At 29.5% G+C, this 72089-nt stretch overlaps 9 protein-coding genes and 1 long non-coding RNA gene across 10 annotated transcripts; 5 read left to right on the top strand and 5 right to left on the bottom strand.

Annotated features, from left to right (window-relative positions):
* The first annotated feature begins 3876 nt into the window (after positions 1-3876).
* On the top strand, positions 3877-6865 carry LOC127258991 (uncharacterized). The gene is made up of 3 exons (XM_051286101.1): positions 3877-4738; positions 5489-6022; positions 6650-6865. The coding sequence occupies exons 1-3, from the start codon at positions 3968-3970 to the stop codon at positions 6743-6745; spliced, it is 1401 nt and encodes a 466-aa protein (XP_051142058.1). The 5' UTR covers positions 3877-3967; the 3' UTR covers positions 6746-6865.
* Positions 6866-13971: 7106 nt separating this feature from the next.
* On the top strand, positions 13972-16975 carry LOC127259117 (uncharacterized). Its single transcript, XM_051286264.1, has 3 exons — positions 13972-14745; positions 15300-15839; positions 16880-16975. Exons 1-3 carry the CDS (start codon positions 13972-13974, stop codon positions 16973-16975), a joined length of 1410 nt encoding a protein of 469 aa, XP_051142221.1.
* Positions 16976-20001: 3026 nt separating this feature from the next.
* LOC127258996 (uncharacterized) lies at positions 20002-23258 on the top strand. Its single transcript, XM_051286107.1, has 3 exons — positions 20002-20911; positions 21897-22442; positions 23098-23258. The coding sequence occupies exons 1-3, from the start codon at positions 20141-20143 to the stop codon at positions 23191-23193; spliced, it is 1413 nt and encodes a 470-aa protein (XP_051142064.1). The 5' UTR covers positions 20002-20140; the 3' UTR covers positions 23194-23258.
* A 9976-nt stretch (positions 23259-33234) lies between these two features.
* On the bottom strand, positions 33235-35004 carry LOC127258680 (phospholipase A1-Igamma3, chloroplastic). Its single transcript, XM_051285620.1, has one exon. The coding sequence runs from the start codon at positions 34925-34927 to the stop codon at positions 33398-33400; it is 1530 nt and encodes a 509-aa protein (XP_051141577.1). The 5' UTR covers positions 34928-35004; the 3' UTR covers positions 33235-33397.
* A 5961-nt stretch (positions 35005-40965) lies between these two features.
* LOC127258738 (uncharacterized) lies at positions 40966-43894 on the bottom strand. Its single transcript, XM_051285697.1, has 6 exons — positions 43746-43894; positions 42745-43263; positions 42455-42667; positions 42280-42369; positions 41612-41827; positions 40966-41531 (listed from the first exon to the last, which is right to left on the bottom strand). Exons 2-6 carry the CDS (start codon positions 43195-43197, stop codon positions 41139-41141), a joined length of 1365 nt encoding a protein of 454 aa, XP_051141654.1. The 5' UTR covers positions 43198-43263; positions 43746-43894; the 3' UTR covers positions 40966-41138.
* On the top strand, positions 43810-44375 carry LOC127258740 (photosystem II 5 kDa protein, chloroplastic-like). Its single transcript, XM_051285699.1, has one exon. The coding sequence runs from the start codon at positions 43914-43916 to the stop codon at positions 44229-44231; it is 318 nt and encodes a 105-aa protein (XP_051141656.1). The 5' UTR covers positions 43810-43913; the 3' UTR covers positions 44232-44375.
* On the bottom strand, positions 44277-47841 carry LOC127258737 (sulfite reductase 1 [ferredoxin], chloroplastic-like). Its single transcript, XM_051285696.1, has 8 exons — positions 47530-47841; positions 46135-46917; positions 45745-46041; positions 45458-45655; positions 45183-45317; positions 44982-45098; positions 44740-44898; positions 44277-44640 (listed from the first exon to the last, which is right to left on the bottom strand). The coding sequence occupies exons 1-8, from the start codon at positions 47707-47709 to the stop codon at positions 44590-44592; spliced, it is 1920 nt and encodes a 639-aa protein (XP_051141653.1). The 5' UTR covers positions 47710-47841; the 3' UTR covers positions 44277-44589.
* Positions 47842-50081: 2240 nt separating this feature from the next.
* Positions 50082-51047, bottom strand: LOC127258739 (uncharacterized). Its single transcript, XM_051285698.1, has one exon. The coding sequence runs from the start codon at positions 50972-50974 to the stop codon at positions 50354-50356; it is 621 nt and encodes a 206-aa protein (XP_051141655.1). The 5' UTR covers positions 50975-51047; the 3' UTR covers positions 50082-50353.
* Positions 51048-55261: 4214 nt separating this feature from the next.
* On the bottom strand, positions 55262-58971 carry LOC127259164 (nuclear transcription factor Y subunit A-1-like). Its single transcript, XM_051286308.1, has 6 exons — positions 58791-58971; positions 57322-57627; positions 56779-56897; positions 56614-56679; positions 55931-56092; positions 55262-55847 (listed from the first exon to the last, which is right to left on the bottom strand). The coding sequence occupies exons 2-6, from the start codon at positions 57581-57583 to the stop codon at positions 55521-55523; spliced, it is 936 nt and encodes a 311-aa protein (XP_051142265.1). The 5' UTR covers positions 57584-57627; positions 58791-58971; the 3' UTR covers positions 55262-55520.
* A 3385-nt stretch (positions 58972-62356) lies between these two features.
* Positions 62357-64770, top strand: LOC127259046 (uncharacterized). The gene is made up of 4 exons (XR_007840420.1): positions 62357-62538; positions 62781-63660; positions 63933-63991; positions 64504-64770. It is a non-coding gene; the product is annotated as an uncharacterized LOC127259046 (long non-coding RNA).
* Positions 64771-72089: the final 7319 nt, after the last annotated feature.

Raw genomic sequence — 72089 nt, 5'->3', positions numbered from 1 at the left:
ACATCGTATTTCCTTACATATTTTGATGTAGTATCATTTTTGGGCATGTTTTTAGATTACTTAGCATGAATAATTTCTTCTCTTGTTTTGATTGAATTCCATATATATTAGAAATTATATTGATTGTATTTCATATTGTAATTTATTTTAAAGTTTGAAAAACATCGTAAAGTACACAACAAAATTAAAAAAATAAAAAGAAAATAAAAAACACAACCATAGCGGCCGTAGAGGTTAAATAAATGGCTATGCTCAATATATAGGTTGTGCCACAACGACAAATACGTCCGTGTCCGAAGTCATGTTAACATTTATCAGAAATCCAGATGGATATAAGTACTTGTTCATAATACACACAACCATGTTTCGTTGTGTGTGTTCTTGCCGAAATATACACATCTGTGTAATATATTAACACGGTTGTGTGTAGATTTGTACTACATTTTGGGAATTCAGAGATTTATATGGCCGTATTAAGTGCACAAACTTTGAGATGCAACCAGGATTATCTACACGGCCGTTTAAAAGGCCATGCTTGTACATGACTGTGTATTTGTAAAACACGGCCGTGTATAGAAGGAGATTGTAATCGAAACCTGTTATATAATCGATTTCAAATTTTTTAAGAGCTTCTTTAGTCGAACATGAGAATATAAATCAAATTACTCTTGTGTTCAAACTTTTTTCATGCGACGATGACAACGAGGAATTGACTGGCGGACAAGGCAGACTGCTGTATTTTGAGGGATTTGAAGTTGGGAACGTAAAATATATTTGTTTATCACTCAACAACTTGTGTTTTTTTCAATTTTAAGACAATGTGTTTTCCTATATTTTGTTTCTTCTAACTTTTTTATTTTTTAAATTTTCATTTTATTTTTAAAATTTTTTAATTTTTTTGTTTCTTCTAACTTGTATATAAGTTGTTTGTGTTGTATTAACTTGGTAATTTTTTATTGTTTGTTTGTTTTATATTAGTTTTTTCATATTATTGGATATGATTATGTTATATTTTGTTGGAAAAAAATTATTTTGGATAATAAATATTATTTGAATTTTGGTTGCATTGCATGGGTAATTTGAGAAAAATAAGTTTTTGTTCTTGGTTTTTATAATGTAGAAGAATGGCATCTAGAGAAATAGGTAATACTAAGAGAGGTCAGATTGATGCAAGTACAAGTTCTTTGACATCTATTATGAGGGTAGAGCCAAATAATGAGGTTTTCAATTTTAGAGAAATAAAACATGTTGAATGATATAAAAGATTTTGAGGAATAGACAATTCTCAAAAAGTAAGCATATCAACTCGGGTGCTTTGTCTGTTTAATTTCGGGGTGAGCGAGGATGTGGAGCCGTTAGTTTCAGTAGGGGCATGCGCTTGTTTTCTTTGTTTAGATTGTGGAGTTGAGTTATTAGGTGAACTATTATATGAAAAATTGAAGACTATAACATTTAGGCTACGAGGAATATTATTTTTGATATCACTTATCAATTTTTCAGTGATAATAGATTTATACGATCGGAACTTTGTGGAATCGAATGACTAATGGGGTGTGCTTGTTCTTATGGAGGTTTAATTTGTAGTGTACTACAGGTCTAGGATTAGTACATAAAAAGTTTACAATTCTTCATGTTCCAAGATATCAACTTTTCGATACCCACCATTACAACTTATACACTATATTTTACGCCATTCACTTTTTGGCCGTGGCGAGAGCACATGGGCATTCTCTAGTAATGATGTATGCTATCTTTGGAATATGCTTGAGCGGTTAATCTATCAATTTGGATTTTCTATTTGCTCGATTTATGATACATCATATCAAAGGTGGCCATCTCGAAAAAATTGTCCTTGATCCACATGTTACTCAATTGACAAAGGGCCTTATAGATTTTGAGAAAGAGGTTGTGGATCATTATTGTGTCATGATGCCTTGTGATTTTCGAAGAGTACAGATGACATGCATGGTTATAAAAATAATGAGCAGGGCAGCCCTGAGCCCCGGCAAGAACGGCGCCTGCCCAGGACTCAATACAAGTAGGAGGTCTAATATATATTTATATTATATACTCCTTCCATCCCAGAACTATAGTTTTAATTGAGTTGGATACGAGATTTAAGGAATATTGATATTATATTGGTAGTTGATAAAAAGTATAGGTAAAAGAATTTTTTGCCCCTGTGAGTGTATTAGTGTAAAAAGTAGTGGCAATTCTGTAATAAAAATGAAAAAGTATGGATAATTTTATGGTGATATAGTTACTTATGAAAATAAGACTATTGTTTTGGAACGGACAAAAATGGTAAACAAGACTATTGTATTAGAACGGAGGAAGTATATAATTATATATATAGGATTTATTTGATACATATCTATATAATAATACTGTTATTCTAATTTATTTTCACTTTCTTTTTTTTAATGTCATTTAAATTTAATTTTGTTTCCATTTTTAGTAAAAAAAAATTTTACTATAAAATTTTTTTATATTTTACTCACTTTTCTTAAAACTCATGTTCGGTCAAATGGACATAAGTTCACATGACGGAGGAAATATAAGTTGGCTCGGTAGGCGGAGATCAATTTATCAAAGTGGAATTATGAGTTCAATTATGTATTGGCAGGTATGTTTAATTCGACGGTGTTTAAGAAGGAGTTTGAACACAGGTACGAGAGCTAGTGAGTCGATAGATGAGGATGAACAACTTTCTGGTGACCAGGGCGAGCAGGAGGGTGACCAGCCTCATCGAATGATTTAAGATACTATATCTATTGAGAAGCAACCATCGATGATTTACGAAAGAATATGCTTAGCCGTATCAACATCTTTCGATTCTTGTACTATTTCTTGAAGCTCGATCTCTCCCTGGATAAACCATATAGCCAAGAGAAACCATGAACCAGAATGGAAGAGCTTGCACCCACGAGTAAATATTTCATAGTAGCCTCATTAGACCGTTACATGAAACGATGGAGCTCCGCATGTATCTATAGCCGTACATAGTGAGCCACCATTGACATTGATGATTTGTTTGCAGATCTTCCAAGCTTGACCGAGGATGAGTTTCTTATTATTATTATTATTATTATTATTATTACTATTAGGGTGTGTTTGTTTGGGGGATTGGATTTCCAATCCACTATTCATCCAATTTTTTCCCCATAAAAACATCAAATCAAACACCTATTTTTCATTTTTTATATTATACTAAAAATCAATTTTATATTCAAAACATCACATCAACACCTATTTATATCACATCATACAACTATTCAAATTCAAAATTTTTACTATTCATATCTCAATTAAAAATCCAAACCCCCGAACAAACACATTTTACTTTGTTGAAACCAAAATTAGTAAATTTTAATTGTATGATGTTTTTCCCCTAAAATATCATAACAATACAAACTTTTTATTATTTTATAACGTTTCTCAAAAACAGTAATAACCAACTTATATTTTATTGAAAACCTATAGCTACTATAATTTATATTGCATATAATTTAATAAGAGTTTCAATCACGTTCTAGTTGCGTTGTTAACTTATTTGGTATTGAGATTATGTTAGTAATATTTTTGGGGTTGTAAAGCAAGTCGTCCCGTCGAAGTAAAGCTGGCCGGCCCTGTGGCTGTGGAATACAGTTTTCCAGGCGAGGTTTTGACTTTCTTCTGGCGTTACATTCCAGGGCATTTTATAATATAATCATAATTAATTAATTAATTGATTAATTTAGTACACAACAGATCAAAATTAATGCAGATTCCATATACGACTATGATATATTATTGTAATAACATTAATTAATTTAATGAAAAAAACAGTTCTTGCATCCTTACCTTAAACCAATCGTTTCATCACTAGTACTGCTCATTCACGTATAAGATCATGATCAATTAATGTATGTATGTATGTATGTACGATTTTCACAATTTGACCTGATTATTAATCCTTGCCAAATTAATGGGTTCTTCGGATTTATGGAAAACCCTAACGTTTTCTACTTTGTTCATTTGCTTGATTTTCATTTTTCTGACCAATTCGAAAAACCACGATCTCTTCCCTTTCCACGGTGACCCAATCTCTTCTTCATTCTCAGCCGTCGATCGGTCCGGCGACACTCCGACGGATCTCCGCCACGTGGCCTTCGGACTTCTTGGCTCCGAGAAAGCCTGGCATCACAGAAAAGCTTACATCGAATCATGGTGGAGGCCGAATGTGACACGTGGACTCCTCTACTTGGACAAACCACCCACCGGCGGCGACCTCCTGCCGTGGTCCGCCGCCTCGCCGCCTTTCCGGGTGTCGGAAGACCTGACGGCGTTCGTCGCGGAGACGCGCGCCGTCGCCCCGATAATGATCCGGATGGTCCACGGGATTATGGAGGTGTTCAGGGAAATGGACGGCGGGGATCTCCGGTGGGTGGTGATGGGCGACGACGACTCTGTGTTTTTCGTCGACAATATCGTCGATTTTCTGGCGAAGTACGATCACCGGAGGTATTACTACTTTGGGGGGCAGTCGGAGTTCGTGATGTCTAATTATTGGTTCGCGTTCGACCAGGGATTCGGCGGCGCCGGATTCGTGCTGAGTTATCCGCTGGCGAAGGACCTCGCCGACGGCATGGAGAATTGTCTCCGGCGACACGCCGGCGAGAATTCAGCTGATTTGATTACGATGCATTGTGTCGCTGATCTGGGCGTCAACCTCACTCCACTCAAAGGGTCCCACCAGGTTTTAAAATAATACCCCTCACATTCCCGCATGACTTTTTTTTTTTTTAATGGATTTATTTATTTTTAAAATATTTAATAAATTTAAATTAATTTTAATAAAATTTTAAATTATTATTAAATGTATATCTGCTTAAAATCTTTTTATTAATATGATATTTTTATTTATGTTTATAATGTTCTATTTTTTTTTATAAAATTAATTTAAGTTAATTCTAAATCAATAAGTATGTACATATTTTATTTGTATTATATGAATTATCTATAAAATCATATTTATATTGTATATATATTTTATAGTATAATATTGAAGTTTGTTTGTTTTTTATTTGAAATATATTTTTATAGTATTATTATTTTAAATTAAATTATATTATTTTATCTTATAAAATATAATATCAAAATACTAAATAATGAAATCAAAACTTTAATTTGAAATAAAAACAAAATACATCCTGGATTTTGTACAAAAGAAAACATATAGAAGGTTTTTAATTTATTTTTTTAAAAAAAAAAAAAACATTGTATAATTGATAAATATTAGTACGAAAATTTTATGGTAATACTTTTAATATCAATAAAAATGTTAATTTAAAATAATATATTTTATAATTTTCATATACTTTTTCTTATCACATTAAAAATTAATTCATAAAAAAATATACAAATAACGTATTAATTAATTTAATACTAGTATTATTTTTATTACAATCAATCGTGGTTAAATAAATTACTTCCGTGTAATTTTCAGATCGATTTACATGGCGACATTTCCGGGCTGCTGTCGGCCCACCCAAAAACGCCATTACTCTCCCTCCACCATCTCGACTTGGTGGAGCCAATTTTCCCGTCCATGGACCGTTTCGACTCCACGCGCCACCTCATGAAGGCGGCGGCTGCCGACCAGTCGCGGATGCTGCAGCAGACGATTTGCTACGACCGGCGCCGGAGTTGGTCGGTTTCAGTCGCCTGGGGCTACTCGGTCAACATTTACGAGACCATCATTCCCCGGAGTGAGTTGCAGAAGCCTGTCGAGACCTTCCAGCCCTGGTCGCCGGCGCGTCGCCCGCCGCCGCTGTACATGTTCAACACGCGCCGCCTATCGAACACCTCCTGCGAGTCTCCCCACGTCTTCTTCTTGGAAGAAGTGACGAAGGTTCCGACGGGCAGGATTCTCACGGCCTACGCCCGGGCGGCGCGGCGAGGCCTGCCTCCGTGCCACGGCGATGCCGCCGATTCCGTCTCGAAGATTCTCGTGGATTCTCCGGCGGGGAAGCGGGTAGAGGTAACTGTAATGATCTTTTCGGCCAGTTATTTTAAAATAATTAATTAAAATTAAATTAAATTATATAATCATTTTTCATATAAGGAAAATAATATGAAATGTAAAATGTTTAAAAACAGAATATAATTTTATTATTTTTAAAACTAAATAAGAACATAAATTTTTTAATATTAGTATTATATTGATTTATAGTGAAAAAAAAATAAAAATGTGCCAATTAGATTGTGTGATATAAAATTAATGACACAGTTGTAAGGATATTAATTATATTAGAGATGTAGTAAAATTACTAAATAATGAAAAGATATCTTTGTTTTAGAACGAACAAAAATAGAAAATAGTATATGCGACGAAGGGAGTATAATAATTAATTTATTATTCAATCTGTTTAATAAGTTTACATTTTATTTTTTTTTCAATATTTTATTTAATATTAAAAATATTTTTATATTTATATAATGATTAAATACTAATAAAACTATTTTTATTTTATTTTTTTAATTTATATTATAATTTAATATAATAATTAATATTTTAAAATATAAATATAAACATTTAAGGTAGCCAGACGACGTATTATTTATTTTATTAATTATTTAGTAATTAGTTAGATGGTTTTGGTGGCAGATTGATCGAAGTGAATGCTGCGACATTGTTGGTGTGGATGGTGACGTGGCTAAGGTCAATTTCAGAGAATGCGCCGTTGGTGAGGTTATTGCATAATAATCATATCTCTATATAAAAATCAAAAATAAATTTATTAACCTTTGTCCTCTAATTAAATATACATTTTTGTCACTTTATTTGTTTAAATACAATTTATGTATTTTTATGATAAATATGATCTTTTTAGACATTATAAAGGGTTTTTTTATTATTATTTGAAAATGAGTATAATGATTTGAATTTTGATATAAATAATATTTTATAAAAAATATATATTTTTATTAAAAATTATACCAAATATAGAGTGAAATTGTTTATTTAAGTAATAAAAAAAAACACTCAAATAATTATAAACTTACTTATCTGCATTATCGGTATTAAATTAAAATATAAGATAAAATAATATTTACACAAAAAATATATATTAGCTAGGATAAGGGTAGTTTTTATTCTCTTTTCTGATAAATGACCGGTTATATTCATATTTTTTCAAATTTTGATACTCTATCCGTCCCATAAATATAATTTTAATTGGATTGGACACAAGATTTAAAGAATATTGATATTATATTGGTAGTGGGTAAAAGGTATGGATAAAAGACTTTTTTTGCTCCTGTGAGTGTATTAGTGTAAAAAGCAGTGGTAATTATGTAATAAAAATGAAAAAGTAAGGGTAGTTTTCAGTGATACGGTTATTAATAGAAATAAAACTATTGTTTTGAGACGGACAAAAATGGTAAACAAGACTATTGTATTGGGACGGAGGGAGTATTATTTTTTAATGGTATTCCCTATGTTCCACATAAAGTGTCTATTTTTGCTATTTTCGTCCGTCTCACACAATTTGTTCTTTCTAAAAAAATATATAATATACACTTTAATCACATTTTAAATTTTATAGTTTATAGTTTTTTAAATCTTAATTAAACTATTTAGTTATCTTAATTTTAATCTATACTTAAGTTTATTATATAATAGTAACTATTTTTACTAATACACTTTTTAACTACTTTTTAATTATATTTTATTTAAATTCTCATGTATACAGTAGCGTAACACTTTAGCTAGGACGGAGGGAGTAATATTTTGGCTAAATTGCACAAAATTCGCATGTGGTTTCACGAAATTGCGCCAAATCTTCCGTACTTTTAAAATTGCGTCAAACTCCCTTATAGTTTCATAAACTTTGCGTTTAACCCCTTGGCGTTCCTTATTTAACAGTATTTGACTTAAATGCACCCAAACTATGAATAAATTTTAGAATCTTAATTTCTAAATCTCTAAAATTAAAAATATATATATTTTTTTCTTATATTTAGCTTAAAAAAACAATAAAAATAAACTCTTAAAACCTGATAAAAATAATTATATTTTAGTATATTTATTATTTTTTTTAGACTAAATATAAGAAAAATGAATATATTTATAATTATAGGGGTTTAGAAATTGAGATTTTAAAATTTATTTGTAATTTAGGCACATTTAGGTCAAATACCGTTAAATAAAGACCACCGAAGGGGTTAGACGCAGAGTTTATGAAACCACGAGGGAGTTTAACGCAGTTTTAGAAGCATAGGGGATTTGGCGCAATTTCATGAAACCACGGGTAGATTTTGTGCAATTTAGCCTAATATTTTTATAAAATATGTTTATTTAGTTGTGATTTGAAATTGATGTGATATTGTTTTTTTAAAAAAAAAATACACACATTTTTCCAGAAAAAATTAATAGACTCTGTCTCTTAATTCAAAGTATTTTTTTTTTTTCATCTGTTTCATCTCAAAGTTTTTTTCTCCTACTTTAGAAAAAAGTAATTATACATTAATTCCAAAATCACTTTAACTTTTATTTAAAATACAAATATACTATTACACATGCAATTATTTTATATATAGAGTCAATACCTAACATTTCAATTTTGATAGTTGAATTATTCAAAATTTGTGGTGTGCATGTATACACTCCTCTCATGCATTCAAACTTATTAACCTTTATTCACAATAATTTTATTAAAAATATCAGTATATTTGTTTTATACTAAAAAAAATATAATATTTATTGATTAGATTTAATATTTTAGTTTTTATGATAACAAATTGTAACAAACCAATTTTGGTAGCCTGTGTTTGTTTGTTGATTTTGAATTTGATGTTTCCTATTAATGTAAATGAATTTTCATTTCAGAAACAACAAATTGAATATTTATTTTCTTTTTCATTTTATACTTCAAAAATAATTTATATTCAAGAACGTTAATATATACTATTTTCGTCCGGCTTTGAGGATCACATTTTTGCATATTGATCTTTAAATATTAATTATTATATCAAAACGTGGTATAGATTAAAAAAAATTATAAAAATGCTTTCATTAGTGTATTACATTTGTACAAAAAAATATATATATATATATACAAATATGAAAATATTTTTAATGTTAAGCAAAAGGTAAATGTGATCATAGAGACAGACGGATGGAGTATGTATCTACATATTACAAAATCATTCCAATAGTAAAAAAGACTGTCTCGTAATTAGTTAAAATTCCAAACCAAATTTTCAAGGCCAAATTAAATTTTTTGGCAGTAATATTTTAGCGATGAACGTCATATTTTTCAAAACATCACATCAATACTTATTTATATCACAATATATAATTATTCAAATTCAAAATTTTTACTATTCAAATCCCAACTCAAAATCCAAACCCCCAAACAAACACACCCTAAATTTAATATTTTCTCCTAGTTATGGTAATGCTCAAGGTATAATTTAAAATCGTTACTCATTTAAAAAATATTACAAAAAAGTAGGTCTATTTTAGTAAGCAATTCTCCAAGATAGTCTAATTTTATATCTTCTTCAAGACGATGGTTACGGTGTTGAACTTAAAATTCAACATCGTAATAAATAGCACACCGTACACTATGAAATAGTACATTGTGTACATAAAATAAATTATTTATTAATATAATAAAAAATAAAACAAATAAACTAAGAACACATGACATACATAAAATATTTATATAAATCACACATTTTAAATATAAAACTGATAGCATACATTTTGTTTTTGTTTGAGATTATCGTCTATTATTGAATGCAAATTTCAAATGAAAATAAAATACGGATTAGTAAATTAATATTTGAAAAAAAAAAGTATTGATAATATTTCTAAAAAAAAAATTACTAACAAAACAAATTTTTTTTACAGATAATATCTTTTTTTGTGTTTGAGATGTCTTATAAAAACAAAACATTTTGATTTATAGTAAAATAATTTTTACTAAAGTATTTTTTTTTTTTTTTTTACTAAAAAAACAAAAATTGCATAGTAATTTTTTATAAATATATATATATATATATGTGTGTGTGCATTCTACTATAAATAAAATATATACTACTTTTAAACATTTTGATTTATAAAAGTCAAATAATTTGAGTAATATAATATATTTCATAAAAATATTTTTTAATTAAAAAAAATTACTTCTTAACTTATTCTAATTATAAAATTGAACATAATCCTATTCAGTATAAATTTAAGTGACAAAATGGAGCATCCACTTTCACAGTTTTTGCAATTCTTAAAGGTTGACTTCTGACAAAATAATTAATGGGTTAATCCAAGAGTGGGCTAGGTAAATAAATGACGTTTAAATAAACTATATATAGCTAATTAAATGGCATTTCCAAGGACAAATATATATCAGGGTAAATTGTTTTTTTTTTTTAACCCTTATTATTTTAGTATCGTAAGTGAAGCCTGCCGCAAACTAGTTTCATAAGTGAAAAATTTTCGTTGTTTTAGTCCTCCGGCACCGGAGACGACCGCCTGGCTCGCCGGAAGCCACATGTCTGCCGGGTCAGCGACACCTGACGAACACGTGGATTTTATTTTATTATTTTTTATTTATTTAATTGGACCAAATAAATAAAATTTTAAAAAATGAAAAAAATTAAAAAATAAAATCCACGTGTCCGTTAGGTATCGCTGACTTGGCGGACACGTGGCCTTCGGCGAGCCATGCGGGCATCTCCGGCGCCGGAAGACTAAAACAACGAAATTTTTTTACTTATGAAACTAGTTTGCGACAGACTCTACTCACAAGACTAATATGATAAAGAGGTCCAGTTACGAAACTAAAAAAACAATTTACCTGTATATTTTATATATATATATATATGCTATAATAAGTACAATCTAAAAGGTGAACGGAAATTAATATTGTTTGGTATATGTCAGTCCAAATAAGATGCTCAAGTAATTGGCATATATATAGATATATATAGACAGAGAGGCTTTGTTTGGTTTTGGTTTCACATTGAAATTTTAATTTTGTTTTAAATACTATTTTTAATATAATATTTTATAATAAAAGATAATATATTTTTATTGATAATTTTACAAATTAAATAATAGTAATTTTGGCTTTAAATACAAATCAATTACATTCTTTGTGTGTTTGTTTGAAGGATTTTATATTATTCATATAATTTTTTTTTCTAAAAATATTAAATTAAATAATTATTTTTTATTTTTTATATTATATTAAAAATAAATTTTATATTCAAAACACTATATCAATATTTATTTATATCATATTATACAATTATTTAAATTAATATTTTTTACTATTCAAATTTTAATTCAAAATTCGAACGGCCATTCAAAACTCCTTTATTTTTATCTCTCTTCTCAATTAACAAATATTTTTATCAACTTTTAAAACTCCTCTTTTTTTTATAAAACTAATTTATGGTAATGATAAATAAATAAATATATTTTTTTATTCATTTGTATTATATAAAATTTTATAGTCTACAAAATAATATCCATATTGCATTTTTTTTTAGATATAATTCTAAAAGTATTTAAAAAAAAATACCAACAACACTACTCATATAAAAATAATATAATATTATCTTAATTTATTATTAATAACTTAATAACCTATGCTACCTAAAATACCGTACCCTTAAAAAAAAACTCCTATCTTTCGCGGGACAGAGGGAGTAGATAGTAATTTTTATATGCTAATTTGGATCATCAGCTTGGTGTTGATAAATTCCATCAAGAGCCTAACCGTACGGATTTATATATAAATTAAAGATATGTGAAGCTATTAGTTTTTATTGTCAACTAATGAGTCTACTTAAATATCAAATAACTAACATCTTTGAAAAAACAATTTTATATAGTTCATAAATTAGTCTAACATAAATACTTAGTAAATAATATTTTTTAAAGAATCGTGAAAGAGTAATGCTGTTTATCTTTTGAATTACAACTCGAATTATTTTTATTTTTATTTTTTTAAATAATGTGAGAACTTGTAACAGTTATTTTTCGAATTATTGATGGGGTAAATTATACTCCCTTCTTTCGTCCACTTACAATGTTTACATTTATTTTTGACGCGGTGTTTAAAAAATAATAGTATTTTAATTATAGTGAATAGTTAAAAGTAGTGTAATGACATTTTTGCCCTTACTTTTTGTGTAAAAGTAATGATGTGATGTAAAGTAAGGATATTTGTGGAAAAAAATAGAGTATTTAATGAAATGTTAACTTTGTAATTGAACATCCCAAAATAGAAATATGTAAACATTGTAAGTGGACGGAGGGAGTATAATACCTTCTTATATTTTAGTAAAAATGTACAAAAACATCTTATATTTTATTTATTGCGTGAAACTTTCTGTGTTAATGTAAAATTTGCACGAAACACAAAGAATAATTTTTTTGAATAAAATAAATAAATAAATAATTGATTAATCATTCATTTTATAATTTTTTTATACACATTGTTATTTGATATTTACAAAAACTATAAAAATAAATGATTGATCAATTGTTTATTTATTTATTTTATATAAAAAAAATTATTTAAAATATTTTTTATTTTTTATTTGTATAAAACTTGTGTAATTTAGGTCTTTATTTAGAACCAAACATCAATTTTAGACAAAAATAATGTTTTGTGTAAATTTTTCATTAACTCGAGAGAATTTCACGTAATAAATTAAACAGATGATATTTTTTTATTTTTACTAAAACACAATGTGATATTATATAATTTATTTTTCTTTTTCTTTTTTTTTCTTTTTTTTAATGACGTGAAACTTTATAATTTACCATTATTTAGGCCAACCGCAATATGCACCACATCAGCAATTTTCTAAAAAAAATAAAAATAAATAAAGATGTTGCTTTCCCGCATCTCAGAGATGCTAGGAAAATGTTGATTAATTGCCATGTGTCCCAAGTAAATTGGGACACATGGCATTTATATATATATATATATAATATATTATAATGTTTTATTTTTTAATTTATATTGAATTTATTGTTATATTTAAATTTTGTAATATTTTTATAATTTATGATATTTTGTGTTCTACAAAATGATATTAATATTGAATATATTTTATTAATTGAAATTTTAAAATATATAAATACAAATATTATATAATTCTATTAACAAATCAATATTAATAAATTTAATTTAATTTATTAAATAAATTTTAAATTTTAATTTAATTAAATAATAAATAATATAATTATTTTTCATAATTTTTTAATAAATCAAAATATTGACAAATAATAATATAATATGAAAATAAAAATTATTAAAAAATTATGATGAATATTTTTGTTGTAAATATAAAATAGAAGAAAGGATCTACGCTGAGGTGCTGAGAGAGAAAGTATTAAAAAAAAAGAATATTAGATGTGTTCTCAATACATTTTAATTTCTATTTTAGTATAAAATTATCACAATTCATGATGAAGATATACTATTTATTCTTATTAATAAAATGTTCATCAATTAATAAAATTATATAACAAATCCTTAATAAACTAACATCAAATTAATCATTTCAGAGTTTACTGTTCTTTTTTTTTTTTAATAATAATTTAAATATACTGTTTTTAAAGATAACATAGTGGGGGTGTTCTAAGTTTTTAGATAAATGTATTTTTTTTTTTATATATTAAAATGAAGAATTATATGCTTAATATAAAAATTAATATTTCGTATTTAATTATTAATTTTTATTGATAAATAAAATATATATTATATATTGTGTTAATATATAAATATTATATTTTTTAAAAATATTTATAGAAAATCGTGATTAAAAAAGTAATTGGATGCTACTAAAATACCCAAACAGTTTTTTTTTTTTTTTTTCTTGAATATATTTATATATATATATATATGACATGTAGGTGTGTATGGATTGGAATGAATGTTGTACCAAATGAAGAAAAGCGAAATGGGTACATCAGATATCTTCAAATATTTCTTGATCTCACTACTCATCCTCTACATCCTCTTCATTTCCTTCCCCACTCACCTCTCCACTTTCGACCTAATGTCATCCTTCAAATCCATTAATAACAAACCTCCAAATTCCAACTCTTCTGCATCTTCATCTTCTCCGACCACTCTGCGCCACGTCGTCTTCGGCCTCGTCGGCTCCGAGGGCTCCTGGCACCACCGGAGACGCTACATCGAGTCCTGGTGGCGCCCAAACGCCACCCGCGGATACATATTCCTCGACCGGCCCCCCACCGGGGACCTCCTCCCCTGGCCCGACGCCTCGCCGCCGTACCGGCTGTCGGAAAATCTGACGGCGTTTCTGCAAGAGACAAAAGCTGCTGTCCCGTTCGCCGTCAGAATCGTGCACGCGATAATGGAGGTGTTCAGAGAGGCCGACGACGGGAACCTCAGGTGGGTGGTGATGGGGGACGACGATTCGATATTCTTTGTGGATAATTTGGTGGATATGGTGGCGGGGTATGATCACCGGAAGTATTACTATTTCGGGGCGCCGTCGGAGTTTATAATGTCCAATTTCTGGTTCTCCTTCGCCCAGGGATTCGGCGGCGCCGGCGTCATTCTGAGCTACCCTCTCGCCAAAGCCCTCGCCGCCGACATGGATAACTGTCTCCGGCGAGGGGCGCAGATCATTTCCGCCGACCACATCACCATGGTCTGTGTCGCTGATCTCGGCGTCAGTTTGTCCCCCCACAGAGGCCTCCATCAGGTAATATCATATCGAAAAATAAAAAATCAAAACTTCCGTACGATAACAATATATAATTTCAGTATCAAACAGTATATATTAATAAAGTACCAATTATTCTGTATTTTTCAACATAACAAAAAATGATATTTTGACTATTTTTTTATTTTTGTACGAATGATTTTTCAACGTACAAAAAAGTTCGTACAATACAAAAAATTATAATTCATTAATACTTTTTTTAAGAAAATTTCTACTAATATTTAGAGCTAGACGAACGAAAATGATAAAAATGATACTTTCAGTTAAGACGGATAAAATATTAATTACATATTATATAGTTTTTCAATAATACTCTTTTCGTCTCAAATTCAAATAGGAGCTTTAGAGTTTTGTAATAGATTAAAAAATAATAATGTTTTATCATTTAACTTAAGAGATTTTAATATTTGTATCATTTGACTTTATATATAAAATAATTTTACGTATAATGTGATATATTTATAGTTTAAAAGTAAAAATGTGTTTGAACGGGGAAGACGACAATATTAAAATGATTCCGATCAATTGTTTAGGTAGATATGCACGGCGACATCTCAGGATTCTTGTCAGCCCATCCGGCAGTCCCAATTCTGTCCCTCCACCACTTCGACCACGTTGACCCGATTTTTCCGGCCACGGACCGGGCGGAGGCGGCGCGGCGGCTAATGAAGGCGGCGGCGGCGGACGAGTCGCGGATGATGCAGCAAACGATCTGCCACCACAAGCAGAACCACTGGTCGTTGTCGATCGCGTGGGGATACTCTGCCCACATCTACGAGAGGATGATGCCTCGATGGATTCTGCAGAAGCCCATCGAGACTTTCCAGGCCTGGGCCGGGCTGCCCCGCCCGCCGCCGCAGTTCTTGTTCAACACTAGGGAGCCCTCCAGAGACGCCTGCGAAGCTCCCCACCTCTTCTTTTTCCGGGAGGTCGAGAAGACGCCCAATCGAACTCTCACTATCTACTCTCGGGCAGCGCCACGCGGCCTGCCCGTGTGCTGGTGGGCGAATAGCGTCTCCGCCGATAATATCTCGGAGATCCGTGTCTTGTCGCCGCCGACGAAGCGGACGGAGGTATTAATAGTAGTTGATATATACTAGTTCTATGCATATTAAATTTTTACTTTCTACCATAATTTTTTTTTTTTTTTAATTTTTCTTTTAAAATAATTGTCAATCAAATTTATCACATTATTAATTTTATAAAATAAAAAAAATAATACTACCCCGGACTCTAAGAATCTTATTTATTTTTTGTATATTAATTTTTTAATATTAATTATTATATAAAAATACAGTACAAATTAACATACAAAACAAAAATACTTTTATTAGTGTCTTATAATACTATTATAATCACATTTATGCAAAAAAAAATTATACAAATATAAAGATATTTTTAATGTTAATTACAATGCAAAAGAAAGATGAGACCTTAGAGCCGGACATAAAGAATATTATGATTTTTTTTAAAAAAAAATAACTAGTAGGAGTATTACTTTTTTATACTTATTTACAACAAATATTATTTTGTTTTACTATTTTTTTTCATTTACTTTTACTTTTAATTAAATTTTAAATAAAATTATTTTATTTTTAAATTATTTTTTTAATAAAATATTATTTTTTTTTTTTAAATTTTGTATCTACAATAATGTTTTTAATATATGTTTCAATACACAATAAAAACTTTAACGCTTCAATCATCAGCAAATTATCAATTAAAACTTATTTTCTTAATGAAAAATTCAAAATACTCTAACTTTGTGTTTGTTTGGGGATTTTAAATTCACTATTCATTCTATTTTTTCCCCTAAAAAACATCAAATCAAATACATATTTTTCATTTTTTATATACTAAAAATCAATTTTACATTCCAAATATCATATCAAAACTTATTTATATCATATTATACAACTATTCGAATTTAAAATTTTTACTATTCAAATCTGAACTCAAAATCCAAACCCCCCAAACAATCACACCCTAAATTGACCTCTTACTTTTACACTGAATATTATATTTTTCTTAATTTTTGTATATAAATTAAGAGCATTTTTGTATATAAATTAAGAGCTCAAAGATTCAGATCTAATATATGTATTGTGGGCAGATGGATAGAGCGGAATGCTGCGACGTCGTTTTGGAGGGCGAGAAGGCAGAGGTGACGTTTAGGGAGTGTTTCAGCAATGACACCCTTGCAGTATAATTAAATAATTAATACTTTCTCCATCCATTAAAATTAGTTTATTGGTTCGACAGGAGAATTAAGAAAAATAAATATTTTATTAAGAAAATGACAGATAATTGAAGATATTTTTGAAAATATAGTTAAAAAATAAAGTAAATGAAAAGAGAATATAATAAAATTAGTGGTATTTGTTGTAAATAAATATTGAGTAAAGGATAATAATTAAATGTTGATTTGTTGATTTTTTCAAAATTAGTAATTGAATAAATTTAGTGGATGGATTAAAATAAAACGCCCAAACGATTTTCACTTGATGTGATTTGCTTTGTCAAATTTAGTTTGTGGATTATTAGGTTCGATATAAAATTTATTCAAAATATACTAAAAAAGTAACAATTGCAAATTCTTACGTCATCAAATACTCCCTCCGTCCCCAATCTACCAATCCATTTTGTTTATGCACGGAATTTTAGGAATATTAATATTATATTGGGATAAAGTAGAAATAAAGATAAAAAGACTAAATTAACCCTATTAGTATTGTATGATATAATATAAAGGTAATGACATTTATATAATATATTGTAAATTAGAAGGGTAGTTGTAATGTTAGGTAGACCGTACAATTACTAAAAAAGGAAACGAATACTTTGTTATGGGACGGACCAAAATAGAAAAATAGATAGATTGTTAAGGGACGGAGGGAGTATAAAATAAAAAATAAAATAAAAGATGACCTTAATTTTGCATTCTACAACATCCAGAATGAGTAAATTTTACATTTTGCATGTAAAATTTTATGTAATTTTGAACAGCACGGAAATTTTTTTTAGAAAAAATAAATAAATATTTTATAAAAAATTATAAAAGTATAAAAATAATTAGAAGTATTTATGAAAGTTTCAAGAGAATGAAAAAAAAAATGTAAATAAGATCTAAATGATAGTAATATTATATTAAATAAATATTGAATAGATAGTAACAGTTAAATATTAATTTTAAATTTTTATCAAAATTAATAATTAAATAAAATTTGAGGAAAATAAATTTATTGAACTAAGAGAGGATTTGATTAGTGTTTATGCAATAGTACAACAATATTAGGCTAATTTTGATCTTTTTGGCGCAAGTCAAAAACAAGCTCATTGAAGCACCTCATAGGCTCCAACTAGATACAAATTTTTTGAAATTTTTTTAAATACAAAAATTAGATAAATTATTTTTAGTCTCACACCTAACTCTCCTTATTAATCAATCACTTTAAATGAATCAGGCCTTGAAAATAATTTTATAAGTAAAAATTTTCTCTAAAATAATCTTTCAGTACTGGATTTCCCACATCAACTATACATGTAATTTTTTTTCATTCAAAATCAAAATCTTGATTTTGGCCAAAAACTCCATCGATATTATCTTAGAAAATTCTGAAATGTACAATCATCAAAGCTCTATGTACAAGTTGTAAGATGTTTTCAAATGATCCACCACTTTCCAGAGAATTTTAGAATTATATATCTCTGAGTTTAGAACCGTCATTCATATTTTTCACTATAAATAAAAATAGTAAAAGAATTCCGAGTTACATTAAGTAATAGCATCTCTAAAGGTTCAATCATATTAACTATTTGTCAATGTCTCAAAACCGTGACAAATGCTACATACAAATTTTGGCATCAGCCCCAAAACTTAGCAATACAAACAAGAATTATCAACAAGAAAGTATGCCGGGTTGCGATATCGCCACACCAATCTAACAAAATAATAATAATGATAATAAATACATATTCATAACATATAAAGACAATTTTTAAGAAAATGATCCTACACAAAAAAACAAGCTCAGTATATTGGCCGTGGATCATATGCTGAAAAATAAAATTTGCATAAGTGCCGAATGCTTTCAAAAATAAATTTAATTGTATTATTAATATAATTTAAACACAATAATTTCTTAGTTATTCAGTATATGATCTTAACTGCAGTATTATCCGTGACTTTTAATTGACACTATATTTATATATATACATATATTATTTCAATTAGTTTTCAAAGTTTTTTAAATTCAAACTCACTTGTAATCTTTTATTTCTATTTGTCTCGTAAATAAGCAAGTAGATTATATACAATTGAAATCTCATATGTTTTTATAAACCAATTTATATTATGTATATATATATACATACATATGTGTTTTTTATATTTTTGTTATGTAAAATTTTATTTTCTATATAAAATAATATTTATATTTAGTATATTTTATTGAAATATACATTCTAAGACATTCAAAATATAATTTTAATTTATTTTCAATAAAAATATATATATATATATAATTTATCTCCGCTCAAATTTTAATAGACCAACCAATTTTCCATTTTACTATTCTTCTTTTGCCGTTGAAGTTTAGACACCATATAGGTTTTAAATTCACTATGGTATAAAATAAATACATCTACATGTCCTATGTCAAAAGCACTAGCAACAAAATATCCCATTGTATTAAACGATGTGTCCTATGTCAAATTAAAACTCTTTTTATACAAATATTTTTTAAAATTTTGATATTATTCATTTATAATTATTTTTTAAAAAAATAATTCATATCAAATACTCCCTCGGTCCCGTATCTATCTATCCATTTACTTTTTGCACAGAGTTTTAGAAATAGTATTTTATTGGGATATAGTAGAAATAAAGGTAAAAATAATAAACTAACCTTATTAGAAACATTTGTGTAATGTATTTTAAATTTGAATTGTAGTGTTAAATAGATAGTACAGTTATTAAAAAATAAATAAATATTTTATTGGGAAGCGAAAGCTACAAAGAAACTATATTTTTTATTTTTACAGAATATCATTTTAAATATTATTTTAATTTTTTTTAAAAACTTAAAAAATATCTATATGAAACAAATTCTTTTATATAAAAAATAATAAAATAATTTACAAGTTTAACATAGCCGATGTGGGACAAGGGGCGTGTGCCTTTCTATATATAGTTTATATTCTATGTATCATCTATGTATGCCACAAGTTCCTAAACATATATATATATATATATTATTTACATGAAATATTTTAAGGTATGAAATAAAAACCATGTAAGGGCACATTTTTAGTGGAAAGGATAGGATTCGAAAGTGTATAGATTTTCTTTCTAAAAAAATTTCATGATCATCAAATGCATACATCAGATATATTCAAACATCTCCTGATTTCAATCCTTCTCTTGTACGTGATCTTCAATTCAATCCCTAATGAATATTCCCCATTCAATAATTTCAACATCATTTCGCCCATCAAATTCAGACCGTCCGATTCGCCGTCGCCGCCATCGTCGTCGTCGTCGTCTCCGACGACTTTGGCCCACCTGGCATTCGGCCTGGTCGGGTCGGCGGCGGCGTGGGGCCACCGGAGACCGTACATCGAGTCGTGGTGGCGGCCGAACGCGACCCGGGGATTCCTGTATCTCGACAAACCCCCGACGGGGCCGTGGTCGGAGGCGTCGCCGCCGTACAGGGTGTCGGAGAATCTGACGGCGTTTCTGGCGGAGACGAAGGCGGCGGCGCCGGTGGCGATCAGGATTGTTCACGCGATAATGGAGGCGGTGAGGGACGCGGACGACGGGAACCTAAGGTGGGTGGTGATGGGGGACGACGATTCGATATTTTTTGTGGATAATATTTTGGATATGGTGGCGGGTTATGATCATCGGAAGTATTACTATTTTGGGACGCCGTCGGAGTTTGTGATGTCGAATTTCTGGTTCTCGTTCGTCCAGGGATTCGGCGGGGCTGGATTCGTCCTCAGCTACCCTCTGGCGAAGGCCATGGCCGACGACATGGAGAAATGTCTCCGGCGAAGTGCGCACATCAACGCCGCCGACCTCATCACCATGGTCTGCGCAGCTGATGTCGGAGTCAGCCTGTCTCCCCACAAGGGTTTCCATCAGGTCCTCTCCCTCTCTCTCTCTCTCTATATATATATATGTATGTATATGTTGGTGTCGAATTAAAATTGAAGTACAAAAGAATTGGATGAGTTCTTGGTATTTAATTTTATTTATTCATTTTACTATTTTAGTATGTTCGAAAATAAAATAATCACTGTTTTAATTACTCTAATATCTACATTCTATCAAAATTATTTTTAAACTTACTCTATATTATAAACATATCACTATAATAAATTTTTATCTTGAGGATATTTTAGTTTTTTTTTTATCTTTTATTTTTTTAAAAAAATCAAATATAATATTAATATTTTTTAAAACTTCGTAAAAAAAACAAACGAATAAATAGATATAAGACAGAGATCAGAGGAAGTATATAATAATACCAAAAATTATAAGAGTATTTATATAAATTTGAATTTGTTTCTTTTGTCTTCAAACCTCAAATTTTTACTAGAACTCTATATTTTTCGAAAAAATACTTCATTCGTCTCAATTCAAAGTATCTCTTTTAGCATTTTTGTTTGTCTCATTTCAAACTATAATTTTTCATTTTTAACAAAAGTAATCATACACTAATACCATATACCATTACACGTATACTTATTTTTTACAAAAAAATTAAACAGCAAAAATGTCAAAATCTCTTACACACTTCCACTAATCAATAAAATATTACTCCCTCCGTCCCAAACACCTTGCAACATTTTCTTTTTGGTATGTCCCAAATATCCTGCAACATTTCCAAAACAGGATATAATTAATCATACTTAATCTCTACCCCACACTTTATCCTATTACATCGTCCAAATAAAAAAATAAAATATACATTTCTCTCTCTATCACATCACTTAATTTCTAAATTATTCTAATTAATATTATCCACTTAAAAACTCGTGCCAAAAATAAATATTGCACCTTAAAATGGAGCAAATTATTTTTTAATCTAATACAAAAAATCCTCTCATAAATTATTTCTGCGCAGATTGACATGCACGGGGACATCTCTGGACTTCTGTCGGCCCACCCGCCGGTCCCGATTCTGTCCCTCCACCACTTCGACCACGTGGACCCCATCTTCCCCGGCACCAACCGGTCGGAGTCAGCGCGCCGCCTTATGAAGGCGGCGGCGGCGGCGGACCAGTCGCGGATGATGCAGCAGACCATCTGCCACCACAAGCAGAACCAGTGGTCGTTCTCCGTCGCCTGGGGCTACTCCGCCCACATCTACGAGAAGATCATGCCACGCTGGCACCTCCAGAAGCCCCTCGAGACCTTCAAAATCTGGGTCGGCCAGCCGCGTCCGCCGCCGCAGTTCATGTTCAACACCAGACCCGACCCCTCCAAGGACCCCTGCGAAGCCCCCCACCTCTTCTTCTTCACCCACGCCCAAAAAACCCCCGCCGGAATCCTCACCACTTACTCCCGCCACGCGCCACGTGGCCTTCCGCCGTGCTCCAGCCCCCACAGCGTTCCCGCCAATAATATCTCCGAGATTCATGTCTTGTCGCCGCCGACCAAGCGGACACAGGTAATTAATAATTTTAGGTAAAATTTTCCGTAACTCTCGTGTATTTCAAAATTCAGCGCAAAATCTCCCTATATTTTAAAAATTGCATGACATCCTTTTTATCTATATATTTTGAATAACAGGGTTTCATGCAATATTTTAAAGTAAAGTGGGTATTTACGCTGAATTTTAAAACTATATTGGAATTTTATGCAACATTTTTTAAAATATAAGGTGGCGTCATGCAATTTTAAAAATAAATAGGGATTTTCGTTGAATTTCGAAATTAGAAAAAAATTATGAGCAATTTTGCCATAAATTTATAATTAAAAAATTTATTTATATCATATTAATTGGCATTTGTTCGTTGACAAATTTTGATCAACTCTAATTCTACTAATACTCTTTCAAAAGAAATTGATGACACAAATATGTCTAAAATTTATTCTAACTTTTAAAAACATCTAACATAGCTGTATTTAAATCAGTACGGCCTAAGTTCTTTGTCAACTTTCATATCATCAATTTCTATTGGAAAAGTAATTATAGGATCAAACTTGAATAATTTTATGTACAATAAAAAAATAATTATTATTTCATTAATTTATATATAAATAAGTAAAATTGAAATTGTACTCATAGATATATCGAATATATTATTGATTGATTGTGGCAGATGGATAGAGCCGAATGCTGCGACGTCGTTTTGAAGGATGACAAGGCTGAGGTTACGTTTAGAGAGTGTTTTAGCAAGGAGACTATTGTAGTATAATTAATTAATTAATTAGTTAATTAAGGTGTAATTTTATAGTGCCCTTTCAATAGAATTTTGTCAACTACCAATGTGTTTGGACGTGTTTTCGTTATCATTACATCAAATTTTACATTAAAAAAAAAAAAAAAATCAATTCGAACTTTTTATCGTAATTATCATCACTAACACTACCAAGGAGAGCTGGTAAAAACTGACCCGATACTACGATTCGATACGAAATAATTGGATTAATTGGATTTGGGTCAAAGATTTCAACTCGATTATGTATACGGGTTGACACGAACTCAATATGATATTAAACGGGTCGGGTTATGGTTGAGGCTCTCAACTCAAACCCGACACGACAACTCGATTATAATATATTAATATTGATTAATATATTTATTATATATATAAAATAATCATAATTTAATAATTTTTTCATAAATTAATTTAAACTAAGTTCAATTTTAAATAATTCAATCTAATTTAGGCTCAAACCAATAAAAACTAACAGAACACGACAACAAAATAAAAAATTATTTAATTTGATTCAATAAATTAGACTTAATTATGCATACGGGTCAACACGAGTCAACCCGAACCCGATACGATAATAAATGGGTTAACACGAACCCGACATGATAATAAACGGATCGGGTTAGAGTTGAGTAATTTAAACCATTTAAAGTATTCAACCCGACACGAACCCGACGCTAATCGACCAATTGTCGGCGCGACTAACAAGTCCAAACAAACCTGTATAATCTCCTTAGAAATAATTGAATTACAAATGTGGACTGGGCCCATTTAAGCAGACATACTTGGTTGGCCCATAAGCCCATCTCAATTGCAATAGGCAAACATCAAGATTCACTCAATTTGTTAGTTTTTTATTTCAATCAAAATTACGTAGGTTTGATTCATTGATTGGCTAAGGCCATTTCCTACTCATCCATTTCATTTATCTAGTCAAATATACAGTTGCTACGGTAATTTTATTTCAATCATAACTCCATTTTTCACTATTATTTTTCAAATATTCAAATTTTCCTATTATTTTAAACAACTTTTTATTTTTTATAATTTAAAATAAAATTTTAAAAAATAAAAATTAAATTTAAAAATCAAATTTATAATTTTAAAAATTAAAAAAATTAAAAATAAATAAATGAATCAAACAAAACAAAACATTGGCGTTGCACTGTAGCAACGTCAATTTTTGGCAAAAAAGCCAACCCAGCGCCATTAAGGGATGTACTATTAATGGCGCTGGGTTGGAGATGCACTAAGGGTGTGTTTGTTTGAGGAACTTGTGAAGATTTGTACTATTTATTCCATTTTTTTCCATCAAAAACATCAAATCAAACACCTATTTTTTATTTTTTATATTATACTAAAAATCAATTTTACATTCAAAACATCACATCAATACCTATTTATATTACATCATACAACTATTCAAATTCAAAATTTTTATTATTCTAATTCCAACTCAAAATACAAACCCCAAAACAAACACATCATAAGAGAACTAAAGAAATAATAATATTTTAATATTAAAATAAAGTAAATAAAAATAAAATAATTAAAAAAAATTATTAAAGAATTTATTAAAAAGAAAAAACTATGACAAATTAGTTAGTATTTTTGTTTAAAATAAAAGTAATAAAATTGTGAGTTAATAAAAGTATTTATTATAGATAAATTGTATATAAGTTTAACTGATGATAAAAAAAAAATAATGACATAATTTAAACTGACAGAGGGAGTACACTATATTAATACCCCTTCATCTCAATTATAAGTACAATTTTTTATTATTTTTGTCTATCTCAGTCAATTAAAAGTATTTTTGTGTAAAAGTAATCATTTTGGTACCAATATACCAATTAATTTTTATATAAATAATAAACATATAATTATTTATACAATTAATTTATAGATATAGTATAACTAGCAAAAATATCAAAATTATCTTATACAATTTTACTAATCAATATTATAATATTATTATTATTTTTAATATATTATAAAATTCTAAAATTCCTTTAAATTAAAATAGAGGGATTACACTTGTGAATTTTAAATAATATACTACTATTTAAAACAAAAATCAAATAGAAAATTTAAACTAAAAGATAACCAAACAAATCAGTCCTCTGGTAGTCACATTTATTTTTTGTCGTAATTTTATTCAATATTAAAAATATATATATATATATATATTTTTTTTTGTACAAATATCATTCTATTAATATTATAAGATATTAATGATGAAAATATTTTTGTAATTTTTTCTTAATTTGTACTACGTTTTGATATAATAATTAATATTTAAATATCAACACGCAAAAAATAGATGGACCCTTAGAGCCTATTATTTATTAATGTATAACTTTTTTTTATTTTTTAACATTCGATTTTTTTGTTAATCCAAAAAAAAAATTGAAAATCATAATCGATTTTTTTTTTTTATTTTTTCGATTTGAACCGACCAATACTCACCCATAGTTAGTTTGTATGTGTGTTTGTTTGGGGGATTGGATTGGATTTACACTATTCATCCAATTTTTTCCCCCAAAAATATCAAATCAAACACTTATTTTTTATTTTTTATATTATACCAAAAATCAATTTTACATTCAAAATATCACATCAACACTTATTTATATCACATCATACAACTATTCAAATTCAAAATTTTTACTATTCAAATCCCAACTCAAAATCCAAACCCCTAAACAAACACACCCTTATAATTTGTTTGATTGTCAAAAGATAGCAAAATAACATAAAATCTCCTAGTGATTTTTCGAATTTATTGAAACCCCTCATAGTTCGAAATTTTCATAAAACATATTTGTAATTTCTAAAATATTTGGAGAAAACATTCCCTCCATTAAAATTTAAAGGCGATTGTATATTACACCCATGAATTGAGAATTGGTATATAGTCTGTAGGTGGAATTTAGAGGAGAGGGCAACTTTAAAAATTCACAAGTAGGTTTTACGAAATTTTTGAATTACGAGAGATTTTTAACAAATTTAGAAAATTACGATGATTTTTTTTTTGCTATTTTACCTTAAATATAAGATATACGCATATTTACTGAATTACTTACCAATTAAAGATAATTTTATTTTTGACAAAAATATTGAAATTATTATACGAACACGCACAACATTGTTTTTATTTTAGACATATATTATTTTTTTTTATTTCAAATATATTTTAAATCTTAAAATCTCTTCGGTCACTCTCCCATTTTCAAACCTACCCTCCCAAAACCATCAATGATTTTATTTTCAGTCAAAATTATTTTTATTATTTAATAATTGTGTTACCGCTACAAAATTTGAATATTTTATTTAAAATTTGAAATGTTATCATTATCTAAAAAAATTAGTTGACTATATTTAAACTTTGAGATGTAATATGTACCCAAATAATTAAAATCTAATGTAATTAAAATAATTAATTTATATTTTAAAGATACAAATATACAAAAATAATATTTTTTTTGTTTTATCATTAATAATTTATATTTTTTTAATAAAAATAACTTAAAATAAACAATAAAATTCACAATATTTTTTTTTTTAAAAAAAAAGTAACTCTTTTTTATTTAATTCAAATTATTTTTTCATTAAATTACGTATTCCCATCATAATAATTATTACCTATCAAATTAGTGTACATCACTGCCCTTCAAATCTAAACAAAGTCTGTTAGGCGAAATAAACTCACTTTTTAAAACTAGCAAAAAAAAAAAATTCAAACTTACAACAAATCTTCTTAAACTAATCCCAAAAAGACTGTAGCCTAAAAATTTATGTCTAAGCCGAACCTCAACTCTTAAAAACGTTTTCTTGTGATCAAAATGTGTGTTTACTTATAAGATTTTGGTTTTGGATTTTGATTTTGAATAGTAAAATTTTGAATTGAAATAGTTATTGATGTGATATAAATATTGATGTGATATTTTGAATATAAAAATTAATTTTAATGTAATATAATAAATACTCCCTCTATCCAGCTAGAAAATATACACATTTCTATTTTGGGACGTCCAATTACAAAGTAAATATTTCATTAAATACCTCAATTTTTTACACAAATACCCTTACTTTACTTCACATCGTTACTTTTATACCAAAAGATAAGGGCAAAAATATCATTACATTACTTTTAACTACATACTATAATTAAAATACTATTATTTCTTAAACACCGCGCCAAAAGTAAATGTATATTTTATCCATGGACGGAGGGAGTTAAAAATAGGCAATTGAATTGATGTACTGGGAAAAAAAATTTAGAATAGTAAAATCAAAAATTAAATGCCACCAGTAAATTTCTTTTTAATTTGATACATTCTATGTTCCCTTCACAGATATACTTGTCTTTGCGCCCTCCTCTTAACCCAAGTTTAGTCATACTAAGTTGGGTGCAAATTGGAAGACAATTGAATAATAACAAATTTTTTTTTGGAAAATTCAAGATTATTTAAAATAGCCTTGAATAATTCGAATCAAATTGAATGATAATAAATTCTATTCTTTAATTTTTTTTTTATTGACACTCGTTTTTAATAAATAAATAGATATACATTTCTTTAATAATTTTAAATTTTTAAATAAAACGATCATTTATCTTCATTGTTGAATGTGCAAGTTATGTTCGATAATATTAGAGATATTAAGAACTTAATAATATTAATTTCATAATATTATTTTTCGATAAAAAAATTTAAATATTATATATATATATTAAAAGTAATATCGCACAAAAAAAATTGGGTTAGAGAAATAAATCCTTTATTAAATAAAATTAAATAAAATAAGAATAAAAATATCCCCATGTTGACAACATATATTGTTCCACCACTAGGAAGTGTAATGTTAATGGGTTGACTTCATAAAAGCTAGTCAACTTCAAGAATTATTTATTACTATATGAAGTGTACAACTCTATCCCATTTATGGGTGACTTTGTTTGGTTTATTAGATTTTAAATATATTATTTATTTCAATTTTTTTTTAAAAAAAAATTAAATCAAATATCTATTTTTTTATTATATATATTATATTAAAAATTAATTTTATTTTTAAAATATTACTTCATCATCTATTTATATGACATTATATAATTATTTAAATTCAAAATTTTTACTATTCAAATTTCAATTGACATTATATAATTATTTAAATTCAAAATTTTTACTATTCAAATTTCAATTCAAAATCCAAACCCAGGCAATCACACCCTAAAGTAATGGCAACTAAAAATAATATCCTCTCTCAAATAAAAAATAAACACAAAAAGTAATACTAATAAATATGACAAATATATTACTTCATCCGTCCTATGTAATATGGGTATATTACTGTACACACGGGAATTTAAGTAAAGTATAATTAGTAAGTAATTAAAAAGTGTATTAATAAAAATAATTATTATTTAGTAAAAATAATTATAGATTAATATTAAGATAAGTAAATAGTTTAATTAAAATTAAAAAAATTATAAAATTTAAAATTTAAAATGCGATTAAAATGTATAATTATATTTTCGAAAATAGAAATGACAAGTTATGTGGGACGAACGAAAATAGAAAATAGGAACAAATTATGTGGGACAGAGGGAGTATATAGTACTTTATTCATTCTAGTATATGTTTTCAAATCGTATATTCTTTTCATTCATACTAGTGGCAATTATGTAATAATAATGAAAAAATAGAGATAATTTGATAGTGATATAGTTATTTATGAAAATGAGATTATTGTTTTGAAACAGACAAAAATGATAAACAAGACTATTATATTGAGACGGGGGAATAGTAAAAATAAATTTTCTTATACATTGTAAATTTTTTTGAAATAAATTGTAATATTTTTTATCCCAAATATTCATTAGTTTATATTTCTCTCTATATGTGGGAGAATTAAAAATAAAGAATGAAAAATTAACTTACTTTTCAAAATTCAATTTTCATAAGCAAATAAACCAAAAAAAAAAAAAAATTATTTTCATTTTTCTACTACCATAATAATAATAATAATAAAAAGAAGGAGGAGGAGGAGGTTGTGTTTTAGATAATTTTGAGAATTATAAAAATACATAAATATTTAATATTATGTAAATACATGCTAGATATGATACTACTATATATAATAGTAATTTTTAATTTATATTTTTTCAAAAAATATATTTAAAATATATTAGATATTGTTTTTTTAAAAAAAATTAAGTAAACTTTTGATAAATAATACTCTATTTGTCCTTTAAAATTATGTCACTAATTTTTTGTAATGACTAAACTTATGCCTAATTTATTTATAATAAATAATTTTATTCTTTCAAATTTTAATATCTATATATTAACAAATACTAAATAATTTATCACTACTTTTTTTACTTATTTATTTTTATTAATTTTTTATAATATTTTAAATTTACTTTTTACTATCTCATTTTAATATTAAATTTTTACTTTTTTTTTCGTATCCAAACAAATTTATAGAATTTTTATGGAAGAAAAAAATATACAATCTAAAAACATATACTAGTATAAATAAAGTACAATATAATATATTTGTCATATGTATTTTGTGGGGCCGGAGAGAGTATTTAGTTAATTAAGTTGATTTATATTTATTAAATATATTTTGATTTATCAAGCTTTATCGAAAATAAAAATGTATCAACTATTGAAATCGGAAATCAACGTGAGGGTAAATATTTGTGGGACACACAAAAATGAAAAATATGTCAATTAAAATTGGACGGAAAGAGTATATTATTGTATTCCCTCCGTTTCGGATACGATGTCCTATTTACTATAACACGAGAATTTAAAAGAATATAATTAGTAAATAGTTAAGAATATATTAGTTATAATAATTATAGTATATTAAAAATAATTTTAGATTAAAATTAAGATAACTAATTAATTTAATTAAAATTAAATACCTTATAAATTAAAAAAATTAAAATGAGATTAAAGTGTATAATTATTTTTCCTAAAATGAAAGTGACAGAACAAATGAGACAAATGAAAATAGAAAGATGGATACTGTAAGGGAGACGGAGGGACTATTTACTAATTTAAATTTTGAATTTTTTTTAATATATTTTTGTAATATATTTGTTCTTTTTGATAAAAATATATATATAACACCCAAAAAATATTTTAAAAATAAAATAGATTGCTACACTTAGAAATAGTAATTATTATTTTAATAAACTTTATATTGACAAAAAAAAAATAATTAATTTATTCTTAATTAATTATAAAATTAATAAAATTTATGATATTTTTTTAAAAAATAATATATATATAATGATGTAAAAATAAATAAATAAATGAAACAATCCTGATAAATTTTTATTTGTGTTGGACATAAAATAAAAAATATTATGGGTGCGTTTGTTTTGTGTTTTGGTTTGAATGAATGTTTTTTATATAAAGTATAGAAAAGTGTCTAAGTAATATAAAAATAATGAATATATAATATATTACTTTCTCATTTCCAGCTAATTTATCCACTTTAGATTTGCAAAGAATTTTAGGTATTATTTAATTAATAATTAATTAAAAAGTGTATTGGTAAAATAATTACGATATTTAATTATAAATTAAAATTAAAATGATTAAATAATTTAATTAAAATAAAATAATTATAAATTATGAATTTTAAAATATAATTAAAGTATATAATTATATATTATTTTTTTAAAAAAAGAAGAAAATTTATATGGGACGAACTGGTATTGAAAGTCTACAAAAAAAATAAATATATACTCCCTCCGTCCCAAAATAATATTTTTGTTTACCATTTTTGTCCATCCCAAAACAATAGTCTTATTTCCATAAATAACCATATCACTATAAAATTACTTTTACTTTTTCATTATTATTACACAATTGTCATTAATTTTTATACAAATACACTCGCAAGGACAAAAAAAATCTTTTACTTATATTTTTTATCCACTATTAATATAATATCAATATTTTTTAAATCTTATACCAAATACAACTAAGATTATAGTTCTGGACGGAGGGTGTATGTGTTTTGAAAGAAACACACTAGTAAGCTTTGCCTGCCAACAAATAACCATAACATTAATTTGTGGTAGGTTAATAATTGTTAATAGTCAGAAGCTTTACAAACAGAGGACAGCCTATTTAAGGTAATAATGTTTAATTAGTTAATAATAATTAATTATAATATTATTATATTATTTTTTGTATAATTAATAATACTTATAGTTTTAAAGTAAATTTAATATATATAATTTAAAAAATTAAAATATATGTTTAAATATTTAAAAATTATATAGCAATTAAAAAATATATGTAATATGGATTTTGTAGAGAATAAAATCTTCTATAATACAAGTAAATAAAAAATATTTTTTTGTTTATTTATAATTAACATAAAGTCAATTTTATAAAAGATGTGTAGTTTTAAATATAGATAAAAATATTTATTTTTTTGATGGGAGAGGTAGAAATGAAAAGAGTTTTAAGTGGGTCCTACGTTATTTATGATGTTGTATATTATATAGTTAATTAAGTTTATTTATATTTGTTAAATATATTTTAGTTTTATAATTTTTACAAAAAAATAGAAAGGTGTCAATCGTTACAGGACAGACAAAAATAAAAATAGTGTCAATTGTGGTGGGACGGAGGGATTATTTACTTAAATATATGTTCATTTTGAATTGGATATAAATTTTAATACTATGGGTGCGTTTAACAATCTGTTGATAGTTTTAGCGGTTAGTTGATTCAATTAGCTGGTTTGACTAGCACATTCAATTAGTTCTTTGTATTAAAATGTTTAGTAAAATAACTGTTTGATATTACGTAAAACGACAATTGAGAACATCTATATTTGAAATTTTAAAAAATTTTAATTGCGTATTTTTAGTATTAAAATTTTTAAAATTTTTGTTATTAATTATTTGAGATTACGAATGTGTTATAAAATATTTTTTTATTAAATTTAGATGTGAGAAAAATAATAGTATATTTTTTATTAAAAATGATGTAAAATATAAAATAATAAAATTTTTGTATATATATTTATTATATTTATAATTTTTAATAAATTTATTCTATTTTATTTAATTTTAATATAAAAATAAATTAATAATATTTATGTTTTTATTTTTATTTAATTTTAACAAATATATATAGTTTACAAATAAAATTAATTATATATGAAAATTAATTAATTTAAATTTATAAAAATAAAATTATAATTTCATAAATATTATATTAAAATAATTTATAATTACAGCAGTAAAAAATATATTCATATATGTAAAGTAATAAAATTTTAAGGACAAATAAAAAAGAAAAATTAAATTGAAAAAAATTCTTACAAAAAGTCAATTTATCAAACACCTAAAAGCTATTAAATTGTTTTTCAAACAATCCCTATATATCTTTTAGTTATTAAGTACTAGTGGAAACCAGCGCTATGCACGACCTTTTTATATTTTATTTTTTTATCTATTAATTTTTTTATATTTTTCTTTTTCATTTTTTCATTAAATTTATTATATTTAATTTGTGTAGGAAAAAAAAAATTATTCAACTATTAATCTCTATTTACTACCATCTTTACTATAAAAATATATATCATATTTTCTTTAAATATATATCAAACAAATATAAATCATAAATAAAATATAAAAAATTAAACAAACATAAAGAATTATTATATAAACAGTATAAAATTCTAATTCAAAATTTATAAAACTGAAATTTTAAAAATAAATTCAAAATTAATCTCTAATGAAATGACAAAAAATAATAAATTGAATAGTTCTGGCATTTTTATAAATAATAATTAAAAAAATAATAATGATAAAAGTAAAAAAAAAATAATAAAAAAAATTATTTAAGAATTCTTTGATTTAATAAAATATACATATTCATTTCTTTGTGAACAATGAGCATTTTTTTTAATACCACATTCAAATACTTATTTAATCTTTAAAAAAATACAAAAAAAAAATAAAAAGCAAAGAAATCCAAATCCCAAACTGTACCTTATTGCAGATCCAAATTTTACATCAAATTGGTCACCACTACACAACACACCCTGCCCTAATTTTACTAAAAAAAAAAAAAAAGGCTACAGAAAATTACACCCTCACCCACTTTCATGGTGGAATCAATCAAATCAAATCAATTCAATACGCCTGTATCTTCACTCCCGCGTACTTGATTACCTCTTCGAAGTGGTGCGCCGTGTCCGGCGGATGCGCCTCCACCCGCGGCCTCTCCGGCAACACCCACCGCCCCCCGGCGCCCCTCACCATCCCCTTGTGCTCCTCCTGCCACCAGTACGGCGGCACTCCGTACTCCTCCTTCAAAAAATCACAACTCTTGTTCACCAGCGCCACGTCCCTGTCCCTCCCCGACGCCGCCCTGAACTTCTTCCCCTTCCCACAGTACCCGTCCACCAAATGCAGGTGAGCTTCCAGGTTGTGCGCGCACCTCATGTCCTTCGTGCTCTTCAGAAATGGCGATTTCGTATGATCCATGGCGAACTCGACGCCGACGTGGGCGTAGCTCCAGGGGAAGGCTATGGCGTCCTCGATGTACTTCTGGTACTGGAATTTCTCGTTCGTTATGATTCCGGGGACCGCCGGGACCTTGTCGTGCACGTTGATCACTCTCAGAACACGAATCCCTAATTCGTCGCAGCGTTCCTTGAAATGGAGGTTTCCGACGCGGGGGCCGGAGAAGGAGAAAACAGTGACGGGGATTTTCGAATCTCCGGCGACGTTCAATTTCATCTCGGCGATGTCGTAAGCGCTGAGGAGGGCGAGGGCGGCGCCGAGGCTGTGTCCGGTGACGGTGATGCTCAATTCCTCGCCGCTGTAGCGGCGCAGGATCCGCCGGAGCTCCGCCAGGACCTGTTCCCTGGCGGAGAAGGAGCAGTAGTTGCAGGCGGTTTGTTTAGTGGTGTAGAGATCGAAGAACCCGGATTCGATTTTGATGGACGGGTCGTCGCGGAAATGGGCCGGGTGGAGTATATCCTTGAGGTCGTGGATCCATTCGAGGTAGGTGACGGTGCCCCGCCATGCGATGGCGATGTCGCGGCGGCCGAGGCGGCGGATCTCGTCTTCGTCGGTGGCGACGGCGACGTAGCCCATCCAGTTGGCGTGCTGGCTCCAGACGCTGCTCAGTTTGGACTTCTGGAAGAAGTTTGGGAGGTTTATGTTGGAGGTGGCGTAGAGGAAGCGCGTGAGGGTGTAGCCGCGATCCGCCATGGACAGGCGGCGGAAGAAATCGGAGGGCTGGTACTTGCAGGTGCCGCAGTATTTGGAGTGGGGATCGAAGTCGAAGGAGTCGTAGCAGGACTGGGCCATCTCGCCGTAACGGATGATTTCTCGCCGGAGGTGGGGATTCAGGGTTGGATCTAGCAGGTTTTCCCAGTGGTTTTCGCCCTGGATTTGTCGCCAGATTTCACTTAGGGTTGTTTCGTCATCATCATCGTCTTCTTCTTCTTCGTCTTGGTTTTGGTGGTCCGTGTTCTTCTGGAGGGTGGATATGGCGGTGCAATTGAAATTGGATGAAATTGAAATTGATTTAGGTTTGGATTTGGGGAAGAAGAAGACGAAGAGGTTTTGGTTGGATGATGGTTTTGGAAGGCGTTGGGTTTGGGGAACAAGTGTGGGATGAGAATTGATGGTAGTAATACTAATGGAAGCCATGGGAGACTGGCCGGTGTGATCATCGATGGATCCATCTATGCCTACTTACTGTTATTTATAACTAGTAAGCTTTTTCCTTTTTCCTCTGAATTGCGTGTATGTATTATTGTTCGGCTAATTTAAGGGTGGTCTGATCTTATCTTTATCATATTGTGTCACGTTCATCACGTTAGTTTTTGACTCACCTTAGCTTCTGCCGCATATATAATATTAATACCATCTAAGTTAATTTTGACGTCCAAAAAATATACTCTATTCTTCTATCCCTGCACACATAATAGGTATATATACACGTGTATGTCCCGACATGAAATAATTAGAGTTGGATTTAATATTTTAATCCGATTATATATACGGGTTGACACGATCCCGATACGCAGAGCAAGTTAGGGTTGAGATTCTCAACACGACAATCCGATTATAATATACTAATATTTATTAATATACTTATAATATTATGTAAAATAATTATAATTTAATAATTTATTCATAAATTAATTTAAACTAAGTTCAATTTTAAATAATTTAATCTAATTCATTGTATATATTACACTCAAACCGATAAAAACTAACATAAAACGATAACACGAGAAAATATAATTTAATTTGAATAAAAAATATTGAGTTAATTCTGTATATGGGTTAATACGAGTCAACCTGAACCCAACACGATAATAAATTAGTCGAGTTAAAATTGAATAATTTAATCCATTTAAAATATTTAATCCGAGGCGATTCGAAGTTAATTAGTTTACAAATACTCAGTACTGGAAGCTAATAATAATAATAATAATAATAATAATAATGTGCGCACATGCATGCTTCGACAAGTACGTAGAATTTCCCAAGATGTAGAGAGAGAGAGAGAGAGAGTGAGTGGAAGGCCCAATAGTAATGTGGTTGCTTTTTTCATGAAACGTGCAATGGCCATCAAAAGCATGAAAATGAATATGATTATTTTGCTTCAATTAGCCTGACGACTCAGAACTTATCAGCACCCTATCTATCGATTATCTCAATTATTATATGAAGATACTATAAATACTACTCTCTTTCTGCCAAAAAAGACTTTTTATTAGGTGTTAGACACCAGAATTAAATAATCGATAGTATTTAATTAAAAATATGTATAAAGTACAATATAAAATATTAAAATATCTTTGTTTTTGGAATGATTTAAAAAAGTAGATTAGAGTCATTATTAGAGCATCTCCAACCGACGCAAATCCAACGCCACTTTTTAGAGTTGTTACAGTGCAACGCTAATTTTTTGTGCCGTAGCAATGCCAAAAAAATAGTGTTGCTTTATTATTATTATTATTATTTTTTAATTTTAAAAAATTTTTTATTATAAATCTGACTTTTAAAATTAATTTCTATTTTTTAAAAATTTTAATTTTTTTTAAATTATAAAAATAAAAAGTTGTTAAAATAATAGGAAAAATTGAATATTTGAAGAATAATTGTAAAAAATGGAGTTATAGTTGGAGTAAAATTACTGTAGTAACTACATATTTGGAATTTAAACTGGATAAATGGAATTGACGGGTTGGAGATGGCCTTAGGGGCAGTTTGGAAAAGTAGGAATAGTTTTTTTATAAAGTGGGGATTACGATTACTAAATAAGGAAACAAGACAATTGTTGTGGGACGGACGAAAATGAAAAAACAAGATAACTCTTTTGTGACGGAGGGAGTATATAAAAATCTAATACTCCCTTCGTCCCAAAACTATAGTCTTAATTAGGTTGGATACGACATTTAAAGAATATTGATATTACATTGGTAGTGGGTAAAAACTACGGATAAAAGACTTTTTTGCCCTTGTTAGTGTAAAAAATAGTGGCAATTGTGTAATAAAAATAAAAAAATAGAGGTAGTTTTATAGTAATGTGGTTATTTATAGAAATGAGACTATTATTTTGAAACAGACAAAAATGGTAAATAAGACTATAGTATTGAAACAAAAGGAGTATATAATAATACCTTAGTATAGTATATACTAGCTGTTAATTCTATTTTATATATCTTTAAAATTTTATATACAATTTGTTATCTAATATTCTTTCTGCCATTCAATTGTATAATATATTAATTTGATCTGATTGAGTTTTAAAATAAATAAATAAAAATAAAAATTTTTACTTTTTAAATTAAAAAAAAAAGTATTTTTTTTATTAAAAATTAAAACTGGAATAAATTTAGATGAAAAAGCTGACGATGACAATCAGCTAACTTATTATTGGATTAGTTACTACAATTGTTTTGGTTATTATTTTTTGTTTCCCTTGTATGTATATACTCTCTCCCTCCCTCCGTGTCATTGAAAGGTTATCATTTTTTATTTTCGTCCGTCTCAAAATAATATTATCATTTCCTAATTTAGTAATTGTACTACCTACCTCACATAATAAATACCCTTTTAATTTACAATATATTATACAAATATCATTACTTTTATATTACACCATACTAATATGAGTATTTTTGTCTTTTTTACTATAATCAAATATAATACTAATATTAAAAAATTTACGTGTAAAAAGCAAATACCACCGTTGTTGCGGGACCGAGGGAGTATATATTATTGGATATGATGGCCACGTGAAACAGCACTGATTAATTATTTGCTTGGCTTTTAATTCCGTGCATGGCATTGTTGGTTAAAATTAGCATTTATTAACACGACTACTCCGACACGTCATATTTGTATCTCGCCAGCCCCCTACTTACATTTATTTATTTATATATATATTTTTTCATTCTATAATTAGATATTTATTTACTTTTTGTACGTAATTTAAAAAATATTAATATTATATTGAGATATAATAGAAATAAAATAAAAATAACTAAAATAACTTTATTAGTATGTGTAATATTAAAATAATGATATTTGTGTAATATGTTCTAAGTTGTAAGGGTATTTGTAACGTTAGGTAGATAGTACAGTTACTAAAAGAGAAAATAGATACTTTTTTATGGAACGGACTAAAATGAAAAAATAAATACTTTGTTATGGGACGGAGATAGTATATAGAAAATGGATGGCTTGTAGCTTGCACTTCTCAAAGCTAACAATTGCGCAGTCGTTACCCGAAAGTGCGCACTAGGTATAAAAAAAAAAAAAAAAAAGTAAAATCGTTAATGGTAGTGTATATATATATATATTGCTAATATTGTCACGTTATATGAAGTATGTATATAATATTAGCATAAATATTGTGCTGAATGCAAATATTTAACAAATAAGCAACGTCACTCAAATAATGCCCTTTAATTTGCAATAATTTTAATTTTATTTTATATTTATTTATTTATTTGTGGGATAAATAATTATGATGATTATATTGGTATTGGTATTGGTATGGGCCACTTGTAATTTGAGTGCCTATGATCATCAATACAAGTCTTTTTTTAAGTGCACTAATTGTTTTGCGGGGAATCTTCTTGGCATAATTGGTTGGTTATAACTAAACTAAATAAAACGTGCGATATGTTTTGTGGACACCATCTTCTTCAAACACAATTTTTTTTTATTATTATTATTTTTTATTTATGATGTGCAAATTAAACTCTATTTTTTTATTTTTTTTCCAATGTAATCGCTATCCAAAAGTGCGCACTTGGTAAATCTCAACCGAACTTAATACTCTGCAAACTAGATCTGACAGGGCGTCGGGGGTTTGAACGACATGTCCAACCCCCACACCACCGGTCATCCCTTACGGGACAAATTGTACTAAAATTAGTTGTATGAATTTGGTTGGTGGTAGTTTAAAGTTGATTTGAAGGGGGTGTTATTTGAATTTTTGTTTAAATAGTATTTTGATTTAATATTTTTAGAGATAAAATATTATATTTTTTAAAAAAATTGTGCATAGTGAATAATATTGAAATTGTAAAAGAACAAGCACATGTATGGGTTTGGTTTGATTCCTAGTTATTCATGTATTTTTATTTGAAATTGTGAAATTGAATAATGGTACTGACTTTGGTTTAAAACCAAAACGAAACAAAACTTTGGGTTTAGCTAGGGATGTCAAAATTAAACCCGACCTGAAAAATCGAATCCGTTCAACCTAAAATTTTTTCAGTTCAGGTTTAACTATTTCGGGTTTGTAAAAAATTGGATCGATCCGATCTCGAAAAAAAAATAAAAAATCATGTCTTGTTTAGGTCAGGTTTCGGGTTGACCTGATAATCCGAAATATAAAAATTAGGTCGTGTTTCGGGTTGACTTGAAATTATTTATTAATATTATTTTAATTTCTAATATTTATATTATTTTATATTTAAAATAATATAAAACTTAAATAAAAATGATTTTTTTAGGTTATAAATTTAATTTCTTTTTTTTTTAAGTTTTCGAGTTTGTTTCGGGTTTGTTCTGGTTTCGGATTATCTGAAACTAAATCAGGTCAACCTGAACCCAACCTGAAAGAATTTGTATTGTGTTCAGGACTAGGATTTTGGGTCAAATTTCAAGATCGGGTCGGGTTTGGATTGACAGTTTTTATGTTACCCATGGCTCAATCCGACGGTAACACGGCCTGAAAATACGAATTGACACTCTAAGTTTAGTTGTCTTTGAGCCGTATACTTTTAAAAGTTGAATAATAGAAAAAGTAAAAATAATAATCAAGTGAACAAATTTATGATATTTTGCAATGCTTATTATAAGTGTGTTTGATTGAAAAAAATAGTTGGATTCAATGTTTTTGTATAATAAAATTATTTTTTTTATAAAATATAAAAATAAAATAATAATAAAAAAAACAATAAATAAATACTCGACTTTTAAATATGAAATTGAACCACTATTTTAAATAAAAATTCAAATACAAAACCAAACACGAGTTTATTGTAATGCTTTCTCTTTATTTTTAACTACAAATGAGACTTTCTATTCATTTTCTTCCGTACACCATTTACCTTTCATTTTATATATACAAATTAAACAATTTTATTTTACAATTATGTTACACAACACTTTTGAAAACTTAGCATCATATCAAATATATTTTTATATTACAAAACATTACATCAAAAATTAAATTTTTAGTTTTTCAAACTTTTAAAACTTCAAAATTTTCAAAAGTCTTAAGGTGTATTTGTTTTGTGAAATAGTTGTAAATAAAAAAAGAAAAAATTATGTAAGGCGAAAAAAATTGTGTTAAGAATATAAAATTAATAAATGTATATAATTATCAATTTTTTTGGAAAAACTTGTAAAAAAAATTTACCCTTAACATAGAAAGAACTCACCCTTAGTATTTTCCTTTGGGAGAGACATATATCTTAAGTACATTATTAATAATAAAATTATGGGTATATTATCACACAATACAAAATAGATAAACCTATACAATAACAATTTAACATAATGAACATACTCAATATGGGTGCAAAAACTAACATGGCCCGAAAGCCCAGTATGAGAACTACATGAAAAAATCGTGTTTGGCCTTAAAAAATATGTCCGAAAATTTTTGGGTCATGCTTGGCCCGATTCGATTTTTAAAATTAATATTTAATTTTTAATAAATTTATATATATATATAAGTTTTGAACCAAAACCAAAAATTTAAAATGGTAAAATTTTTGGCTTGAGTTAAGCAGTTAAGTGAATTGATTATAACTATTTATGTCACTGATATACACATTTATTTTTAGAAGCTTACTTTAGATAAATTAACAAATTTATCAAAAAATTGCTAAAAATTAATTAGTATTTATGTAAAATTTAAAATTTTAATTTTAATTTTGAATAATAAGAAAAATTATATCATAATAATTGTTTGATACTATAAAAATAATTATGAACAAAAAAGTAAGAAATAATAATAAAAAAAAACCCTCAAAAAATTTTCAACCAAATGTATAGGAGATGATATTTTTAAGAGCCATTTTTTTAATAATTTTTTTTTACTATTTATCAATTTCATAATTTTGTAATATACAGTTGTTACTGTAGATTGATATTTTGCAAACTTTTCGAAATATGATAACTCAATTAATAAAATTATTGGATAACAAGTAGATTATATTGGTTTCGAAATGTGAAAAATTAGTCCCCCTCTCATACTGCATGGACTATTGTCCCACTAAACAAGCTGTTTGATGTGATATTTTGTGAAATTAATTAATATATACGTTGTGAGATTAAAAAAAAAAAACCAATGACCAAAAAAGAATATTACTCCTTTCTCTTATGCCTCAAGAGGTTGAATCAAAATCGACGCCGACGCGAATGAACTCGATGAATTCCCGATATCCATCAACGGTGATCGCGTGTTTCCAGCGTTCGAGGGCCTTTGCCCACTGTTAGTTTTACGACTAAGGTTGTCGTTTTCTTTCAAAAGATGCAGCCTCATTCTTTTCTTCATCTCCTTGGCGAGTTGCTTGCCTAAAGAAAGTGTAGGCTCCGACCTTTCCTTGCCATCATTTCTTCCTAATCCGTATCTGTTATTTTTTATGTCCACACGACAACTCGACCCCATCTCCTTCGCCATTCTAAGCTCCTGTCTGAGTGCAGACACTTCGAGGCTCAGTTCTTGCGCGGCGCTTTCATGGAGAAAAGCTTTCTCCTTCCATTCTTGTACCTAAGACAGGGCCGGTAATAAAATTATAGGATGTTTAAGGCTAATTCATTACAAGCATGTTCCTGTTGTCGAAAACTTACAGAGTGTGTAAGGGATTGGATTTCATAATGGGAGTCATTAGCTCGACTTTCCCAGAAGTCGCGCGATGCCTGAAGCTCTTCCATTTCGCCGTGCACCTGTCTTAGCATTTCCTGCATTTGAGACCATTGCTCTGTCTCGGCTCTTACCTGCTCGATTATCCTATGAACGATCGCCTTGCATCGCCCGAAGCATCCGTTACCGTGCAGAATCGATTCCTGAAGAACATCGATTCACTGTAAGAGAATGTTCATCCATTGAAACATTGTAAAAGAAACTGCTCATTGTGAAGACATGTGAATGATTTTTAGAACAAATTGCATTAGTACATCCCCCGTGTTTATCAAAATATCACCATTGTCTCTTATCGTTTAAAAATTGAGTGACATATATACATATATATATATTTATATGTACGTATTTAGTGGCATCAGATTTAAAATCTGAAGTAAGTTCTTGTTTCAGACATCGAAAACAACAAAGCTACATTCAAACTAGAACCCAAATCTAACGTTAGTGGTCCACGCATGCCTTGTAATAATACTTAGGGCAGTGTGCAGCACCCACCTAAACCCACCCACCCAATCATCCAACGTTGTTACCTTCACATGTAATTAATGACAAAATGATTTAATTTTTTTTTTTTTTTTTTTGGATTAGGGGTGTTTACCTGATGAAATAATTTGTCGGAAAATCTTGCTGAAAGGTGAGGGAACTTATCATCCTCGAATATGTCCACGTTCTTCCTCAGCAAATTCACCTGTTTTTTTTAACACAATCAAACATTCGTAGCAACTAAAGGGTTGTGAAATTTTGATCTAAGGATCAAGAAAAGGTGTTCTTACATCAATGGAAGACTTGTCCGGGATGGCGAGGACTTGCAATTGTCGTTGCAGAAGAGCGGCTTTCGTGTCGATGTTTCTGCATTTGGGGAGACGATAGTCTTTGATTGTCGAGTTCTTCTGTATCTGCAGAGACTCGAGCTTCTCGGACAAATCTTGAATCTCTTCCACTAGGACTGCATCGGCTTCTTCCCCTTCCAGAATCTTCGTTCTTCCCTGCAAATTAAATTAATTAAGGTCAGACTGTAATAAAAATGGTGGAGGGGAAAAGTTGAGAAATTTTGGGGACTGACGGAGACGAGGGTGTGAATGGCTGATCGGAGAGCAGTCTCGATCTGAATTGTGTTCTTCTCAAGCTTCTTGAGAGCGAATTCTCTCTCTACTCTCAAGAAGTTGCATTCGGCCCTCAGTATCTCCGCCTGAAATCTCCACCTATCCTCCTCCACCGCGCCGCCGCCGTCGTCGTCGCAGCAGCCTCCCTCTACTCTCTCTCTCCTATTTGTTCCTGTGGGGGAACCACATTCGTCGTTCTCTTGATCGAACAGATTTTCGAGCTTACCTTTAGGGTTCTTCTGACCCCAAAGCAACGGCGAGTGGCCGCTCCGGCGGGTGGTTGAACTTGACCTGGACTGCTTCCGGCGGGTTCTCCGGCGACGATGGAAGAGCAGAATTTTAGGGCTACTGGGCGGCGGCGGCGGAGGCGGAGGGCAATCGGGTACGGGGGCCATTCTTGGTGCAGGTGACATGCTGTCTGTCTGTCTCTGTTGTCTGAAGGTTATTTGTCTTTTGAATGCAACGGTAGACTTTGAGTCCTGAAATGACCAAATTGGACATTGTAATAGTGGATTGAATTGGATAATGATTATAGTATTAATTTTTGGAGATTAGGACAGTCAGTAGGTACAAAAGGCACCTTTAAATAATGACAAGATCATCTTTTTACATCGAGGGGTTAATTAATATTTTGAAACTGCTAGTGGTTGAGGTTAAAGAAACTGTTTTTGTCGACGGATTTTAAATTATGGTTGTTTTTTTCTTCACGCACAGCTTTTGAAACACCAAACAGACCACGTTTACCAAAATTCCCAATTCTTTTTAGTCTTTCATTTCTCCAATGCCATACACTTTCAAGTTTGTATTGACATTAGAGATTGGAAAAAATTTTGGGCCTCCTAACTTAAGTCAGCCCATAAAAATTGGGCCGCTAACTTGGGTCAATAATTATTAACCCCAAATAAAAGTAGGACAAAAAATTACTCCTATATCAATAGAGAATGTTGCAAGAAATACGTACCTCAGAAAATGAGCATCAGATAGGCCAATACACGTGGCGGCAGGCGATTGGGAGGCATCTCGAACTCTGGATAAGAAAAATGGATCACTTGTCCATGAAAGCACTATATCCTTTTCTCTAACCGAATCCTCCACCACCACTACCAAATCAATCCACCCACCCATCGCAATGGCTTCCATTACCGCCGCCGCCGCCGCTTTCTTGGCCGTCCCCACCGCCGGCAAGAAGCAGCAACTCCCCGCCACCGCCCGACGCGCCGCCGTGTTAGTCAGGGCCTCCAACAACTCCGACAGAGCGGACACGTCCAATGACGAGAGGAACAACAACACAAGGAGGGACCTGATGTTCGCGGCGGCGGCGGCCGCCGCCTGCGCCGTGGCCGGAGTCGCCATGGCGGAGGAGCCGAAGCGCGGCACCGCCGAGGCCAGAAAGAAGTATGCTCCTATCTGTGTCACCATGCCCACTGCTCGCGTATGTCACAACTGACACAATTCCGCCATTGCTGCGTCTTGCTTCTTCACTTCAATTCAATCACTCCTGCAATTACATATATATATATATATATATATATATATGTCGATGTAAAATCCTATTCTTGCTGGTAATGAATGCATCGTCTCTTGCATATCATCAGCAGCAACCATGGCTGTTTTATTGATAGTACATATATATATATAAAAGCAGATAATCTTCATCTAAACTTAATCCACTCAAACCATAACTCAACCACAGTTTCTAACAATCACAAGGCATTCATTCGTATGCAAAATTGAGGTTTACATGCTAGAAAACCACTCTGCATTTCGAATACGTTATTTCAGCTGTTGCAAATAGCATCAACCCTTCAAGGTACTCCTTCCCATTTGTCAACCAGCTCCAGAAGCTTCTCCTTACCCTGTCGAAAGAATTTACAATAGTTGGTTGTTTATATCTAGTGATTCAGTATGAAATATGAATCACACTGCATATAAAAAGCTCAATAAAGCTAATCTACCGTGCGGTTCGTGAAGGCCCCGAACGATTCATCAGAGAGCCGACGGCTTTTCCAGTGAAAAAACAAAGGTTCCAACACTTTTTCGAGGTCCTGAAGCTTAACTTTATCCTTGAATGTTTTTGCAAGTGTTGTTTGGTTTGGTGTCCCGCCGAGCCAAATCTACATTGAATACAACGAAGTTAATTTGCAATTCAAGCTAGGTTGTAGAATGGATATAACATATTTGATCCAGATTCAGAAACCTGGTAACTATTCGGTCCATCGCCAACCAGGCCGAGTTCGGCCATGTATGGTCTAGCACATCCATTGGGACAACCGGTTACACGTACGACCACTGATTCATCATGCTTGAGACCAACCTGATGTTGAGAAAGAATAGCCAAGCTCAAACACACAATCCATTTTTATTCTTCAGGAACTTCGTGTTAGTATTGGCACTTTACCTTTTGAAACACAGCCCGAACTCGTTTAAGCATGTCGGGTATGCCTCGTTCAGCTTCTCCTATTGCCAGGGAACAAAGTGGGAATGCTGGGCAAGCCATGGCCGTTATATTTAGAGGATCGACATCTTCTGGATTCTGTTGAGATTGAGAAAAACATTAGATAGTGCAGACATTGCCAATGCCTCCTAGAAGTATTTCGTTGGTGACATGATAATATGACCGAATGAAATGCATGAAAGCAGAAGCATACGATTATTAAATCTCAAACACATTACCAGAAAACCACCCTGTGCAAGAGCTGAATTTATGGGATCTTTCCATGCTTGCTGGATATCACACAAGATAATATTCTGGTTAGGAGTAATCCGCACATTCAAGTTATATTTTTCGATTATTTCCCTCAAGGTCTTCTTCATCGTCCCCTTGATTCGGCCACTATCAACATGAATGCCACAGAATAATCCACCATCTCCCTGCAAAAACAAAAGTGTTACAACAATAACTACAGAAAACAACTGAACCTATTAAGTTACAGGTTTGGCCGTTTGTAAGCTGCGCATACCTGCTCGTGCCATCCCAAATAGCTTTTAAATTCCCAATCAGGTAAATCTTTGCAAGGCTCAAATTTTTTTCCATAGTACTGTTCTACGACGGCTTTGAACTTTTCAATTCCCCATGTGCTGAGCAAGTATTTCATTCTACTATATTTACGATCATCCCTTCTCCCATTTTCCCTTTGCGTGACAACAATAGCCTTTACAGCATGTAATATATCCTCTTTTGGCACATAACCTAACGGTTCTGAAAGTTTTGGGAAAGTGCTCTCCAGCCTATGTGTTCTTCCCATTCCACCACCAACCTGTAAATGAAAGTTCATCAAAGAATTAGAAATTGAGTTCTTAGAACAAGCAACTGTGAATTCCAACTGTATGAGAAAAGTGAATGCAGTTACATATATGTTAAAGCCCTGAGGCTCCCCATTAGCATCAGACACAACAACCACACCAACATCATTTGTGAAAATGTCCACTGAGTTGTCTGATGGTACAGTGACTGCAACTTTGAACTTTCTCGGCAAGAACTGAGTTCCATAGATGGGCTCGGGTGAGTCCGGGAAATTGGTTCCATGTGAATTATCATTGCGGGCTTCAACTACTTCGGGAGGTTCTGCAGTTATAAATTTTTCTCCATCCACCCAAACATCATAATAAAAACCTGACTGAGGAGTTAAGAGTGCAGCAATGTTCTCTGCAGTTTTCTGGGCAAACAAATAATCTTTGCGAGTGTATGGAGCAGCCGGAGCAAGAACATTTCTATTGAGATCACCACATGCACCAAGTGTACTGCCCATATTTCTAATGATATCAGAAACTACTGTCTTGAGATTTTTCTTCGAAACACCATGGAGTTGAAATGTTTGCCTAGTTGTCAAACGAAGGGTTCCTATCCCGAACTGATCAGCTAAGTCATCCATCACCAAATAGAGCTTGTTGGAAACCTTTCCACATGGATTTTTTGTACGAAGCATAAATGAGTAAGACCTCGTACTACGATCCTCTCTGTTATACTGCTGATAGCTACCATGAAACTTGATCAATTGTGTAGCAGCCTCATTTACATTGGGAGCATCAGTTAATAACTCCTCGTTGAGAGGATATCTAATGTAATTACTATTCTCCTTTATGATTTCGACCTTACTGCGTTTTTGGACAACGGAGGTATCCGCCTTTGCCGGCTGCCAATAAATCAAGATAATCACAAATGAATCCATTAGCAAGTTAAAAACAAACAAGCATTTACTTCTATAGAAAATTAGATCAACAAGAATTAGTCCAATTGCTGCAACAGGTATCAGTTCAAACTAAGATCATCTATAAACTCTAAAAACAGAGGCCAATTATCTTCTCAACACTAGCAGTAACAAGAAATTAATACATATATATACATACATATATATATATATATTTATATTTGATGCCCTAATTTGTGAACTAGACAACACACACAGCTTGACGCCACATTCACCCGAGGACAAGATTGTGACAGAATTGTCTCCAGGCGCTAGAGCGAAAAACAACCATCTCGCCTTTAATACAGTAGAACCAAATTAGAACAACACATCCTACAAAAACTATACTTCCTTCCAAACGTACTTTCAAAAGACGCACGGACCTAGTGCAGCTAACAGCATCTCTCACCAAATGTCACCACATGTGATTTATAAGCAGCACGGAGTATGCTAATATGATTATCTATATTTAATTATATGAAAGAAATATTAGAAATCACTGATATTGAGAACACATCAACGCATGAAAAGAAAATTAAATAAATAAATAAATCCTACCGTGGAGACGGCTCTGATGAAAGGCGCAGCGCCGCCGCCGGCGGAGGTACGGACAACTTGTGTCCGCCTCGAAAGCAAAAGCGAATTGGAAGCACTTCGCAAGCCATCGAAGCTCCTGGCAATGCGGAGCTTAGGATCGCCGCCGATGGCAGTGTTGGAAGCTCCAAACGACGTCGTCATGCCGTAACGATACTCCGACAGCAACTTCGAGCTGGCCGACCGAGGTAGGTTTCGTCGCAGATTTATTTAGGGTGCACAATATGCAGGAGATGTTGAGTGCGGCGTCACGTGGCTGGCACGCGACAAACGACGAGACTGGGAAATTATTTAATTTAAATTAAAAGAAGGGTCAGTGGAAAATAAAGGGGAAAAGAATGATCATAACGATAACACGCGCGCGCGTGGAAGACTAAAGCGCGTGGTGTAGAAGACATAAGAAGAGAAATTGGATAGGCACAGGGTAACTTGTGGTACGTTGAACCTGGACGGATTATGTGAGAGCCAAACGCAATTTTGATTCCCATAATACCATTCTTTAAAGGGAAATATTCGACAATTTTGACCGCTGGCATAGTCTAATTTTATTGAATATTTAATACAATGTGTTATAAAAAATTTAGTACTAATATCCTGCCATATTTCTTTTTTTATATATTTCAATATTTTTTAAATAAAAAATAATTAAATATATGTAAGTATAAAAAAATTTCCTCCTAGGTGATATTTAGACAGATGAAAAATTAACAATCCCTATTTCCACTAAAAATAATTTATTTGGGTCTAGTACAAATTTAAATTGAGATTGAATGAAAGATAATAACTAAATATTTATTTGTTAACTTTGTCAAAATTAATAATTGAATAAATTTAACAAATAAATTTAAAAAAAATAAAATAAAATAAATTTGACGGTCAAAAAGGAATATATATATATATATATATTTACCTTAGGAGGCAAAATGTATGTGTACCATGTAAAATAGACATAATCAGCAGATCATTATATAAACATGTTTATCGTTGAATCCAATCATAGTACTATTACACACTCAAAAAGTACTTTGTAAAATTATAATTTTTGAAAGTATAACATGCAATTCGCACACTATTACTATTGTTGAATAACAAAAATATACATGTAAACTTACCCTAATGCTACTAATTTAATTCAACTTTGCCCAAGAACCGAACCGTAAGAACATTGACAACAATACAAAACACTCGACATATGATTTAAAAAACAAGAGGTATATGAATTCTCAATCGACATATGTTGCGTAAACTATTACCGTATGCTCGCAGAATTTATGTTATCCTAACAATGCACGAGCGTGCGCACGTGTGTGTGTGTATATATATATATATATATCTATCGTATATGGATATGGAAACTAAAGTAGCAGACAAATCATTTTTACATCCAAAACGCAACGGGACAAAACCATCCATTTCAGAATAAACTCATCCAAACACAACACACCTTTTCTTTCCACCAAATTCCCAACCCAATTGTCGAATCCTAAAGAAAAGTAGGAAACCAGATACCATAACCACATGAGAATTATCATCAAGAAAACAGATGGTATTTTCACCCCTAAAGCATCTATATTCTATTCTCAAGAAACGACTTGAAGCTAGCCGGTGTCAATTTCATCGTCCATGTATCGAAGATCAAAGAGAAGTGGAAAACAATGCTCTAAAAAGATTCACAGCATTTGTCAAAAGTGTGCAACAAGAGAAGACAAAACAGAAGAATAATGAAACGAACCACACATAAGTTTGAGCGGCGCCAAACATATGACCATTAAATCTGCAGTTAAGAGGACTTCAAGCTGTCAAAGTGAAAATTAATTACAACTTACACGGGGAACTTTTAATACCGGGATATACAAGTCTACCATGTGTAACAAGCATATGTGTTTGTGTATTGGATGCCCTTATCATCTTCAAAGTTTTAGTACATCCAATTTTCACCATCTTCAAAGCTACTAGAGAAAATATTAACATTTGTGTCGATAGGAAATGCCCCACAAAGATTCTAAACACAGAAAACAGATTGCCACTCAAGATGAAATTAAAGGGCACGATGAAAGTGATCTACAAATCAACAAATTCGTTCGTAAAAAAGATCACAAACCATGAAATCTTCCATCAAGAAACCATTGCTGTATTAAATTGGGTCAAATGTCAAGAAAGGGAAAATCATAGCCGAAACATCTTCAAGAAAACAAACTATTTATCCATGCCCTATGACCTCCGAACAAGATATAACATGATGCTAGATAATCACAGAACCAAACCACCTAAGCAGAGGACATACACTAACATCAAGCAAAATATGAAAACAAAGGCCAACCAGTATCAAAAATTGTTCGGCGCTCTAAAACGACTGGGGCAGCAAACCGAACTTCCTATTGATGTATTGTTTAACCTTATTGAGAAAAAACACATTGCAAATTGAATTCCAAAATAGCACAATTTTATATGGTTTTAATCGAACTTACCTAAAAACCAAAGGGAAAGAAATTGCAAATACCAATTCACAATACACATGAACGAAAACAACACTTTTCTCGACAATTTCGATTTAATTACAGAAACCCAACACAGAACCAACATCAAATATTAACCAAATTGCAGAATAAGAGAGATTCAACATATGGTCACGAATCACGATTATTAATTCACACTATTTGGCAGCATCAACAACAGAAGCAAGTCATTTTTGTCAAACACACATAGTTTGGAGTAATCAAATTCACCTTCCTTAGGGTTATAGTTCGAATTCACAAAGCACTTGTAGTTGTACATAGAGATGCAAACATCAAACCTCCCCGTTTGTTGGTGGGGCAGGGCCAAGAGCAGGCTTCTTGAGGTCACCATCATCCTCCTTAGGGCTTGCCGAGATCGCCACATACCCCAATTTTCTCTTGATAGTCGCAACGTCGTCGTCATCGTCGTCGTCGTCAGATGAGGAGGAACCATCGTCAATGACAAATCGGCGGGGGGAGAAGAGCGCCCACACCAAGTACATGACAGCCGCAGTGAGAGCCCCACATCCGACGCCGAACAGCAAGGCTCCGACAACGCTGATGATATCTTTAGAACGATCGCGAATTGAGCTCGAAACAGAGGTGTAGAACTTGAGAGGGGATTCGGACGACCTCAACACCTTAGGCGGCTCAGAATCCTCACCGTCTGAATCGATTTCAACGAACCGATAGGGAAGCCGATCCGGAATTGAGGTGAAGATCAGAGTGAGATGACGGGGGCCATGGCCGCGGAAAATGGAATCAAATTTAGGGTTATGGGACAACGAATTGTAGGGGCTATAAGTCGTCGTCGTGGTGGCAGAGAAATAGAACAGAGTCTTGCAGGGCCTTGCGGCGGCGCCGACGGTTAGCACCGCGAGCAGGAGGAGCGGCAGGAGAGCGGAGGTCGCCATTTTCTTCGGCAGAGAAGCAAAAAAGTTGGGGAATTCGCAATTCAGATTACCAAACGGTATCAGATTGTTCAGGCTTTGATATCCATATAAATATATATATTTTTTAAAGAATATTTTTCTTTTTTTATTATTATTATTTTGTTTTGTAGGTTGGTTTAGGACTTTAGATATGAATTTTTGGGGTTTTATATAATTTTGAAAAATGTTAAGAACAATCATTAATTTGATAATTGATTGGAAATTTTATGAGACTAAATATATATTTTATGTGAATTTTTTAATTATTATAAATAATATTAAGATTTTTTAAAATGTATATGTAAATAAAGTTTTATTTTTTGAAATGAATATTTGTTGTAATATTTTATATAATTAAATAGATATTTAATGTGATTTTGGTTTGATTTAAATTTTATATTGGATCTTGATTAAAATAATAGAGTATTTTTTTTAATATTTATTATAAATTATACATATGGGATAATTTTAATTTTAATTGAGAGTAAAATTTAATATTTTCCAATTTAATACTATCTCCGTCGTCGGACTCTAAGGTCCTATTTATTTTTTGTGAGTTGACTTTAAATATTAATTATTATATTAAAATATAGTACAAATTAAAAAAAAAAGATTGCAAAAATATTAATATTAATGTCTTATAATACTAGTAGAAAAATATTGTACAAAAACTTTTACATATATAAAGATATTTTCAATGTTAAGTACAATTACGTAAAAAAAAATAAATGTGACCATCTGAGACAGACGGAATAAGTATACTTTTTTTAACTCTTTGTTTCTCATTCAATGCTCTTTATTTTAATATCAATGTGTGTCTTAAATTATATTCCCTTAATTCCGCCGTAACCCTTTTTTTTCCATTAAAATGACTTCTTCCTATTTTCTTTAAAAAAAAATTATCAATTCAAATATTAATATTTAAATTTTTTTCATTTTTATAAAATTAATTATAAATAAATATATTTTTATTTATTTGTATTATATAAAAATTATCTATATTCGTATTTAAATATTTAATTGAGATATAATGCTAAAATTATTTAAAATACCAACAATGTTACTTATATAAAATAATATCGTAATTTATTATTAATAATTTACTAATCTACTTTTCTTAAAATAATGTTTGTAACCAAATGGGATCATTTGACCTAGAATGAAAGGAGTATTTGGTTTTTCACAATAAACTAAAAAAAAATTATTTTATTTTTAAAATTACATTCTTAAATACAAAAATATTAATACTTTAGCTGTGTTTCTTTTGGTAGAATTTGAAAAATTTTGATTTGGGTTTGATATTAAAATAATATTTGATAAAAAAAATCGAAAAATGCAGTATCCAAATAATAAAATTTGAAAAAATATATGTAAAGAAATAGACCTAAATAATCAATTAAACCATAATGTTAATTAGAGCATCCCTTAACATCACCTCCTTGGTTACCTTTGTGTTTATCTTTTCAGATTTATTATTATCACACGTGAATTAGAATAGTTGTATGATGTGATATAAATAAAGGTTGATATGATATTTTGAATGTAAAATTGATTTTTTAGTATAATATAAAAAATAAAAAATAGGTATTTGATTTGATATTTTTTTAAAAAAAATAAGATGAACAGTGAATTTAAAATTCAATCCCCAAACAAACACACTCTTATTATAAACTTATTACATTTATCAAATAATGGATTATCTACGAAAAGAATAATAAAAAATAATTAAGTATTATCTAAAAAAAATTTAAATTTTAAATTTTAAATTCTGACATTAATTATCTATAAATATATTTAAAATTCATTAACCGATTATGACACTTTATCTGTTATTTTTAAATTTATTTTTTGTTATCTAGCTTTTATATTCAATTCTTAAAATACTAAATTGTATATTTTTTATTATTAAAATTTATATGTGTTAATACGATGTAAAAAGATATTATTAAACAATAAAAATATATAGAAACATGTATAAATAAATAAATTTTTTTATATATTATTACATAATAAAATATAAATAAATAAATTATTGTGATTAGCATTTTATAATAAAGATTGTGAGTTGAATGTGATTTATTTTAAGTGATGATAAATGAAGTAATTTAAAAGTGTGATAGATATGAAGTGGACGAGAGAAAAAAAAAAAAAAAAAATAATGGAGTAAATGTAATAATTATAACAAATACTCTTATGGAAAAGTATAACTAATCACAGACGGAACTAAAGTCCGATACAAAGAGAATTAATTTTTAAAAATTTTAAAATAATACCATTAAAAAATATATATTTCAATATTGTATCTTTCAAATTGATATATTTAAAAATAATAATAATAAATAAAGGAATAAAAATTACATATTGTATATATTTATTTTTGTATTGCTTGAAAATAATCAATAGAACCATATTTTTTTTTAAAAAAAACAAAGAATATCTAAAAGAATTATTAAAATTATCTTATTGTCACGACTAAAGATGTGTTTAATTTTCATTATATATATTATGTATTATTTTATAATAGTTCTAAAAAATTGTATGAGATTAAAATATAAATCATAAACATACTTAATTATTTTTTTAGCATTTTTAAATATTTTTTATATTTTTATATACATACATACTTATATATTTTTTATCGAATATATTTTGTATTGTCTATATATAGTTTTTTATTTTAATTGATCAATAACACAATTTCATTATTATTTTTCAAAATTTTTAACACATTTGATTTTTTTATTTTTTTTTTCTCATATTCTGTGTTGCAATTCTTTTGGTTTTTCCCGGATTTTATTACAAAAGAAGATAGCTGCAAGATAAAGATAAAATTACATATTTATCCTTCAATTTAATATCAACTATTGTATAGGATATTAAATATTTCATTCGTCCATTAATAATCTATCAATTTTTTCTACTTTAGTTTGTCTCACGACAAAGTATACATTTCATTTTTAAGTAAGGTACTATTTACCTAACATTACAAATATCACTTTAATTTACAATATATTACACAAATATACCTTTATATCATACCATACTAATACTCCATAAAAAAAATATATATATATATAAATATAATAAATATATAAATACGGGACAGATGAAATATTATTTAAACTTAAGGATCGACGTGGGTGTAAGAGACTGAAAAGTCAGCTTCTATCCAAGCTGTACTAATTATTTGTACAAAATAATAAGTACTTACATTCTATATTTATTTTTTATTCACTTATTATTATTTTAAATTCAAAATATCAAAGATTTATAAAAATATATTTAAAACATTTAATTAATATTTTGCAAAAATTAACTATAGGTAAAATTAACAAACCCATTTCTAGGGCAAAAAAATATTTTTGATTTCAATATAACCAAAATTTATCAATTTTAATTCTAATATAAAAATTTTATCAATTTTGGTATCAATATAACCAAAATTTATATTTTTTGTTCTAATATAAACTTTTTATCAATTTAGTCTCAATATAACCAAAATTCATTATTTTTTGTCCAAATATAATCAAATTTTATCTTTTTTTGTTCAAATATAATCAAACATTATCTTTTTTTGCTCTCACACCGTCAACAAACCGACAGAAAATGCTGACGTGAAAAAAAAAAATAAAAAATCAAACTTTATATTTATATTTGAAGAAATTGTACAATCTTCAGCATTTTCCGTCGGTTTGTTGACGATGGGACAAAAAAGATAAGGTTTGATTATATTGAGACAAAAAATGATGAATTTTAATTATATTGAGACTAAAATTGAAAAAAAAAATTATATTGGGACAAAAAATAATAAATTTTAGTTATATTGAAACCAAAATTGATGAATTTTGATTATAGCGAGACCAAAAAAATAATTTTTTCCCGATAAATTATATGCACACCTTTTATTGGTCCTGAAAATCTTCGATCACGAAATTGACAAACAAAGTGGAATGAATTATGAGGTACTACCACTGCAATCGTGCTTATAGTCCACATTAAAAAGTACAAGCACCTACTGCATGTCCTTTTTTTCTCAATCTTTTTACATTTACTTCCAAACTTCCATTCCCCAATTTTCTTTGCCTAAATCAATTACAAGAGATTTTTCTTAAGTCACATAAATTTGACAAAGAAAAAGTCTCATTCTTGTTTCACTACAAGCCCTCAAGTTGTTCATTGAACCAAATCTACAATTTTCGATCATGTTCAAATATATTTCAAAAATAGTGAAAAAATAAAAAATAAAAAAAAAATAACACATAGTAGTAATACACACTCTCAAAAAGATCCACAATTGATTCAAATCACCAAATGCAAAAGGTTAAAAACAAGTTTGGATCAGAATCAAACGAAAGCAACGAGGGTGAAGTTCTACATCCTACAATACTTTACAACACAAGTTTTCCAACACCGTCAGGGTTTTCGTTTTTCGTTCGACAAGATAAAACATTTTGTACATAGAGAAAAAGATCAGCCAAGAATGAATTGCCGCCCGGCTTGAAGAAAGCCGGTGTCCACCGTTTTCCGGTCACTGCATGCCACCAAGGGTACGGTGGTCATTTCCCCACTTCCGGCCTAAATTTGGTTCTTTTCCGGCATATCCAGAATGGGTCTTACCCCGCGTTTCCTGCAGGTCGGTTTGGTTTCTAAAATTGGCGCTGCCGGAGTCCTCGAAGTTCTGAGTATCAGTAGCTTTGGTCGTTTCGGAACCCGATGAGCTTAGGGAGTGCGACATTGCAGACGACTCGGGAGCTGTCCCATTAGAAGTATTTGCATCGGATTTCTTTGCAAAGCGTCCTCCGGAGCCCCTTACCCGTCTCAAGGCATGTTGATGTCGCGACTCGTGGAGATAAGGCTGCAATAACAAAGAGTATTTACTCGCCATCGTCGCCCGGAAGGGGTATCGGCACAAATTATTGGAATTTTCGACGCGCTCACCTTCCTAGCTTTGATTAACTTCTTTTCGAGCTCTTGTCTAGCACGAGACTCCCGCCTCCGGAGAATAGCATGGTACTGTTTAGCATTCACGTACACGGGCTCCTGAGTCATCTCCAGGGGCAGCGGCATCCTTGCCTGATGCACTTCATACGGGTAGGGAACCTTGAGAAAAGAAACAAATTTCCATCAATCACAAAACATTAAAAATCAGATGTAGCAAAATACGATTGAGGCATAACCCGTGCCCAAATTAGAATATTGAGATTACCCAATGCAGAAACAAACAGAATGCTAGATATTAACTATCAGCCGAGCATAAAAGCGGATCATCATCAATGGCAATTTAGTCATAAAAGCACAGAAATTTGCGGAAATTGTGTACATGAGCAGAGTATGTGAAGATCATTTCAGCAGAATGGGCATCAATCAGGTTGCTTCACATTACAGATCATAAAAAATGCTAGTAGCAAATTAGGATTTGGAAATGATAGATGTACTAAGTAAAAATGACCAAAATCGATTTTCATAATCCTGGAAAGTTTGTTTTCGAAGGAAAAAAGATTCAAATGCACAAGAAACATGCAGGTGTAAAAGCTACCATATTCCTTTTCTGCAACAGAATGTGTAGAAGCTACCAAAAACCAAACGTCATTTAAATTTCTAAGACACGAAAATTATCATACCAAAGGTTGTCCATATGCTGCCATCATTCCTCCATAATATGGATCGTACGGATTTGAAACACAAGGCTGAAAAGATCAGGTTCCATGTTGAGAAACTTCCAAAGAAACTATTGGTTCAAAAAAAATAGCGAGCAACATTCGTATTTATGATTGCAATATGCTTACAGCAGAGTGTCCAACAATCTCAAAGGGGGGTGGGCCCTGAGTAAGGTTTCCATTACTTCTTGGCTGCAAGGTGGGTTGATCTTGCTGGAGATTCGGACCCTCCTGCCTATCATTTCCATCTGAAATTGACAGCCAATCAGTAGTATCAAAGTTCATTTTGTTCCAAAAGTTCATGTTTGAGCAAAGAAATAACAATTAATAAACCAATGGATATTTTTTGGCACCCCCATTAACACTTTAACAGAACTTTGCTCAACAAGAAGACAGGATTCTCTTCATATCTGTTCCAATCTTCCCTTTATTTATTTATTTTTTGTTGCAAAATTTGAATGCTTCTTCCAAATGCAGTTGGTTTATAGATTGTGCTTATGTGCTATACAAAATCAGTAGAGACTATTTCACCTCCACTACAAGTGGCGTGGATGGATGTACACAGAAAAAAAACATATGTTTATTACAACCTAACAAAACGGAAATTTACCTAAGATCATATGCACATTACATTAGGTCATCCAAGTTAGAAATACCAAAACAGTACAGTACCTGGTTGCAAAGGTGTAGCACTTCGCGATCGTTTTGTACTATCATCATCTTCCTCATTTACCCCCGTCCCACCTTCAGACTGTGAGTGTCCATCCACAGATTGTTCCAACGATGATGAATCAGATGCACTTCTCGGCACTACTGCTGGCGCAATTGAATGATAACCAGAATTGTTCCACCAAGGATCTGAATACATAGCAGGTTTTGCAGCATTATACAGGTTCAATTCTCCTTGTTTGACACTCTTGGTATTGGATTGCATGCTGGGATGCTCCCTAATCCGTCCAAACAAACGAACCAATTCACCTTCACAAAAGTCACAAACAATCAAGGCTTAGATAACCATCTACCAAGAAAATTCAGGAAGCATCTTCCTGTAACCAAAACCCTCTCCATGATTCAAACATTGCACTCAAATGTCAACTGCGAACAATGGATCAACAAAAGAATGAAGGAAAGAAGAATTTAATTACAAAACTGCAAAATAGCAGGTTAAAGAAAACAACCAGACACGTAGAACTTTATTGAGCACCACAATATGACCTACCTACAAGCCACTAAGTCTGAAGTTCTTAGCTTACTCTAAGTCTGAAGTTCTCGACATGTGTAGACAGATGGTACAAAAGTAATAGCTTCACTTTCACCTGATATTCAATATAATCTTAAGAAATTTCATTTCTAGAATTCCAGTTAGTATAAAATTCTGTGATCAATATAGCATTTCTTAATCTTCCCATTGGCCAAATACAAATGCTAATGTTCACCCCACCAAAACCGAGAAGATGTGTATCCACATTGCAAAGACATGAAATGGCCTTATCTTATCAACTGGCTTGTGGTGATTTCATTAGACTCTCTTCCGTACTCGAAAATCATAGTTTTTTAGGCGCCACTTTATGAACCCTGCCTTGAACTAAATTCAGAGTTTTAAGTTCCACAATTCTTTTTCCATAATTTCTCAGAGAACTATGGCAATTCTTCAAAAGCAATTTCAGAGTAAACTACCTCTCTAAGAACAACAATACTAACCCAACTTGAACTACAATCATCAAAATTTGATATTTACTTCGCAATTTCCTTAAGAGATTAATTCTAACAGAAATTTCAAGAAACAAATAATTGTCAAACCGCAATCAAACCAATCTATCGAACCACAAACCTATCAACCAAATCTTTCAAATTAGGTCCAAACTACTCAAATCAGAAAAACAGAAGCTCCTTGACTTTCTTCTTTCTTCGCCCAGAACAAAATCGCCACCAAACAAGCCAACAATTAAAACAATACAAATCACAATCGTAGATCACAAAACGACAGGAACCCAAGCCAAGGAAATTCAACGAAGGCCGAAATACACACATGCATACAAACACACAATCAGATGTACAAACCAACACATGCAACAAAAACAAGTCGCGCTCAAAAAAAATCGCACAAAAATTGACTCGTGAAAGCCGGAAAAAATCACTACCTGCGTTGCCGCGAATTGACGAAGATTAAAATAAAACCCTAGATTTTGGGGCAAGAAAGCGATACTGTATTAGAGAGAACTTAAATGCAACAGGATTCGGTTTTGAAGGAGTGAGATACAGTGCAGAATTTTAAAGACGACTATCCAACTTCACAATCTCTCTCTACACCCCCTCTCTCTCTCTCTCCACATATACATACATGATACATACAGTGTCGATTTGGGGGAGTTTCTAGCTGGGCTTTGATTCCGTCACCCGCGGGTGCACCATCATTGCGTCAACCACATTTGTGGGCCCTACATTTGGACACGCGTCGCACAACCCGCCAGCGAAAAAAATCATTTTTCCTTTTCTACTCCATCTCCTATTTATTTATCCGTCTGTACAAATATGATACGAATAAAGTAGAAAAAATTAAAATAATATATATAATATAAAAAAATAATATTTATATGATATATATAATAAATAATAAAAATATTTTTAATGCTAGTAAAAAATAAAACTACTAAAAAAAATTGATAATTTTTATAAAATAGACTAAAATAAAAAAATTAATATATTGTTAAGAAATCGATAAAATATTTTATTCTTTCCGACTTTGAGTTTGAAACCTAAAAGAGGAAAATGTCAAGAAAATGTCAAAATAAAAAATAAAATTAAAAAGTAATAAAATATTATTCTTCCAAAACAAATAAATTAAAGAATAATAAATATTTACAATCAAATAATTTTTTTTATTGTAAAATAATGTTACAAAGGTGTAGAAAGAAAAGAAATAAAATGAAAGAACAAGTACAGCAAAGTTACAAACAATACAAACAGCAAAAGGACCCTAAAAAAGGAATGGCAAATTGCTTTTGTGTGGAATTTGTGGGCCCACTTCAATTTGGATAATGTTAAACTTTTATATTATTATATAAATGTTATCAAAAAATAATTAATAATTAAATTTTTTATAATTATAATATAATAGGCATGTGCCCCTCACATTTGCTTTATTATTATTATTATTATTTTTTTTTTATAACGTGAAATCCGCAATTGCTATCTGAAAATATGGGTAAACTCCCGATCAAATTTAATACCTTGCAAATTAGGTCCGACGGAAAAGTCATACTAGGCGAACGATATGTTTTTATTTTAATTATGAGAATAATTGAAGTATTGTGTTTTGTTTTATTTTATTTTATTTTATTTGTTTAATGATCTAATGATTATTAATCGATGCCATCACTATTGCTGTTCTATATTCCCCTGTTAATTTGTCCAATAAATTTTGTTTGATTTATTCCTTGTAATAGTTTAGTTGTCATCCCACTTTTAATACTCCATTGGTTCTACATAATTTGTTCTCATTTTTTATTTTCGTCTGTTCCACGTAACTTGTCCTTTATATTTTTGAAAATATAATTATGCATTTTAGTGGCATTTTAAATTTTAAATTTTATAATTTTCTTAATTTTAATTAAACTATTTACTTATCTTAATCTTAATCTATAATTATTTTTACTAATATATTTTTTAATTACTTACTAATTATACTTTACCTAAATTATCGTGTCTACAGTAGTATACCCATATTACATGGGGAGTAATATTTAGGCCTCCAAATCTCAATGAGAAATAATAATGTATTTAAATCATCAATAAAATAATCATATATTTTACAAAGAATTACAAAAATAGAATAGTATAAAAAATTATATGTTTACTAAATTAGTTAGGACTATTATTATATTGAAATAATATTTAAATTAAAATTCAAAATTCAAAATTCCAAAAATAAAAAGAATACACCTAAATTTTGGATATTTTCAACTTATTATTATGATAAAAATATACTTTTCAACCTTAGTGTACTTCTTTTGTTAATTGGTTGATAAATGAATATTGATATTTTTTATATTTAAATATTATAATATAAATTAATTGTTCGACATCATCCATTTGTATTTTTACTATTTTAAATCAAAATCAATACTATTATTTATTTGACATAATTTTTAATAAAAATATATTATTTTTTTCACAACACACTATATCAAAATATTATTTAAATAAAATCTCAAATCGACCTTCCGTTTTTTAAAAAAAAAACAAAATTATGGATGTGTTTGGTAATTATTTTTTTCTTCTGTTTTTAACTTATGAGATAATTTTCAACTACTTGGCTAATTAACTATTTGGTAAATAAATTTTTTTTAAGGACTTAGAACATAAAAATTTATTTAGAAAAAGAATAAAATTGAAAGTTCAAAATTTTAGAAACCAAATAAATTTTTTAAAAGAACTTGTTAGAACCTAAAAATTAATTTAGAAAAAAAAATAAAAAATTGAAAGTTCAAAATTTTAGAATAATTTCTCTATTATAGTATTGTTTGGTCTTCATTTATCCTTATTTCATCACATAAAAGTAATAGCATTAATAATTATGTGATGAATTTTTTTCCATTATTTAGAAATTATTTTAATATATTTTTATTTTTTTAGTTACCATTTTCTTGTACAATTTTAAAGAAATTAGAATTATCCATTTTTACATATGCATCATGTTGTAAAATATATAAAATTACTAAAATTAAGACAAAATAAATAATACTATAAAAGTACTATGCTAATTTTCAATTATTACATATAAAATAGTTAAATAATACTCACTCCGTCCCAAACAAGGTGCAACATTTACTTTTGGCACAAGTTTTCAGGTGAGTAGTATTAAGTAGGATAATTTAGAAATTAGGTGATGTGATGGAGAGAGAAATATATATTTTATTTTTTTATTTGGATGATGTGAGAGGATAAAGTGTAGGATAGAAATTAAATATAATTAATTATTTCCTATTTTGAAAATGTTGCAGGGTGTTTGGGACATACCAAAAAAGAAATGTTGCAGGGTGTTTGGGACGGAGGGAATACATCACATGTTTTTATTTAATACAATATTCATTGTATGAAAAAATCATATAAGTGTATTGTATTGATGTACTTCTTGTATTTAAATCAATTATAATTGTGTGAAACTATATTATATATTGTTATTTTATATGTTATTTTTATATTGTATTAAAATAATTTATTTCATGTTGATTTTTATATAATATATACATTGTCTCTTCATATATCATGTATTGCGTAAGACCATGTCATGTGGTGTAATAATGCATTGTATTCATATTATGTTAATATAATTTATATTTTATTTGTTTTTACGCAGTGTGTTCTCTATCTTTATTTGTTGTATTGTTTATCTTTATATCGTGTGTTTGTATTATGTTAAAATAATTTATATGTTATATGTCCATATATTGTATGCTGGTGTTGTGTTTTGTATATTATTTATTTTTCTATCATATGAGGTCTATGCTTATACTGTGTCTAAATTTTATATCTAAGCATAATAAGCGCAACATATTATTCATTTAATAATATATATAAATTCTAAAAATAATTAAAAATATTTGTTGGGATATAAATAAAGTTATACATTGGAATATTAGTAGAACTCATACTTTATAAGTTTTATATAAACTCCACCACCGCCACCGCCATCGCCATCCCCTCCGCATCGAAGAGACCAACCAGTGTCTCGAATCCCACGGCCGCCTCCGGAAATGCGAATCGCGTCGGTCATCCCGTCGTGTTTGTTTTGCTAGAGTTCGTGCTAGCCAAGAGTCCGACCACCTCTGCATTTGCTTTGGTCTGACTCGCCGCAATACTGTTTCACCGGAGTTTGACTCCAGACAGGTGTTCGGCCACCTCTGACGCATATTTTATTCTCTGTTTCAGTGATATTTTATTCTCTATTTCGATATTTGATTTGATCGTCATTGCGGAACTTGATTTGGAAAGAGTAAATCTATATTATTTATTTGGTTTCAGAGTTCTTTTATGAAGCATATTGAAGTTTTCTTTCCTATTGCTATTGTCATGATGGGTGACAATTATGATCTTTGGGTTGATTCAATTCTATTTTTTTTTATTGGCAGAAAACTGTGGCGTATTGTTACGGAAGATTTTATGGCGCCTATCAAGACTATAGTTACTTCAAATAATTCTCAAACTTCACACGATATTTTCACTTACCAAAAACAATTAGAGGATTGAGATAGGAAGAACCCTCAGATTCTTATATGGTTTCAGAATACTTTTAGTTAGGCTATTCAGATTTAGCTTCGCCGTATTGACACTGCTCAAGAAGCTTAGGGTTATTTAAAGTCGTGATTTCAGGCTACCGGTCTCACACATTACTATCAGCTCCTCAGCTCCTTGAACGAATTGGCACATGAACCGGGACAGTCTATGAATGACTTCGTTTCTACCATCTAACCTCTTTGAGCTCGCCTCGATCAAGAGGCAATTAAGCCAGATCACCTTCAGCTCATTCAACTTCTCATAAAGCTCCGTCTAGAATTTGAATATGTTCGTGCCTCATTATTTCATTGTCATCATCTTCCTTCGTTGGATGTTGCTATGAAAGAGATTATATTTGAGGAGACTCGCCTAATACTCACTCGGCCATCTATATTGGACTCTGCATTGGCTGTCACATCTCAGTCTTCTGGTCCTCCTTTCCGGGGTCCCATTTCTCGTCAGACTCAGTCCAATAAATATAGTCGATGTAAGAATGTTGATCATCCATATACTCAGTGCCCCAGAGTCGAGTATCACTAATGCCATCTTCGAGGACATGTCATTCATAATTGTCCCCGCTGTAGTCGCTCTTCTTCTCAGGTTGGTAGTTCTTCTGCCATAGCTACTGCTATAAATGTTCTGCAATCTATTGTGGCCTCGCCTCCTACTATTCAGGACATTCACAAGCTTCTTTCTTAGTTCTTTATGCCAAATATGATCATCATACATCTTCAGGTAACATCTATTTGTATTTTGATTCTACATGTTGTAATCATATGATGTTTAATACCAAATTTTTGTGTTCCTCTGTTCCCACTACGACCTTACCTCCCATACACACAACTAATGACTCACATATGCACATAACTCACACCGGTCATATTTCGTCCCCATCCTTATCCCTTTCTAATATTTATTGTGAGTCTTAAATTATCTTAAACCTTGTGTCGGTTGGTCAATTAGTTGAGAAATGTCTTACTGTTATCTTTTCATCTTCTGGAATACAGGTTCATGATTTGGAGACGGGGTCATCTTCTTGGGACGTGGTGCAAGACGGGTTGATTATGTAAGTTCAGTCACTTTCAGACCCCCTATTCTCTATCCCTTTCAGTTGCAATTTCCTCTTTCCTTTGTGGTTAACTGGTTATCAGTGGCATCTTCGGTTAGATTATGCATCCACACAAAAGCTACGGTCTCTCATCAGTAAAAGTGTATTAGATTCTGTACATCTTAAGTCTTTTGATTGTACGCACCGTAAGCTTGGTGAAACAATTTGCAATTCTTTTTTCTCAAAATCTCTCTATTGTTGATAAACTAATTTTTTTAGTTTACTCGGATATTTGAGGTCCTTCACCGGTAGCATCGATGATTGGGTACAAATGTTTTATAATATTTTTGGATGAATTTTCTCATTTTACTTGGATTTACTTATTAAAATAACGATATAAACTTACATCTATTTATATTCCATTTACCAAAATGATACATATTTAGTTTTACCATACCATCCACACATTACGGACTAATAATGCCCAGAGTATAATGATTTTGTGTTTCTCAATTTTTTTTACGCTCAAGGTACTTCCATTCAACTGTCTTGTCTATACACATCCCAACAAAATGGTCGTGCGGAGAGCAAACATCATCACATCCTTGATATAGTCAGTGCGCTTTTCTTTTCCGCCTCATGTCTTGATCGCTTCTGAAGGAGAAACCACTCTTGCTTCTGTCTACATCATAAATAGGTTACTTTTCTCTGCTCTTCACGGTGCCACTCACTTTGCCAAGCCATTCGGTCAGTCCCCCGATTACTCTATTATTTGTCCGTTTGGTTGTATCTGTTTTGTCCTCCTTCCACCTCATAAATACACTAAGTTTGAACCGCGGGTTTATTTGTGTTGCTTTCTGAGTTATGAGATAAAGAATAAGGTTTATCGATGTTGGGATCCCATGTCTAAGCGTCTTCATATCCCTTGCCACGTCATATTATGGGAGCATAAGATGTTTTCATCGATTTCCGAATTTAATGTCCCATCTCATTCTACTTTATAGTTTCTCACACATGATTTCTCTCTAGTTTTTCCGTCCTCGTCTTCTCCAACAGATCTGTCTGTGTCACCTGAATCTGTGCTGAGCCCTTTTCTGATGTCCCTACTATCACTATTTGTCGTTCTACTCGTGTAAGCCCGCCCCCCATTCATCTTCTTGACTATCATTGCTATTATGTCATATTATCTCGCTATGAACCTATATTGTTATTATAAATTAAACTAATTTGTAATTTTATTTTTAGAATTATAAATTAAAATTATTTACAAATTTCCTATAAATTTTGAAAGATATATATAATTACGATTATTAAAAAAATATATTATTTTATTATTTTTTATATTATTTTTCTAAAATATTAATATTTAATTATTTTTTATATTTTAAAATAATTTTAAAAATATTCTCATTAAATTATAAATATATATCAAATAATATAGATAATGGAAAACTATTTTTTTTTTTTACTCTCGTAACTCACTTTTTTATCATTTTAGTCTTGTAACTGAAGTCTGTATAAAAAATTGTAAGTAAAATGTTTTGGCATAATTGGTACTCTAGCGCCGGAGATGCGCATATAACACCCGTTTGGCATACCGGAGCATAGGTGTCCGCCAAGTAGGCGCCATCCTAAGGACACATAGAATTTTCTTTAGTCTCGTAATTAATCAATTTATTATTTTAGTTCTGTAAGTAAATTTTTATTATACAATTGGTCCTCTTGCAGGACTAAAAACATAGTTTTTCCGTTAAACAAAAAGTAAAAATAATAGTGAATATGATCTAAAACATAATCATTTTCAAAATAATGTCATGTTAAGAACATGACCATGAGCATAAACATGAACATGACTATTTCTATATACGTATATGAATACGAACAGAATTACGGTCAAGTTCAGAATATGACCATGAACATGGTCATAAACACGGCCAAATTCAGAACAAAGTAATGAACATGACCGTGTTGAATCCAACACAGCCGTGTTGGATATCTATAAAACTTAGTCAACTTTTTAAGTCATTCAACAAAGTTGTGTTCGCGGTAACACAGTCATATTACATCTCTGATAATTATCATAAAATTAAAATTAATTAATTTTAATTTAAATAAGGCTAAAATTGATAATAGTGAGATAACAAGACAAATTTTTGCTCTACCATCTACTATTGTATCTACAAAATTGATATTCTCTCTATTATAAAACAATAGTTTTATTTTTTTATTTTTTATCTATTTTAAAATAGTAGTTCCATAATCATATAACCTTAAAACTATTTTTATTTTTTATTATCAATATACACATATCATTATTTTTATATAAATATTTTAATTTTTTACTATCTATTTTATATTAATTTTTAATATAATATTATTATTTTTTAAATACCATATTGAACCTCAATGACTGATATTTCAGAAGAAAAGGAGTATTAAAAAAACCAAAAGGACCAAGACACATGGAGGAGAAGGCCGCTGACTCGTAAGCCTAGCAGCTTCAGTGGTGTCTACAGTAGCTCATGTAGGATGGGCTCCAATCACGTTTCTGATTCATGTATTTTTTTATATTTATATAAACTAATTAAATAAATAATTGTTTTTTTAATAATAATTTTTTAAAAAATAAAAATAAAAACAGGAAGAACAAAATACTTCTAAATGAAATCCGTAAATTTTTTTAACCTCTCTTCACAATGGATAGAGATGTTAAACGAATCGAGTTGTTCGTAAACTTGGCTCGGTTTTGATCGATTCGGCTCGGTTAAAGCTCGTTCGCGAACATTAACGAGCTGAGCCGAGCCGAACAACATAAACATACTCGTTTGATTAACGAACGAGCGCTCGTTCGCGAACGTTAACGAGCCGAATCGAACAACATAAACAGACTCGTTTGATTAACGAACGAGCCCGCTCGTTTGCGAATGTTAACGAGCCGAACCGAACAACATAAACAAGCTTGTTTGATTAACGAACGAGCCCGAACTTTATTTGCGAACGTTCGTTTAAATAATATATTTATTATAAATATTATATATATATAAAATTATAATTTATAAATAAATAAAATATTAATTTAAAATATATAAATAAAATAATTTTAAAATTTCTTTATAATTTATATATAAATTTAAAAAAATAAGACAAACTAAATTAAACGAGCTTAATCGAGCCTAAACAAGCCGAACACGAATACGAACACGAGTTCGAACACTACGAACGAGCTCGAAAGTTTAACGAACGAACTCGAAAGCTTAACGAACGAACTCGAAAGCTTAACGAACGAACACGAGCCTTCTTTGCGAATGTTAACGAATACTTAAAATTTAGCTCGGTTCAACTCGGTTCGGATTGTTAACAGCTCTAACCATGGATGGTCCTATTAAAATGCATTTTAATCTTGAATCTTATTATTTAAAATGATTTGAAAACTAATATGTTAATTTCACAAATATTAAAAACTTTGTAAAATATACAAGCAAATAATACTACCTCTGTCCCACGTATCGTGTCTGCTACACTGTAGATACGGTGTTTTAGGAGGGGTGTAACTAGTAGATAATTAAGAATATATTAGTGAAAATAATTATTCTATAATATAAATAATTATAAATTAAGATTAAGATAACTAATTAATTTAATTAAAATTTAAAAAAATTTAAAAATTTAAAATGAGATTAAAGTGTATAATCATTTTTTAAAAAAAGAAAAGTGACATGGTATATGGGATGGACAGAAACAGCAACTTAGACATGATATATGGGAGGGAGAGAGTAAAATATAATATAACTATATATAGAAGTTTCAAATTTTTATTTCTAAAAAAGGGAGTGAGTGAGTTCACAGCCACGTAACTGTGTCATGATGAGCCTCACCACACACGTCACAAAACCGCTGCCCAGTCGGTTCAAGTCACTCCCCGGTCGTTGACGGAGCTCAGCGTCACAGCCAATGGATGACGAACAAACCATGCTCTGAAACGCTGGATCTCTCGACACGTGGCCATAATGATTGACCGCACCGGGGAGAGTATCAATTCCTACTCTCTCCGCCGATTACTTATCTCAATTTTTTTCAATTTAAAACAATACTTACCAAATAATCCCTCGGTGAGGGATGGCCCATTTGCTTAGAACACTTTTTTTTTTAAGGTAATATAGATTAGTAAATTATTAATAATAAATTATAATATTATTTTATTATTTTTATATGAGTAGTATTATTAATATTTTAAATATTTTTAGTATTATATATCAATAAAATATATACAATATGAAAATTATTTTATAAAGAATAAAATTTTATATAATACAAATAATTAAAAATATTAATTTGTTTATTTATAATTAACTTAAAACTAATTTTATTAAAAATAAAAAATTTTAAATATAGATAAAAATATTTATTTATTGAGGAGAGATATAGAAATAAAAGTGTTTTGAGTTAATACTAAGTGTAAGAGGTTAGAAATTTAATTAAATTAATTTATATTTGTTAAATATGTTTAAGATGAATAAATTTACTAAAAATAGAAATAGGTCATCTTTAATGAGACACCGACAAAAAGGAAAAATGGATCATCTGTCCCGGACGGAAAGAGTATATTACTTCATCTGCCATTTAGAAAAAATTAAAAAAATAGAAATTTTAATTATAAAGAAGAAAAAGTAATATGAATAAAACCATGGATATATAATTTTAACTCTATGCTATATTAATTACAATTATTTTTATTTACGGAGATATATTTTCTTTATTCCATTTTAAATGATATGATTCTATTTTAGTTGTTTCCTATTACAAATATATATTTTTATATTTGGTAACTTTTATTAATTTAATAAATATAAATTAATTTTACAAATATAATATCATATACTCCATCCGTCTCTTGTGTATGTATCCGTTTGCTTTTTCTACGGAGTTTTAGGAATATTAGTATAATATTGAGGTACTGTATGAATAAAGTAAAATAATTAAATAATTTTATTAGCATTGTTAGATATAAAAGTAATGACATTATATATTTTAAATTGTAAGAGTATTTTTTAATATTAGTAGAAAGTACCGTTTAAAAAAGAAATGAATATTTTCTTATGAAAGATATCAAAATAGAAAAATTGATAAATTATTAAAGGATGGAGAAAATATTATTTAGGAATTATTCAAAATAAGTTTATTTTTATATCTCTTTTCGGTAACATATAGTACTTTTTATCTACGGAACTCTCTTTTTTTTTTCTTTTTTTTTATAAAATTAATTTGTGTTAATCATAAATAAATAAATATACTTTTATTTATTTGTATTATATAAAATTTTATTTTTTACAAAAGTAATATTTATATTACATATATTTAATTGAGATATAATTTGTAAAATATTTAAATAAATATCCTAAACTTATTTTAATCATATACATTATTTCTTATTTTAAAACTATTAATAATACACATTGTTTAGATATTTTGGATATTCAATTTTAGATGTAGTAGATTTATATTTAGATTTTGTCTTATCAATATATTATATTACTTAAATTTGAATCTACCGAGTTTGTTTTGTATTGTATCGAATATATATATAAACCGCTTATTTTGATGATCAACAATACATTTTTATAATTTTCTTCCAAAATTCTAACACCTCTTATATAAAAAAATAAAAAAATAATATCATAATTAAATGTATCATTTCAAGTAGGGGTGTCAAAATTAAACCCCAAAATTCCAAATCTTTTCGACCTGAAATTTTTCAGGTATAGATTGGGGTGTTTCGGATTTGTAAAAAATTGGGTCAATTCGAACCCGAAACAAAAAAAAATAAAATTGTGTCATGTTCGAGTTCGATTTTGGGTTGACCTGAAATTATTTATTATTAATATTTTAATTTATAATATTTATATTATATTAAATATAAAATAATATAAAAAATTAAATTTAAAATGATTTTTATAAGTAAGTTTATTTTTCAAAAAAAATATTTCGGGTTTGTTTCGTGTCAGATTTATTCCGATTTGGAGTGACCTGAAACTAAATCAAGTTGATCTGAATCCGACTCGAAAATTTTTGTGTCATGTTCGGATCTTAGGTTTCAAATTAAATTTTGGGTTTGAATAAGGTTTAGATTGACAATTTGATTTTTTTGTTACATCTATAATTCAAACATTTATATTTTATTTTTTATATTATAATAAAATTCAGTTTTACATTCAAAATATCACATTGCCACATATTTATATATATCATACAATTATTTGAATTTAAAATTTTTACTATTCAAATGCCAACTCAAAATTCAAATCCCAAACAAATAAGTATATCAACAAATTTAATAAATCAATTATTAAAATAAAAATGTATTAAATATATATATATATATATATATTGATTATAAAAGTGACGTCAAACAAATGGACCCTACCCACGACCAACCACCTAACTCCATTATTTCTTTCTCATCACCTTCTTTACTTTCCCTCACCTCATATTTTTTTGTTTGGTAAAATTTAATTTAAACAAAGAACTTTAAGAAAAAAATAATAATAATAACGTCAAATAAAAATCAATAACCATGGCTCTGTACTTTTAATACTAATTTTGAATTATGATTCTCGAAAATAATAATAAAAAGATATAAAATATATTTAACAAAAAAATAGAATTTAAATACTCATTATATAAAAGTTAAAAAAAAAAATCTAATATTAAATTTAAAATAATATATATTATATTTTTCACACAATTTTCTATAGTACATAATATAACTCAATCAATTTAAAAACTAAGCCCATGTGGCCCTATAAAATCTGTAGATAGGAAGATGCAGCAGTTTTTTTATAGACTATGATAAATGGGCCGGGCCCAATAAAAGAACAGCCCAATAAGGATTGAAATAAATGAGTGTGCTAATTATTTAGTTCTTTGAATTTATCCGACTCTATAATTAGAAAAGTGGAAAAATATGATTATGTAACTGAAATATTAGAAAAACTTTAAATAAAAAATCTTTACCAAATAAATTAGTGTTACTTGAAATTGTTTTCAAATTTAGAGGTATTTGGAAAACAGCTTTTTAAAAAGCTTTTAGTTTATTGAACAATTTGTAGCTATTTGATCAGTCAAAAAGTTAATTTAGGTGTTTGGTAAATTAGTTTTTTGAAAGAGCTTTTTGGACCAAAAAGTTAATTTATGAAAAGTTCATCTACTCAGCGTTTTGAAAAAGCTTTTTTATTTTAATTTTGGTTATTCTTTATTTACCCTTAAAACTTAATTATTTATTTTATATATAAAAATATATTTTTATAGCAGTATTTATTAATTATTTTTAATATATTTAATTTATTAATATATTTTTATTTTTGTAAATTTAAAATAATTACTATTATTAATTATTACATATAAATTATTTTATTTATAAAAAATATATAATTTTTTTAAATAAATCAAATAGAAAAAACAAAAGTTATTAATTTATTTATATATATTAAAACAATAATTAACATAATAAAACAAAATATACGAAATATTTATTATTTTATAGTTTACATAATTTCAATAAAAAAATATTATTTTTTAGTAAAAATAATTTTCTCAGATCTAAATAACAAAAATAAAAATAAATATTTTATAATATTTTTATAATTTTCAATAATTAATAACAAAAATTCTCATAAATCTCAAACTAAAATGAACAAAATTAAATACTTATAAAATAACACATCAATGTCCTTAATAGTCATTTTATGTATAAACAGCTAATGTCAAACAGTTGTTTTACCAAACACTTTAATACAAACCGCTAATTGAATCAGCTAGTCGAACCAGTTAATTGAATCAACTAACAACTAATTAAATCAGCTAACAGCTAAAAACTATCACCTAATTGCCAAACGCACCATTAGAAACTAACAATGTAAGAAAACAAATGTAAGTATGGAGAATAAGATTGTAGATAATGTGTTCATGGTGAAAGATAATTATGCTACTATTCATCCTGTTAATACAAATGAATGACTATTTGATATTGTTCTTGAAATTTTTTTTTTTAAATTATAACTTTATGTCGCATGCTACTATTGGTATCGGTGATCCGAGTCTTATTTGAACAATTTGAAAT

This window comes from Andrographis paniculata, unplaced genomic scaffold (genome assembly GCF_009805555.1).
Source record: "Andrographis paniculata isolate CXL003 unplaced genomic scaffold, ASM980555v1 Contig5END, whole genome shotgun sequence".
NCBI lineage: Eukaryota > Viridiplantae > Streptophyta > Magnoliopsida > Lamiales > Acanthaceae > Andrographis > Andrographis paniculata.
Note: the sequence above shows the minus strand (reverse complement) of the source record. Positions and strands in the feature narration are given on the sequence as shown.

What these genes read in the sequence shown, in the direction of transcription:
- LOC127258991 (XM_051286101.1), top strand. Translation starts at nt 3,968, where the DNA reads ATGGGTTCTTCGGATTTATGGAAAACCCTAACGTTTTCTACTTTGTTC. An exon ending in CACTCAAAGGGTCCCACCAG is followed by an intron (nt 4,739 to 5,488) that starts GTTTTAAAATAA and finishes TGTAATTTTCAG; the next exon opens with ATCGATTTACATGGCGACAT. An exon ending in CGGCGGGGAAGCGGGTAGAG is followed by an intron (nt 6,023 to 6,649) that starts GTAACTGTAATG and finishes TTTTGGTGGCAG; the next exon opens with ATTGATCGAAGTGAATGCTG.
- LOC127259117 (XM_051286264.1), top strand. Translation starts at nt 13,972, where the DNA reads ATGGGTACATCAGATATCTTCAAATATTTCTTGATCTCACTACTCATC. An exon ending in CCCACAGAGGCCTCCATCAG is followed by an intron (nt 14,746 to 15,299) that starts GTAATATCATAT and finishes TCAATTGTTTAG; the next exon opens with GTAGATATGCACGGCGACAT. An exon ending in CGCCGACGAAGCGGACGGAG is followed by an intron (nt 15,840 to 16,879) that starts GTATTAATAGTA and finishes TATTGTGGGCAG; the next exon opens with ATGGATAGAGCGGAATGCTG.
- LOC127258996 (XM_051286107.1), top strand. Translation starts at nt 20,141, where the DNA reads ATGCATACATCAGATATATTCAAACATCTCCTGATTTCAATCCTTCTC. An exon ending in CCCACAAGGGTTTCCATCAG is followed by an intron (nt 20,912 to 21,896) that starts GTCCTCTCCCTC and finishes ATTTCTGCGCAG; the next exon opens with ATTGACATGCACGGGGACAT. An exon ending in CGCCGACCAAGCGGACACAG is followed by an intron (nt 22,443 to 23,097) that starts GTAATTAATAAT and finishes TGATTGTGGCAG; the next exon opens with ATGGATAGAGCCGAATGCTG.
- LOC127258680 (XM_051285620.1), bottom strand. Translation starts at nt 34,927, where the DNA reads ATGGCTTCCATTAGTATTACTACCATCAATTCTCATCCCACACTTGTT.
- LOC127258738 (XM_051285697.1), bottom strand. Translation starts at nt 43,197, where the DNA reads ATGTCACCTGCACCAAGAATGGCCCCCGTACCCGATTGCCCTCCGCCT. An exon ending in CCATTCACACCCTCGTCTCC is followed by an intron (nt 42,668 to 42,744) that starts GTCAGTCCCCAA and finishes TTTAATTTGCAG; the next exon opens with GGAAGAACGAAGATTCTGGA. An exon ending in CGGACAAGTCTTCCATTGAT is followed by an intron (nt 42,370 to 42,454) that starts GTAAGAACACCT and finishes TAAAAAAAACAG; the next exon opens with GTGAATTTGCTGAGGAAGAA.
- LOC127258740 (XM_051285699.1), top strand. Translation starts at nt 43,914, where the DNA reads ATGGCTTCCATTACCGCCGCCGCCGCCGCTTTCTTGGCCGTCCCCACC.
- LOC127258737 (XM_051285696.1), bottom strand. Translation starts at nt 47,709, where the DNA reads ATGACGACGTCGTTTGGAGCTTCCAACACTGCCATCGGCGGCGATCCT. An exon ending in TCATCAGAGCCGTCTCCACG is followed by an intron (nt 46,918 to 47,529) that starts GTAGGATTTATT and finishes ATTTATTGGCAG; the next exon opens with CCGGCAAAGGCGGATACCTC. An exon ending in TTGCACAGGGTGGTTTTCTG is followed by an intron (nt 45,318 to 45,457) that starts GTAATGTGTTTG and finishes CAATCTCAACAG; the next exon opens with AATCCAGAAGATGTCGATCC.
- LOC127258739 (XM_051285698.1), bottom strand. Translation starts at nt 50,974, where the DNA reads ATGGCGACCTCCGCTCTCCTGCCGCTCCTCCTGCTCGCGGTGCTAACC.
- LOC127259164 (XM_051286308.1), bottom strand. Translation starts at nt 57,583, where the DNA reads ATGCAATCCAATACCAAGAGTGTCAAACAAGGAGAATTGAACCTGTAT. An exon ending in AGATTGTTGGACACTCTGCT is followed by an intron (nt 56,680 to 56,778) that starts GTAAGCATATTG and finishes TGATCTTTTCAG; the next exon opens with CCTTGTGTTTCAAATCCGTA. An exon ending in AGTTAATCAAAGCTAGGAAG is followed by an intron (nt 55,848 to 55,930) that starts GTGAGCGCGTCG and finishes TTGTTATTGCAG; the next exon opens with CCTTATCTCCACGAGTCGCG.